Source organism: Barbus barbus (assembly GCF_936440315.1).
Source record: "Barbus barbus genome assembly, chromosome: 28".
Taxonomy (NCBI): Eukaryota; Metazoa; Chordata; class Actinopteri; order Cypriniformes; family Cyprinidae; genus Barbus; species Barbus barbus.
The window spans coordinates 8714602-8786690 of NC_136756.1; the positions used below are offsets into that span (position 1 = coordinate 8714602).

General features: G+C 36.1%; 1 protein-coding gene across 1 annotated transcript; it reads right to left on the reverse strand.

The window, feature by feature from the left end:
- Positions 1 to 3438: 3438 nt before the first annotated feature.
- Positions 3439 to 28679, reverse strand: LOC306848017 (nuclear receptor subfamily 6 group A member 1-A). The gene is made up of 9 exons (XM_079382327.1): positions 28529 to 28679; positions 15091 to 15321; positions 13017 to 13072; positions 10394 to 10560; positions 9924 to 10133; positions 9567 to 9821; positions 7080 to 7201; positions 6690 to 6842; positions 3439 to 6607 (listed from the first exon to the last, which is right to left on the reverse strand). The coding sequence occupies exons 1-9, from the start codon at positions 28542 to 28544 to the stop codon at positions 6471 to 6473; spliced, it is 1347 nt and encodes a 448-aa protein (XP_079238453.1). The 5' UTR covers positions 28545 to 28679; the 3' UTR covers positions 3439 to 6470.
- Positions 28680 to 72089: the final 43410 nt, after the last annotated feature.

Below are 72089 nucleotides of genomic sequence, written 5' to 3' on the forward strand. Positions count from 1 at the left end.
CATTTACTGGATATTATTAAAAAATTTTTTTTTCAAATAATAATTATTTCTAAAGGTTAAAAGTAAAAGGTTATACTGTAACACTTCAGACCTGACAAGAAACTAAAGTATAAAATGGCAAATTATTAAATAATCTAATACTTAAAGGTGCCATAGAATGCATTGATACAATATTTTAAATTGTTCTCTAATATCTTCATATAATAGCTTAGGTAAGGGCAAAAAAATTGTACATGTCCATTTAAAACTGTCCCTAGAATGAAATGGTCTGTTATTACCTTATTTGGAAGGGTCATGAATAATAATGTTGAGCTCTGCTCTGATTGGCTGTTTCACAGTGCAACTCATTTCAGTAGCTCACAGGAAGGAAACGCAGGGAAAATATATATTTCAATACTTTCTTGCCCAGTTATATCGTTGGGTAATTATACTGTAAATAAAATGCGGGCATCAGGGAGCCACTGTTAATATGCGGGGCACTGAAACTGCTTTCGAATGCATGATCGTTTTTTACTTTCACTTTCCAGATTCCCGATAGCACGTATTCTGTTTATACTATGGAGCGGCAGTACTTACCACATATTTTACAAGATCAGATGCTTGTCAGTGGTGCTCAGGATCTGTAAATAATTCGCCATTATCCTCAGTCTTCTCTCCTTATCACTCTGTTTATGTGGTAAGTGAAATCTTATGTACTGTAATGTAACAGGCTACTGCTAGCAAGAAGTTAACCATGTCCCTTTAGTGGCTCGTGCTATTTTATTACATGTTATTTGCCTTTCTGAATACAGACACCAACCCATCCCTGCACTTCACATCCCCTGCACATCCTGGAACATAACATTTATTTCCACGATCTGCCATTTACGCTGTTGTCCTCGCTTGCTTCTTCACAATACCAGGCTTCTGATGGTTCGGTTGGCCTAGAACATGGTCGGGTATATGCAAATGTTGGGGGCGTAACTATTAGTGATCCTGACTGTAACGCCACAATCGGTGTTATGTTCTGATTCACCTATTTTTCAGTGGGCTTTTGCATTCACAAGATTTACACGGTATGTAATTTCCATGTACAGAACTCTTACAGTTTACAGCCATTCTATGGCATCTTTAATTATGACGGTTTTCTTTCTCTGCTATGTTGTGAAAAGATGCCTGGAGTAACATTACGGGAAATCAAACACCTGCTCTCTGCGTATTAGACCCGGCAGACAGTTATTTTCATGCCATATGTCTTCTGTTCAGCTTCTCTAAAATCTTCTGCTTTGTTGGAGAAATCTCAGAAATCAAATAAATCTCTACTAATTGCCCTCTACTTTTGCAACAAAAACTGTCCTTCAGAGCTGAAAACCATTATGCAATGGATGAACTTCTCACACAATATTCAGCACCTTATGCACCTTCACTTCGGGCAGAAATTAACGAGGGTTTGGGGCAAAAATGCCACCAAACTGAACCAAAACGCCCCCTAATTCAAGACAAGAGGGCAAAAAAGGCACAGTTATCTATTAAAATCTATTATACATCTGCCTCACACCCGAAGATTCTAATGCATAAAAAGCAATAGACTAATTCATAAATTGTTCTTAGCTTGTTTTGTCTGTGTAGCCAGAATCTGACATGCCGTTTCCCCAAACATATCAATAATCATTAAAATACCAAGAGCAATAATCAACAGTAATGTTTCAGGATGTTTCTATTATGCAATATTTGTGTGAATACTTGCAACCTTTGAGCAATATTAAACATTTTGTCAGCCAAACCCATTTGACATTAATTATAGCTTGGAGTATTCCTGAAATTTCAAGTTGATTCAATAATTTAACAACATATTTTCACAGTTCCCTGATGTTGGTTAATGATCATCAACATGACATTCAGGTAAAAAAACAAAACAAAATATTCCATCTTTTTAGTAAATATTGTCTGTTGTATTTGTATTTATTTAATTTTTTTTTTTTTAATTATTACCTTCAAATCACACACTTCCTGCAGTTTCTGTGTGAACCCCAGTTTGGCAAACCCTGATCTAGAATATCAACTTAACCATAATCATTATATATCTGCGAAATAAATATTATTTGCAAACTTAAAAATCAGCTGAGTCAGTGGGGCAGTGAGGCCGGTTAGTCGTCTCTCTCTGTCAAATGTGTTTACACGACCTGGACAAGCTGAGCTCAGTGAGGCGGCACTATCAGTGCATAAATATTGTTCATTCTGCAATGATGGACTCTCTGTGCAACACATGCAGAGTTTAGTTTGGGCTGGATTGATGAGAACCCTTCGTGGAGGTGCCATTGGTCTGTTTGTGTTTAAATGATGAAACTCCAGTGTCTTTGGCACAAGCAAACTGGGGAAGCCGCTGACTGGATGGGGTCAAGCTCATCTCTATTAGTGAGGAACAGAATTTGCTGACTTGTAAGGACAGGTCAAAATGATATCAGTTTAACCTGAAGGGAGGAGATTAGAAAAATACAGAACAATCACATTATTGATGAAAAATTACGGATTGTTTTTATAGTGGGCACAGAACATGAATAGTGTCCAAAATAGGGCCTAAAATAAATAAATAAATAATAAAAAGCTCATGAAAGACCATCATCGTCCATCTAAATAAGATCAAACTACACTTTATATGAACCGACCGCTCTGTGCTTCTTATGTCATATAACGGAAATATAAACAGCATAACACCCTCATTTATATGATTTTATTTCCAGCAATCAATAAATATTTAAACATCCATTTATCATCTAAAATAGCAATTTGATCAAAATTGTATCAAAATGTAATGTATAAATTTAAAGAAATAAAATAACAAAACAAGGAGTTTTGAAAATCATGCATAAACTGTCATTCAATTCGTTTGAGTTTCACTTTATTTGAATGTTCCTTGTAATTTGAATTAACTACATGTACTTACTATATGGTTAGATTTAGGGTTTGGTTTAGAGTTACTTGCATGTAATTATGCATAAGGAGACCTTCAAATAAAAGTGTTGCCAAAATTAGTTATCTGTATACATTGTATAGTATTTAGTATATAAAAATATATGTTCTGTTTCCCCCTATACATCCTATATTCATTATTTATTTATTTACAAATTTCTTGATAGTTTATTTTATTACACTTATTATTGTGCATAATGATAATGTTATTGTATAAAGATAATGTTATTGTTGTAAAATTATTAGAAAATAAATTAAATATTTCAATAAATCATATTAAATTGTCGGATTTATTACAAACAGTTAATATCAAGACCTGTGAGATGGGACAGGCCAAAGTCACCGCCAATTTGATAAGCTGTTTTTCATACTCGAAGTAATTTTATGTTAGTTACAAGTGGATCAAACATCAATTAATACTTGAAATATTTTATAGTTCATACAGGAAAGCTCAACATTAAAACGTGAAGAGATGACAAGACACCGTTTCACAGTTGCATAAGATTCACATTTATTTGGTTTCAAGTCCTAAAACATTCTAAACATGCTTTATAACACATATGGGTCACATTCTTCACAGGTAGTAAAAGTCAGAGGAGAAGAAGAAGAGGTTTGTGACACAGGTTAGGAAAAGCACTTCAGACAACACTCCCAAAAACAACACTGTCCTGATGCCAATACAAAGACAAATACATACAGACAGAAGTTAATTTAGCATGTACTAGAGTTGTTCAGGAGCGTGTCTATTCCCTGAGATATCACCCATGTTTCAAAACCTCTCATCTGGCTCTGTATGGTTTGCTCAAGCCCCAACATTCACCAATGTTTCTTCTAATAAGATTCCCACCGGATCAAGAAGAGAACTGGTACAAGACTGAAATAAGTTCCCTGGCTTTGTAAAACTGACAGCACTATGATAGTCTTTCAATAGCCAATCAGCATACCCGTAACAATCAAGAAAAAAATCTGATTGGCTGAAAAGTGTCAAAGCATTAACATGATTACAATGGACTGACAAAAAAGCTTGTAAACAGTTGAGAAATAATAATAAAAGTCATAGACAAAAAATACATTCTTCATGAAAACAATTCACAAACAGTGTTTACAACTAGGAATATAATACTGTTCATTTCACACGTTATAATTGCACTGAGAAATGGTCTTCATTGAAGAGTGAGGTAAATATGCAGCATCTGATGTCTATCAGGTATTATTTTAGGAATTATTTTAAGAATATGAATGATGAAAACTATTAACTCTGAAGTTTCCAGAATGCCATATGAAATGGACAAAGAAACATGGTCACTGGTGCTTTGAAACCAATAAATAATGATTAATACTTTCTTAATGAAAGCACGCTACATGATGACACACAAAAGAGGTAGTTTCAATGAAAAATGCATAAAAAGAAACAAACGAGGACACATAGTAAAATATGAAGGAACAACCGAAAGCAAAAAAGACCTAGATGGGGAGTGTGGGGCTCTTTTAAAGCCAGATTAACAAAACTGTTAAAATAGATGGATATTCCTGAGTTTCTTCCAGAGATGCTGGTCTGAGAAATTCAATTCAGGAGGGCTGGTGTTTATAGCAGCTTGGTTTGCGATAAATCTCCACCTTCGACTTTATTCTGATGTGGGAGATGGCTTACAAATGTGTAGTATCGCAGACTAAGTCGGTGAGTTTGGAGCTTTTAAACACTTCCACCATATCAAGAGTTTAGTCTGATATTTAGCTAGCTCACACTCCAAAACAAGCCCTCGCGAGAAAAGAAACACCACGATATCTACCACAGTAAATGACGTACAAAATGAAACGACGACGAATGAAGGGTCACAAACGACCGCAGTGTGGGATGGATGAAACGTTTAAGATTAAAAGACACGCAGAGCGGCATACAGACAGATGTGAAGCGTCCACCAATGTTGCCACCGAGGTTTAGCTGCACTTGAGATGGGCCGTTACCAGGCTGAACATGCGTCTTTGGTACGGGCCTCTTTGTCATTGTCTGGTGCAAATATGTAAACATTACGACACATATCGAACATGTTTGGAATGTCTGAAATGATGAGAGTTACAGTGAGCACAATCCACTGAAGCCTGGGTAAAAACCAACCAAGGAAACGAATCGTAACCAAAACCTCCGAGGCGTCGGATGGCTCGTTTTAACTGGACTAGCTAGCATCGCAGTCATGTTTTTTTTCTCTAATCGGGATTACAGTAATACTCAAAACCAAAACAAAAGTCTTCAAAACAACACTCCCCCCTCCCCAGACTCATAAAAACAAAACATAAAAAAAACGTCTAAAAGGACCTACAATGTCCAGAATACTACAAACTACTAAACCTACAAGTACATCAGCACTGTGATATCAGAGAGAGATACGAGGGAATTATAAAAACAGTAACTTTACCCTGTTTACAACGTGAGGGAAGGAACCAGCAGCAGACCAGTGCAAACTAGACTGTGAGGAAATCCACTTCTCTCCATCTGAACTCAAATAAATGCCCTTTATTTTAGTTTGAGAGCATTTGGCGAGATCAATTTTAGAACTTTGCTACCAAATCTGATGCTAATGCTGCTAATCATTCATGGTGGAAAACGCTGATTGAATGCTGATAAATACTTCATGGTCAAACTCTACATCCTTCAATGAGCGCTCCAAATTAAGGAACCGATTGTTTTTCCGAAATAAGAAAGCCGATACATCACATTTCACTGCCGGACTGAGTGCAAACCATGTGGAGTGTGCAGTTTGATGATGGAAACCGCTGTTCTCCCCAGAAGTCTCTTGTATTTTCAACAAGGGCTTACTTCCCTCCAAATTTGCATAACACTTTTGTCAAAAAAAGAAAAAAATAAAGAAATCAACACACATATTCTGTTGTCGTTTCGTCCCCAGCCTATGATTGTGAAACATTCCCGTACACCTCTCTTTTGTGTAAACAATCACGCTCTCCATCGCAGCCTTGTGTGGAAAGATAAAGTTACGTGACTACCGAGCGTGTGTTTGAGAACTGCTGCGCGCCGCAAATGCGTAAGAAATGATAAGACGTTCTCAAACACGAGGCACAGTGTCGACGTTAACGGCCCGGAGCATCGCAAAACAGAGAGGGAGCACGTGAAACGTTTTCTTCCTGAGGTAGTCTTTCAATAAAGCAATTCCTCTATCTGTCCCTATCGGCAGAACGTGAACAGAGGAATAAAATAAAACCAAGTAGACGATCTATCAGTGGTTACACGTCACATATCGCAGTTGGACTGAAGCGTGTGAAATCCACTGCGCTTTTTGTGCATTTTCATTTGAAAAGGAGCATGTGCACAGTGTGGATCAACATACATTCAGCTCTGTCTGGTAATAAATAGAGAGAAAAAACAACACTAATCTAAACAAAACGCATTAAAATAGTTTCTTGTCACATTCATGAGAGGCGGAGGAGGAGGATACCGGGAGCCCCACCCCTAGAGAACACCCCGCCCCCGTGCAATAGATGGGGAGGGTGTTTTCAAGAGGGTGGGGCTAGTTGGCAGGGGCGGTACCCTTTGTCACACAGGGGGAGGAGCTTGTCCTGTAGTTGCTCAGACTTGACTTACAGGAGTGCAATACTGCCTTAAACAGCAAGGGGAGCTGCTCCAAAGGGATGTTGACCAACTTCCCTGAAAACGAGGGAGAACAGTGAAATCTGACCGCTAAATGGATGCAGATTTGTTGAATTAAATGTGTTGTTTTTGGACTTACCTGCAATACAGCGGATTTCTGGCAGACACATCATGATCTCGGGAAAGCGTTTGGGCTGGTGAGGGTACTTGTACTCAGTGTAATCCTGACAAACATACCAATAACGTTTGTTCAACTGCTCCAGCTGGGTCACATTGGTCAGACCGCGGATATCTAGACGCATACAAAGAAACATTACGATGCTGAAAAATATATGTAAAGGAAACATTTGCTTTTCATGTCGTTATAATATTATGACTCTATTATTGTTGATTCTGAATATCTGTTTATGTGCTTATGAAGTGAGCTGTGATTATCATAAGATGATCAATAATCAGCCCAGTCAGAACAGCATCAGCACACAGTATATAAAGTAATCTTGTATTATAATGGAAATACCTGCTGTTTTACCTTGATTAAGGAAGTTGATGGCCTTCATGCACGCATGTTCCTCATTGCTGACCTTCAGCTGATGGAACTTACGGAACAGATAGATCAGCTTCTCCATCACCTCCATCCCATCCTCACTGAAACTACACACACACAGAACACACACACACACACACACACACACAATTCATCAATCAACTATAGATCTAACACCTGACCTCACACTTACGTCAACAAGATCCAATTTGTATTGACAGCATTGATGTGATCAGAACAATATGTGGATCCGATTTGAACCAACATGACAGCTCAATCACTTCAAAAAATGTAACTAAAATCATCAATAACCCCCCCCCCCCCCCCCCCCCCCCATTACAAGTGACGTAGATCTGTATTTATGACTGAATGAACAGAATAAACCCAGACTGAAACGGAAATGTTCAATTCTAATCAGACACCTAGCTTACATTTTAGCAATGTGATGTCTAGGAGTTTAATTGATTTTTATGGTAACATAACTCAACATTTATCATAACTATGTGTTTGCATTATCCCGTTTTTGAAAATTATTATAATTTTATTATATAAATTACATTTTATATGATGAAAAAATATGAATGTAATTGTAATATTTTAATTTAATGAAATATGAAACCATATGAGTCTAATAAACCTGTGACAAACACTGGTCTATCATCTGATTCCATTTCCTTTGCGGTTATATTTGTGTACATCCTCTTAGCCATTAAACCAGAGTTTATGAGATTAATTTATGTTACTAATCAGATAATAAGAATATGTTTGAGTGGGAGACCACATGAATGGTGTATAACAGAAATACAATAATAAAGCACAGCATGAGGCGTATCTCGGTGCTAAATTTCTCCATAAAACCATCACTAAAGAGTGAACTCATGCCACGACATACCAGTACCATTCAGTCTAAGTGCTTTTCTCTGCCTTCGTGACTCAATTCTACTTTTCTGTGCGTGATCGGTCTCTACATTTATCTGCTGCTCTCCTTTAATTACTCCAGACTCTTTGAATTCTCTCCCTAAAGGTGGGTCATGATCTTCAGTGTGAACCTGCACAGTAAATGGGAATGTTTCACTACCTCAGACCTGCATTTCCGTCCAGCATGCAACAGTAAATCTACCCAGGAGATCAAGAAGAGATGGTTCAGAGGTCAGGTGATTGCGGACTAATTTACACACACCACAAACACTCCCCTCCTCCATGTCAACACTAGTATTTCACTCATCAGGCTACAGGTATATTAATCATAGCTCTGGAAACGTGCACAAGGGCCTGGAATTATACTGAAATGCACATCTAAACATCTATAATGCTACAAAAGATTTCTATGTTAAAAAAAAAAAAAAGGATATCAGTTTCCACTAAAATTAAGCTGCACAACTGTTTTCAACATTGATAATGATAACAAATGTTTCTTGAGCAGCAAATCAGTATATTAGAATGATTTCTGAAGGGTCATGTGACACTGAAGACTGGAGCAATGATGCTGAAAATTCAGCTTTGACCACAGGAATAAATTACATTTTGAAATATATTCAAATAGAAAAAAGATATTTAAATTTATAATATTATTATTTCATAATAATACTATTTTACTGTTTTTTGATCAAATAAATGCAGCCTTAGTGAGCATTAGAGACTTGTTTCATAAACACAAAAAACAAAAACTAAATAAAAAAAATATATATAAATCAAACACTCATTTTACACAATATTTGCAAATATACATTATATAAAATTTAATTCATTCTTTCACTCAGATTATTATACCGATAACGCTAATCTGTTAAAAAAAAAAAAAAAAAAAAAAAATTCACAATAATACTATTTTACTGTTTTTCTGATCAAATAAATGCAGCCTTGGTTAGCATTAGAGACTTCTTTCAAAAACACAAAAAACTAAAAAATATATATTAATACAACAATTAAATTAAAAAATATATAATGAAACTTATTTTACACAACATTTGCAAATATAAATTATATAAAATTTTATTCATCCTTTCACTCAGATTGTTGTATTGATAAAAAAAAAAAAAAAAAAAAAAAAAACTTAAAATCTGAAAAATGCAACAGTGCATCTCAAAAGGTTTATTACAAACAAAAGCCACATTTTTTTGAGGAGATAGAGAGAATGCAGGGAGAGACAGACAGACATAACACGCCTGCTTTACTCTGCCTTTCTCCCACATGCACACACATTGGTCTCCACCTCTGTACAGAGATGCCTGAGAGTACCTGAAGCATGGAGAACAGTCTAACTACCGTGATTTAGCACTATTAGGGATCACAACAAGCCCTGCATGCACAGAAGAGCAGGAAGGAGATATTTCTCAGGCCCAGATTCTTATTAGCGATTTCCGATGAATCACTGTATTGGTTCTTATTAATGATCCAAACTGATCAGCTACATGTTTGAAAATCATAGATGAGCGAATAAAAGGTGTGTGACATAAGCTGTACATTCCTCACCTCTGCAGCTCATCGTCTGACGGGGTGTATTTGTCGGTGACGTTGGTAAGGTCGCCCAGCACCTGGGCGCTGTAGACCGTCAGGCAGGCCAGCAGGATGAGCTCCTGCCAGGTGGCGCTCAGGAGCCGTGTGTAGTCCTCGATGGACAGCTCGCAGAAGAAAGGAAGCTTTTTAATCCAGGAGATCTGTCTGAAGAGAAGTTCATCCGCCAGCCGACACAATAGTGCGAACAGCTCCACCTGAGTGACCCGATACCTGCGCAAGAAAAAGGATCATTACGTGAGGATTTGTACATTTTATGAATGTAAAAATTATAAAATGATTGCCAACCCGCATGGCTTTTGAATGAATGTTTACCCGTCCTCAATGAGCATGGGTGTGCCCAGTGGGGCCAGTTCCTCTGCTGCCACCAGCTGGCTGATGAGGGTATGACTCTGGGGGTACAGACTCCGGGGCTGGGCACTGTATCCAAACAAGTGAGGCAGGAGCTGGTAGTGCTGGGCCATTGCATTGCCAATGTACTGTTCCCTCAAAGCAGCGGTGTAGCCATTCAGCTCCACAGAGCGACTGTGTGGGAAAAAAATGGAAAGGAAGAGGAAAAAGAAAAGAAAAATAGGTTACAATACATTGTACTTTTGTGCAGAACACTTTATTTAATGCATTTGAGGCAAATACAAAAAGGAATCCTGTTTTTCGATTCATATTCATTGCAGCTAAAGCCTGTAATCAAAATTTGCAATCCAACATGTAATCTAATCTGTAAATTTGTCCTTTTGCCCTTAATTCCCTCAAACTGCTGCTTTTGCAGCGGAGAAGGGAATACTCACTTGGATGAAAGTGTGGATACAGGCGATGGCTGATTCCCATCAGAGACACCATTGCCAGGGGAACTGTGGTCACTGTCGCCGTTGTTTCCCCAAGTGTGTTCCGGTATGTTGGCATCATCCTTAAACTCCTGTCCAGACATAATCCGCTCGATCTCCTCATCGGAAATCTGCACAGAGAGATTTTTGAATGCATTTACATGTATATATATTTTTTTTGGTCACAAGGATTTGCAAATTTTTCATCAAAATTCTGAAACTGTGCAAAATATTTAGTAAGATGTGAGCACATTTACTGGAATACTGCGTAAAAAGCTTCTTGGTATGTAAGTGTCTTCTGTGTGCGCTGTGCTTCATAAATCACTACACTAAAATAGACAATGGACCTTTTTGCCTGCAAACTTTTAAGTAATCGCACCTTAAAGGAATAGTTCTCCTGTCATCATTTACTCAGCCTCAAGTTTTTCCAAACCTGTATAAGTTTCTTTCCTCTGCTGAACACAAAAGAACACTTTAAAATCGCGATATGGACTAGTATCTGCAAATATTTAGCCGCAAAAGTCAATTTAAATATGAATCCTGCATGTATGATGCTCGCGGTGATTTCGGCATCTGCCGTCTCAATGAGGACATAAATACATGAACAATATCTCCAAAACTGCACTTCACGAGCATTTTACCATTTCATTTGAGTAAAACTAGCGTCGTATCATATAGGCTATATTACTATTATTTAGTAGAATGTACTTAATACTACTACTGTTAAAAATATTATAAAACTATTTTTTTTTAAAAGAAATATTCACAAAATACTTAAATTTTAATAGTAAATCCCCTTTATTTGCCAAAAATGTATGCGTTTAATTTTCATTAAAATATAAATAAAATAAATTTTTTATGCCTTCATCTGATAACCAGTCAAATTTAAATACACAACACGGAATTTCTGAGGGGGGCAAAAACATTTCATAAGGCTACTGTAAGAATAAATAAAAATAGGTTGTATGCATTCAAATAATAGACATGCTAAAACACAGAATTTGGTAACAATAAAACATAAGGTGAGAAAAAACATAAAACATTTCATACGGCCCTAAACATGTCATTTTTGTTACACTTTTAATAAATTAATGTTAATTGTATAAGATTAATGATTAATTAATTAGACATGTTTTTTGATTAATAACATTTCATTTGACCATAAAAAAAAAAAAAAAAAAAAAAAAAAGTCCAGAAAAATTAAAACGGAAAAAAAACTGAATTTAGAAAAAAATAAAACTGATTTCATAGGGCCCTACTTACTATGGACCAAAATACTATGGAAGTCAATGGCTACCGTCGACTTCAAAATATAAAAAAAATCAGCTTCAAAATATCTTTTGTGCTCAAGAGAAGAAAGAAACTCACACAGGTTTGAAACAAGCGGAAAGAGAGTAAATTATGACAGAATTCACATTTTTGGGGTGAACTATCTCTTTAAGAATGTGAAAGAGTTTGTCAATTCCATCCTGTAGTCAATATAGACCATAGGACAGGTGCAGCCGGAGAAAGACATTTTGTATGAACTGAGTACAAAGAGCGATGAGCCTTATTTTCACTCTTCATACAAATATGACAGAAAGAGACAAACCAGCATTTAAGTCAAGGCCGTGCACTAAAAAGTCCTTTTTGAATACAGTTGATGGGCTCAAGCCATCTTTAACAGTGCTTTATTCTGTATAAGGTGAAGCAACCAGCTATTGTGTGTTCCAGAAGCAATTAGGCAGAGTCAATAAGATGGTTTCTAGTGCTGCGGGGATCAGGTGCAAACAAGAGCACTATATGGACCAACAAAGCTAAACATTTATACCCGCTTTGTCCTGTCAAATACAAGACAATAAATACGGCTCATCAGGGTAAACACTTCAATATCGCTCACCGAATGTACTTAAAGGGATCTGAAGTCTAATAGTCTCAGCACGATGTCAGAGAAACATGAGGCAAAGTTACTTTTAACATCTATAAAAACACAAACTTTCATATCAAAGGCCATGTTTTGGATTATTAGACATGTCGAGGGTCACAAAACAACGTATTTCCTCATTTGAGAATTAAATACATTCGCCTAACGCTGCTATTCACGCAAATGCAAAAAAGCAGCTAAACAATGATTTTATGAGGTCAACTGACAATGAATGCGAAGAATGACAAGGCAATCTATTCAACGGTGCTCTGGCCTTGAGAACAGCAACTCCTCTAATGAAAATAACATCTTTAAATTAGACTGCGGTCACAAGGCCATTATTTGGGCTATTTATCCCAACACTGTATTCCGCTCGTCTTCATTTGCGCCAAAACTAATCAGCTCTATTTCCTCTATTCACACCTGGAGAGGGCATGAATGCAAACAGCATGGCTGCGTTAATATGCAGTGGACACGAGAGACAAAAGACCGATGAGAAGCTCGAGATGAATTGCGGAGCAGGGTCGGAGTAATTCATTTGTGACTTTTAAAAAGTCCTAATGAAGAGAAATACAAGTATAGATCAGCGGTAAAGAACAGAGATCAGGGCACGGCAGGAGAAGTCTATTTTGCTTTGTAAGAAAAGTATTGGTGTGATGAATGCTAATGAGGGGTTATGGGTACCTGTACAGGACCGATGCTTTTATTCCTGCCTCCCGGCATGCCATCTTCTCTGATTGCTGAAAAACACAAAACCAAATGATGAGCTGAATGTCCATTCAAAAAGAATTTTACCTTTGAGATGAGACATTCTGGAATGCTTCACCTCTTTTCAGAATTCAGATGGAAATGACAGATAAATTACTTTGTATATGTAATATGCAAATATGTAAGCGAATTAGATGTTAACCGCTGAAGAAGAAAAAAAGCAATTATAGCATGTTTTCAATGACATAAAAACTTTGGGGAAGAAATGCAGACGTTAAAAAACAAGTACAGCTGAAGGTGGATTGGAAATATTGTTCGATAATTCATACTTTGACAATGTTCTTTGGCCAGACGGTTAATTCTTTGCTATGTATTTATAAGTAACCTATTATGTGAGTTTTCTAGCATCAATGTTTTGAGTCTAAAAAGCTTTAGATAATGCAGTAAATGCAATAAGCCACTGAAGGATTTGTCCACAAATAAGGCTTGTTGCTGAGTGCATAAACCCCCTTAACATTTAACATTTATCTGACGCTTTTATCCAAAGCGACTTACAATTGCTATATATGTCAGAGGTCGCACGCCTCTGGAGCAACTAGGGGTTAAGTGTCTTGCTCAGGGACACATTGGTGTCTCACAGTGGATTCGAACCCGGGTCTCTCACACCAAAGGCATGTGTCTTATCCACTGCACCATCACCACCCACCCTTAACTGTAGTAAAATTAACTGTAAAGTGCCATTTCAGATTGGCTTTTGCTTTTATAAACTGGCAACGACAGATTTAAAAGATGTAATATTTAAATAGCTTATTAAGTATAATTTAGTTAATGTTCAATTTTTAAATGTGGCTCATCTAATGAGATTAAACCTCTTAAATGTGTTTAAAACAAACCAAAAGTGTGCTTAATTGTATTGAATGTGTACTTGTAGTGTGCTTCAAATCAAAAACTGTATTTGTGGATAATATAATATTAATTACACAAAAGGCCACTTAAAGAGAGACACTTTCACGACTATACTTCTTAACACACTTTAACACAAGTGCACTTCATAATAATGCTAAATTAAACATTTTACCTAAAGTACATTTTAAATGATTTAGCTGCAATCATGTGTCATGCTACTAATATAGTAAAGCACATGTAAATACTTTTACATTTAAAATGAATATATCTTAAATGTACTAAAATGCAACATCATTACAAATATGTATTTACAAATAAAATACATGACATACCAGTTTAAATAGAAATGGCAGTTAAGTATATTTTAGTTTACCATAAATGAAGTATCCGGCAGTACTTAAACCATATTTCAAAGACATTTATTATAACTGAGTTGATATGAAATTACAGATAAAGATATACTTAAGTCCTACTTAAGTATGTCAAAAAATGGTTTTGCTAGATGCATTTAATATAGATTTAAAACAGTACATTTTATTTTAAATTGCAATTAACAGGCACTTGTCCAAAAACACTACATTCGGTTCACATATTATATAGTATACTATTTCTGTTAAAAATCCAAAACAGTACAAAATTAAATGATCTGTGACTGTTGTTATCTATAGTGAGTGCTTTTTTTTTTCTTCAGAGATGTACTGCATCTAAATTACAAGCACCTTGTTAGCTCAGCCCTTGTGTTTTATTGGTATGGTCACTAGAGGGCAGTGGTGATTGTTTTAATGTATTTTCCACCAATTGTAGTTGTTTCCAAACTACCTGTACTACCAATAAGCAATGCAATGACTAATTAATGTCCCTGTTGAAAAGACCAAATTAGACAAGCTCGAATTTCCATGCAGGTTCAGACCGGTCAGAGCTGGTTTGGCTAGTAAATGCTGATCAGCAAGTCATGCTGATCTCTATTGTGGAAGAAAAAAAGACAGGTCATACTAGTTTAAGCTGTGTTTTGCTTAACCAGCTCAAGCCGACCAGGTCAACTTTGTTTCCCACCATCTGGTAGTCCAGCTTGAATCAGCTTGCAAAACCACTTCAAGCTGGAATTAGTTTAAGCAAGGCAACAGATATGACTGTATTGGCTCACCTTTGCGGTTCATTCCCATCTGCAGGCACTTGAGCAGCCTGCAGTACTGGCAGCGGTTGCGCTGTTTGCGTGACATCTCGCAGTTCTTGTCACGGCTGCAGCGGTAGACACGCTTGTTGCAGATGCTGCGCTTGAAGAAGCCCTTGCAGCCCTCGCAGGAAATAATGCCATAGTGCAGCCCTGTAGCACGGTCTCCGCAAATAAGACAAGAGCGCTGCTCAGCCTGGTCATCTGAGAGAAACACACAAAACAGACAGAGATTAAGATCATATGTAGACATTCACATGTGCATACGAATGCATTCTGTATATTTTAGATCAATTATTTGGCCACCATTTACATCTATTGTACATTAATTCATACACAAAGTCTTACAGACCGTAAAAGTCTCTTATATGCGCACCAAGGCTGCATTTATTTGATTACAAAAAATTAAATATAAATAATTAATAAAAAATAAAATATTACTACAATTTAAAATAACTATTTTAACTCTGAATATATATTTCAAAACGTAATTTATTCCTGTGAATTTTCAGCATCATTACTCCAGTCTTTAGTCACATGACCCTTCAGAAATCATTCCAATATGCTGATTTGCTCTCAAGAAACATTTATTATTATTATTACTATCAATGTTGAAAACAGTTGTGCGTCGTAATTTTAATCCTGAAAACAATGTTTCACTGTTTTCAGTAAAATTAGTAAAGTTCAAAAGAACAATTTCTTTAAACTATAATATTTTTAACATTATAAATGTCTGTCATATTTAAAACTAGTCATATTTGTACAATTTAATCTGTAATTTCTGAATAAAACTAGTATCCATCACAGAAAAGAGAAATCAAATTACTTTTGTACATAAAAGCATCATAAAACATAATAAAGTGAAAAAAAATTAAATAAAAAGTGAAAGTCTTTAAATAAATATATTTTTATTTATCTACACCTTTTTTTCTGACATTACAAAGGCTGTGTGGGTTAACCTATAATTTCTTCACCTATTTTTGTCTATCATTCAAAATCTGATGCATTATTTCACACTGAATATACAAAAATGTGTCAGAAAATTAAAGTTAAATGCATTTCAAAAGCCACATTACTTTCAAGAAACTCCCAACAAAATCATCAGGATTCATTTGTAGAAAGAAAAAAGTAGGCAATTTAGAAATAATTGAGATTGAAGGACCCTGTTCCCACAACACCAAGACAAACACTGTATACACACACACACACACACACACACACACACACACACCCTCCCCCGGCCAAAACAGGATCCTTTACCAGATGGGTGGGTGCCATAGTAACGGTGAATGGCATGGCCCTGAGAGGAATGTGCTTGCTCACCGCGGCTGTGGCGTCACGGCTGACTTAGCGAAGAACGGGTTCAAACCAAGAACAGTGGAAACACTAACCCTCCCTTCCTCCTCCCATACTTCCCTCTGTCCCGCTCACTCACTGTCAGAACTATGAGATCAGCTAACACTGAAAACAGGCCCCCGTGTGCCGCCTAATGAAGCTGTACAATCAACACCGCTGCACCTTCACAAGACCAAATAAACCCCACCGAGGAGAGACAGAGGCTGGGAATGAATCATTCTATTGAACTGATTCTTAAAGATTCAATCAAACCAATTCTTTGGGAGTCAAACTGAGAGGCAGAAAATAAAATCACTCAAATCAAATAAAAAAAAAAATGACTCACAAAATGAATCAGATGCCATCAAGAATGCTTTAGTTTGTAAAAAGTTGAGGAATCAAAAGTGTATCAAGTCAAAGGCCTTTTAGTATAATTGTCGTGGTTCATGGGTCTTTTTGCTGTTAAGTCTTTACTGATTTTTCGAAAGTAAAGTTAAGAATAACTATATTATTGGTAATTTTTCAAGATTAAAATTACTGGACTGAACCAATTTGTGTTTACTAGATTATTAAAACATCAGTTTTAGAAAAATCATGTTAAAATGTGACAAGCTATCAGAATTTTAGCTTATTTTTGGTCATACATATGTGACTCGGGACCACAAAACCATAAGGGTCAATTTTTCGAAATTGAGATTTATACATCATCTCTAAAATAAGCTTTCCATTGATGTATGGTTTGTTAGGATTGTACAATATTTGGCCGAGATACAACTATTTGAAAATCTGGAATCTGAGGGTGTAAAAAAAAAAAAAAAAAAAAAATCTAAATATTGAGAAAATCACCTTTAAAGTTGTCCAAATGAAGTTCTTAGCAATGCATATTACTAATCAAAAATTAAATTGATATATTTATGGTAGGAAATTTACAAAATATCTTCATGGAGCATGATCTTTACTTAATATCCTAATGATTTTTGGCATAAAAGAAAAATCTATAATTTTGACCCATACAATGTATTGTTGGCTATTGCTACAAATATACCCCAGCGACTTAAGACTGGTTTTGTGGTCCAGGGTCACATATTTTAGTCATACATATTTTTGATGCATATTTGTTCAGATTGGGACTCTGAATAAAACGGAGGTCTTTTTTTCCTCCATATTCTTCACTAAACTACACTATATGAGTCATAAAAGCCTCATATATAAAATATACTTTTTCAAAAATATATGTATTTTTTAATTTTGTATCAGGTTTAATAAATTGTTCCTTTTTCAGAGTATTCATATGTCAAACTTTACAGGCCTAATACAGCAGCATGTGATAAACATCAGCATTTAAGTGATCACTTGAGGAAATAAATTCATTGAAACAAACTTTAAAACGATTCAGGTTTCTCAGCATCTTTAAATTTGTGTAAAGGTGACCGTATAAAGTGGTGAAAGATCCACAGCTTATTGAAGTGGAAATGTCAGGATAAAGTGCCGCAGAAAGTCAAACGGATAAACACAAACAAGGATTGTTTCTGCGTGAAAGAGCGAAGGGAAAAAAGGAAAAACACTGCTGCTGACAGAGAATGTGGCGGGGCCGGGGCTGTGGACCATTAACAGAGAGTTCAAGTCATAAAAACAGGGTCATGGCCCAGCGCCTTTTCTTTCTCAATATGAGAGGGAGTTCCACAGGCCCGTCATTACAGCAGAGTCAAGAACAGGCCATTCATACCATCTGACATGCCTTTTACTCCTCTATAGGACAGTATGATTACAGTGCAAATGCCAAATGCTGCCTTTTCTTTCGGCTTTCAAAGAGGCGACGCTTCAGTGTTTTCTGAGGGTCAACAGTGCAGGGATACAGTCGAGGGTTATACGAATGTTAAGTGTGGGGCTTTCAGTCTTACTTTACAGACAATGTTTAGTCTCTCAGAGGGTTTAAAGGTTAGTATTTTGACTTGATCAGTCTGATATTAAACGTTTAAAATACAGACTACCGTTCAAAAGTGGTCAGTAAGATATTTTTTAAAGAAATTCATAATTTTATTCAGCATGGATGCAATCAGATGACCAATAGTGACAGTATTTTCTATTTCAAATAAACATTTTTCTTTTGAACTTTATCAAAGAATCTGAAAAAAATGTTTTCCACAAAATATTAAAGGGTTACTCCTTTAAAGGGTTACTCATTAATCACTTACCCCCATGTCGTTCCAAACCCGTAAAAGCTTTGAGTCAGCGTAGCGTAAACTGTGTACGCTGTTCTGTGTCAGCTGCGCCACACGGATACCCTGTTTTCATTCAAATGAAAGCGTGAAAACATATCCGTGAGGCGCAGCTGATACAGAACAGCGTACGCAGTTTGCATCCAGTGGATATTCTCCAAAATGGTGCTACGGTGACTCGAGACAAATTGTTGAATAAAGTCATAATTTTTATTTTCTATGCGTACAGAAAATATTCTCGTCGCTTCAGAACATTCAGATTGAACCACTGATGTCAGATGGACTATTCTGACGATGTCTTTCACACTTTTCTGGGTCTTGACCGTGTTAATTACTTGGAAGTCAATGGGACAGTCACAAGCCTCCCGGTTTTCATCCAAAATATCTTAAAATTGTGTTCCGAAGACGAATGAAGCTTTTATGGTTTGGAACGACATGGGGGTAAGTGATTAATGACAAAATTTTCATTTTGGGGTGGAGTAACTCCCTTTAAGCTATTTTTATCATTGATAATGGTAAGAAATGTTTCTTGAGCAGCAAATCAGCACATTACAGTGATTTCTGAATGATCGTGACACTGAAAACTGGAGGAATGATGCTAAAAATTTTACTTTTCGTCAAAGGAATAAATGACATTTTATAATATATTACAATAGAAAACAGTCATTGTACATTGTAATAATATTTTACAATATAACTGCTTTTAAACAAATAAATGCAGCCTTGGGGAACATAAGAGACTTTCAAAAACATACATCTTACCAAACCACAAACAATTAAATGTGTATTTGTGATATAAAATGAAGCAACATTGTGATGTTTTATTAGTGTAAAATAGTGCAATTCATTTCTGTGAATCAGTTGAACTTTAAACTGTCAATTTCAATTAACTGATTTAACGAATGCATGCAATTTTCATTCATTATGTTTTAGGAAAAAATTTTCATATACATGCAAAAATTAAATCTAAATGCTTCAAAATTATGGTTCCTCTGTCTGTCAAACTTGCATAAATTGCAAGACACATGCCAAATATCACCAACAGGCTGAATAATATTGAACCACTATATTTTTAGCTCTACTTGGTGGGACACTGGGTGAGAATATGCGAACAGACTCTCACCGATCTGTTAAATCTGGAGAAAAGGAGACTTCTAAAAGCTTGCGCTATTACCATCTGAATGACATTGAGATACCTGTGGTGATCTTTAACATACTGAGAGCTTTACTATACTAGACCACAGGAGCCACAAATACAAGAGCTTACTGTCAGATAAAGCTTATACAGGCCTTTCAAAGAATCAGAATGAGCTTTATTGGCCAAGTACGTTTACACATACAAGGAATTTGTTATAGTGACAGAAGCTATAACATTGTCACTCTTTTACTGTTTATCAGCACTAAAACTGATGCATGTCCTACCAAATCATAAACTGCATGTCTTTAACACACAAAAGTCAACCTTATTATTTTAATAAATGTGACAAAACATTTATTGGGTGAGTAAATGAATCCAGATTGAGCACAAAAGTCAAATACTCTTTGGTTGTGACTTCATACCTTGGTGACATTTGTCAAATGGAGAGGACGCCCATATGCGGTACTGTAACACTGACCCTTCCTTGTTACCCTAACCATTTGCCTGGAATTCCTGGCAGATGTTACGTTATGCAGGAGGCATTTGAAACCATAAATTATTGACCAGTGTATGTGAAATGACTGACTTCCTTTAATGAGAAAGCACCGCTTCCAACATTGGCTTCCTTTATTCACACCCTGGCCTTCTTTGATTGGTTAAATTTGTCGCCCTCTCTTTCAAGTGCATGGCCACCCTATAAACCTGGAGTTCTCTCACACCTTCACACACTTGATCCCACAGCGTCACTTCACACCCCTCCGCCCCGTCTCATTCTGCCCTGTCACTCACATGCACGCTCCAGAAAAGCTGCTACGACCAACTGCCACACTTATTTCGGGAAAATGACTCCCAGCTTCTGGAATTCTTTTACAATCTTTTTGAATTTGTTAGTTAAAAAAAAAAAATCCATTTAGCTTTTTCTGCCTCTCCTCGTGGAAATCTCATGAAAATATGCCCAGGTCACAAAAAAAAACAAAAAAACAACAATAACAACAGCAACATTTGATCTAGGGCTGTCGCGATTCGTCGCGACTAGTCGATTATTAAAAATCGTCGACTTCATTTCGACTGACCGGCAAAATACCGGAAGTGGCGCATTTCATGGACGAGAATCCATAAAACACATTATTAGACTATTTTCCAAGGCTGCATGATATCTTAAACCCATTTAAAAATCATAATTAAGCATAATTGTGAATTCACAAACGCTATGATAATTAAATAATTATATGCGATGCAGTTCTAACACAGTATATGCGCTATAATTATTTACATGCGTGTAGGTTAAGCACGTGCGTCTCACAGCGTCTCCGTTCACAGTAGGGGTGTAAGAAAATATCGATACACGTGAGTATCGCGATATTTTGTTTGGCGATACTGTATCGATTCTCCAAAACGGAATATCGATATTTAAAAAAATAAAAAGTAAAAAAATAAATCATACAAGATTCATGGCAGTTGTTTCGTTTTGAGTTCATATTCTGAACTTAAACGGTGACAGGAAATACTAGCATCAGGGCACTCCACTAATGTTAGCGTTAATATAGTTCGCTGCCAGTAATGTAGGATGAAAGAATTGTTCCAGTTCTCGTTTCGGTGTACAAAGCTGAAGTGTGGCACCATTTGGGCTTTTGTGGTACCTAATGTCCGCCCCGGGACCGCGGTGCGAGTGCAACCTCGGTTCTGCCGCTTGCCGCGTCCCGTGTTGAAGAGCCTTTGTGCGGGGCGCGGTAGAGTCGCCGTGCAGCTGCAGCTTTTTCTCGTAATTCGGGGGAGTTTTGTGCAGTCGGGGCGGTGCTCGCATCACGGTCTCGGCGATTCCACGCGGAAAATAAATACAAAATGAAAAACCTGTGAAATCCAAGTTAAGAAGTTCTGAGAATGTTTAACATCTGTATTTATTTGATTGTTTTACAATTGTTTTGTTTTCTTTAGGAATCCTGCAAGCACTTTATTTTTCATTGATATTAGGCAGATGTCATTTTTTGTTCAGATCAAATGTTCCAAAGCATCTCCAATTAATTGATATGTTTTCAGAAATACAGCACATTTACATTTTTCACCTAAATAAATTCTGGTAAATAATATTTCTGGTAAACACTTCTTTAAAAAGTGTTTTTTGATGATAATGTTATTATTATTAGACTAGAACACGTGGGTATGTTGTCATTCTCACACTATAATACTGAACTTTGATTTCAGTGATTTGGACTATGAGATGGACACTTGCTTCTTGCACTCCATGTTGCACTTCACAGAAATTTAGATTTCATTTGGTTTAATAAAATATTTTTAAGTAAAATTGTTTATTTGTTGGCGGGAAATTAGTCGTTTAGATTAATCGAAATAAAAATAGTTGTTAGTGGTAGCCCTAATTTGATCAAAATATTTTTCTTATTTATTGCTTTTGATTTGGGGCGAAATGTGATATGATGTTCTTGACTAGCTAGTGAGATTCATTCCCTTATGCAATGGTTTACCTCATTCATCCCAAGTGACAGAGGCGCATTGAATGTGTGGGAGAATAAAATCAGGTTTAACCATTGATTTGAATCTTTCCTGTTGCTTTGGGCTGTGTGTCCCCACCCTCCACACACACAGAGCTCAGACCCCCCACTGCAATGATTAAAACCTGCATTGTTACCCTGAGGTCAGGCCGGGTTTCATTCCAAACTTTACCACAAGCAGGAAATGCAGTTTAAACAGTGACACTGTTATCAGTATCCTGACTGAAAGCACCGATAAACAAAAGTACAGTATTTCTAAAAAAAAAAGGATCTCACAATGAATGCTCATTATGTCTAGACTTTAGATCACACATAAATCCATATGTATAGACAAGTTGTTTTTGTCTACAAAATTAAGCATTTAGTGAAAACGTATAGATCAAAATATTTTTAACATCATGAGAAACATTTCTAGTCAAGTGTGAGCAAACTTTTGACTGATATATCATTATTGTGAAAATATGACAGTGGACACTGAATACTGCAGAAGTTTTTTTTTTTAATAAATATTTGTATTCATCAAGAATGCATTAAATTGATCAAAAGTGACAGTAAAGACATTTATAACGTTACAAAAGATTTTCATTTCAAATTAGTGATTTAGTACTTTCTATTTATTGTAATTGATCAACATTGGTAATAATAAATGTTTCTTGAGCAGCAAATCAGCATATTGCAATGATTTAAGGATCATGTGACTGAAGATTGGAGTAATGTTGAAAATTCACCATTTCATCAGAGGAATAAAGTACTCATTTATTCACATAGAAGACACTCATTTTAAACTGTAATATTATTTCACAATATTAACGTTTTTACTGTGAATTTGATCAAATAAATGCAGCCTAATTTAAAATTTAGCATGAAATTATCAAAATATCATACAAACTCTACTACAGTTACTGTAACAACATGTAAACTTGATATCTGCCACCAAAATTCTGAAAGCTTTTTACACTAGACACTGTCTACACTATTAATGTATTTTTATGTACACTAATAAAAATGACAGAAAATCTGATTAAAGTAGTAAATGTTTCTAAGGGTGTGTATGTTTTCTGTAAAGCATCTCTGGCAGGCCAGTGGCCATGTGTCCGGGCAGGTGTAGCGTCCCAGCAGCGGAGGATGGGAGGACAGAACAGATGAAGGCGAGCAGAGAGCGGAGGATGGGGAGAGAGAGAGAAAGACAGAGGTCTAACTCTCTACGAGGGCTTTGTCTTTCGCTTCCATTACAAATCAATCCTAGCTGAGCGGGCTGAGGTGGGGGGACTGTCCTGTACTTTTCCGCTCTTAGCACTCAACTCTTCCCTTCTACTTATCTATATGCACACCTTTCACTTTTTGCAAATGCTTAACCCTGTCAAATCTGTCTATACATAAATCTAATTATTTCAAAAATCAATCTAATTTTTATTGACAAATGACAAGCCAAACTGTGATCTGGGGCAAATCACAGACATGCTGGTTAAACTGATTTCAAGTACCCACAGATCCCGTTCGGATCTCCTCACTACCTCCACAGCCCGGACAGTGTTATGTTAATCGTCTGAGCTCCACACTTCCACAGTCATGACTCAAACCCAAAGCATGAAAGAAAGAATGAGAAGACTCTGCTCCCTTCCCCCTTTGACCTGCACACTGTAGTAATCTCATAACCATCACAAGAGGCCTGGAATTAGCATGTGGTAATTACACTGAGGCTTGATCTTAATGTAAAGCAAACCATTCTGTTTACATAGACTTAATTAATCCTGGAGCTCTAAGAAAAGCTTTGTGCTTCATGTAAATGTGTTTCTGACAACAGTCCATTCTGTCAGTTGGATTTAAACCAGATTTTTTTCCCCCATATGGAACCATTGCAGATTTTAAGATGTTAAAGATGCATTCATTATACAGTTAAAAAGTTTGGGGGTAATGAGATTTTTTTAAATAAATGATTAATCTTGAAAGAAATAAGAAAAAATAAATACTTATATTAAGAAAGGATGTATTCATAAAAATAATAAGATGAAATGTTTTTTGAGCAGCAAATCAGCATATTAGAATGATTCTGAGGGATCATGTGACAAATTCAGCTTTGATCACAGGAATAAATTACATTTCACAATATATTCAAACAGAAAATGGTTATTTTAAATTGAAATAATATTTCACAATATTACCGTTTTTACTCTATTTTTGAGCAAAAGAGACTTCTTTCAAAAACATAAAAAATTGTACTGATTCCAAGCTATTTAATAATCACGTATATATTATATCACCAGCTAATTAAACCATCCGAAGTCAAGTTATCTGAAACCCTGACGACACAAAAGTGAAAATTTGAACCTCACAGCCAAACGGCATTAAGGAGTGAAGTTACATCAGAGTATTGACACGTTCATCCAAATCGCTGCGTTTCAACATCTTGGCCATTGTTTGGCCTCTCAGTAGCATCTATAGTTAGCTTAACAAAATCAATAAAAGCCATCGGCAGATAAAGCACATCAAAACCTGAAATATTTGCAAAGATTACACAAGACACCGAACCCTATTGATCCCTCATCACAAGGGCAGATGTTTTTCTTAGCTCACCATTTCTGAGATCTGCTATCTGGGTTTATGGGTTACCAAATTAATACAGTCGAGGGCTCGGAAAATTTGAATGATTTCATCTAAAGTGATTGACGTAAAAACCATTTAGATGAACAATAAGTCTAATTTGTGTGCGGCTCATTACATATGAGTCTGGTCTATAATGGGGAAAAAGTTGTGTCTTTTTGTGAAGTAAAGATCTCATACCAGAAGGTTTTCAGCTACAGTACGACCCTCATTTGAGAATCCAAAAAGACGCAGCGATAAATCAATGAAAAGCAATGAACACAGACATCAATGATGGAAAAATAACACCTTTGTTTATCAGGCTTTCTGTGTGAAACAGCTTCACGGTTCCTAATGATCTCAGCACAGGATGAGCAGGACGGTGGGTTTAGTGATGTACACTGCAAAAATAATTTGTTGTAAATAAAGATTATAGGAGATTGTTTTACAAGAAAATACTGTTCGATCCTTCAACTTATTGAATTCAATGGGTTTTTCATACACTCATTGATGGTTCCATGAAGAACATCCATGGAATCTTTCCATTGCACAAAAGGTTCTTAGAGTAAAAGAATCTTTAGATTTTTAAAATGTTCTTCAAACATGGTTATTTTAATAACTGTTCCATGAAAGGTTCTTTGAGGAACCAAAATGGTGGTTCTATGGCTTTGCAGCAGAAAGCCTTTATCTTTGAACGTGTAGTTGTTAATAAGGGCTCATTTGTTGGAGAGCAGAAAGGTTGCTTCCTGAACAGGTTTTAGTTACTAAATTTAGCCCAGAATGGCTGAACCTGTACTCCCTGATGTCCTCTGCCACTATTGATCTTCACATCGCCTGAATCCCCCTCCCCCGTGTGTATGAGCGCACACAAACACCCCTCCACCACAGAGGTGACTTCCTGCATGGAAGAGTGACGAATGGAGCCGAGGCAGAAATGCATGAAAAATGGAGCAGCAGAGACGAGAGAAAGGAAAGAGGAAGAGGAGACAGAGGGATGAGTGAAGACCCTGAGAGATCACCCCCTTCTGTTGGAAACAATAACAGGGGAGATGGGCGGCGGGAGAGTAGGATTAAAGGGAGGAGGAGTCATGTACAGTGTCCTTTCAGCTCCCCCCCCACCCACACACACACAAACACAATAGTGTTTTCACATACCACCCTTGAACATATTCACCCTCCAATACAATACTGTGGCATTTTCCAATCGAGTTTCCAATCCATTCAAATTCAACCACAAAGCCACAGTGCTCTCAAAGTGCTGCCCAGGTTCCTCTGTGAACCGCTTACAACAGGCCAATATGGGTTTCACATGGCCGACCATTAAAAGCAGTGGCTAATGTTATCATAATCGCAGAGGGATGAGAATTCAATGGGTTTAATGGGTATAATGGCACATAACAACATAACATTAAAGTATTTTTTAATTTATATTTAACATGTTTAATTTAAAACTAATAGCTTTATCAATATGGAACTTTTAATTTATTTTAGTATTTTTATTAATATTTATGAACTGTTTGCAAGGCTGCTGTTAGAACAAACACATTAACTGTAACAGAGTGATTATTGGCTGACGCATTTGCTCATACTGGCCTAAACTGGCTCGGCTGATATAATGGTGAATCTATCACTAATCACCTCTACACATAAAAGTGTGTGGATATTCAGATTATATATTTCAATTCTTATCTAAGCTGTTCAGATCAATGTTATACAAAAGCAACAACATGAAAAGCATCAGAAGTATTCAATTAATTCTGAAACATGCCACTGAATCTTATTTGAAATATTTGCCATATATTAATCTACTTCGTAATCACTTTTTGAATGAATCTCTTGTTTTTGTTTTTTAGATGCTTATGTAAATCTGTGCATTTAGTCTGTGAAAATCTGTGATTTTCTTTAAGCTGTTTCAATTAGCCTTAAAGCAAACTATATAAAACATGCAAGGGGTCGCAACTGATTAATTCCTAAACAAGCCTCCGGGTACTTTAACGGTTCGAAATAGTCACCGAATTTGAACGCAAGATCACACCTTTTCTGAATGGCATTCACTCTTCAAAAGGTGTTTTTTTTATCAAAGCACCTGAAGTAAGAGCCGTTTGCACCTTCTGTCATTATGTGAATGCATTTTCACACCAGCCTTAATAAAATTTGACTTAAAACTAACACAGTGCAGACAGAAAGCTAAAATCACATTTATTCAGTAGCCAGCACGTCTGCGTTTAACATGCGCTTCACTGTGTTTTTGTTTACGAAACGAGCAGGAGGAACAATGGATGAAACAAAAAATTCTTGCATGCTGCCATTTTGGGAGGACTAACGGTTGGAGATATTGATTTTATAATAGTAGTTTTGTTAAGGAGTTGCAAAAGGGTGTCAAGGTCCAAGGCCACCCAGTGACCACTTTAAGATGCTGTACTTTTTAACCTTTAATGTAGTGTGTGACACATATTGCTCCAGAAACGTCTATCGTCATTACAGAGCAAACTGAGATACAGTTATGTGGCCAAACTGATAAAATCTCAAGCACTGAGGGGTGAAGTTTGGGCTACAGTGATAAACCCAAGCGGGGGGCGTGCTTGGGGGTTGTGTGAATGTATCGGGGGTTTAACCAGATGAGCACGGAGCTTCGCTGACCCCCGCTCGCGTCGCATGAAGACAGCTGCCTGCTCAGCACAGAAAACCTTTTCCAGATGGGCCACAGCCCGCATACCACAGAGCACACACACTATCGCCATAAACCCACTAAATACACAACCAAACTCCTGAGCGAGACGGAAAAAATGAGCTGAACGGCACAACACGGGTGGACGACGCTCTACAGAAAATAAAACACATCGTGCACACTAAACAACTCATTGTATAATATGAATAAACTACACATTTGTGTTCAGATCAATTAACACGATCTGAACACTCACACAGACTCTGATTGCCAAATACAGTGTTTTCCAAAAACCAAACCTGATTTACTCCGGTCAATTGAATAAGCACACCTGGAAATTGGCTACTAAGCTTCAATGATCATAACATTTGCATCCTACAGTAAATATGTTTTCTCTCTGTGGATATGAATTAAAATACGGTTCAAGAATGACAAAGAATTATTGCACTTTGTTGTGAATATGCAAGACAAATCACTATAAGCAGAATAATAAAAGTGCTGTAAACGATGAAAATTTGCACTACAGACCAGTTTGTTTATGATTAAGATAATAAATTTAAATTACCAGAGCAAATACCAGTTTGGAATATTAAGCAGCAAAACAGACTAAAATAACTGGAAATGAGTGACATTCAAGTTAAAAATGGGCTTATATGCACTTATCTTGAAAATACAGCGGATAATTGAATGAAATAGTCATAATATTAGCATTACTAACATTTAATAAACAAGATTGAGGTTAAGAGGAAATATCCTAAAAAAAAGAAAATGCACAGTCCAGTTCTCTCTACAGCTGTTAGCTTTAGCAGGTTTATCTTTCAGTAACATTAATAGTACTAGAATGGGACTTATTTGCTTGTGCATTAGACACACGATTAATCGTATATCAGCACGCACTGCCTTGCTAACAAACCCCCATCTCTATGAAATCTGCTCTCTGCTCCGTTCTTTGTGTTTTCCTTACCTTCCCACGAATCCATCTCATGTCTCTCCAGGTCTCCCTGTCATCCATTCATACATGTATCCACCTCAGGAACAGCATAGGCCTCATGACTCTCTTTCCTTGTCCTCTTCTTTCTCTTCGCTCCCTCCTTTCCTCTGCTCTGACTCTCACTGATCCGCCTCTCAGCCTCAGCCCTGCTGGTCAGTTTCAGCCTGGTCACATGACCACTGAGTTCAGGCCCCAGGGGTCACGGTGTGGCCGGAGGGCCAATGGCAATGCGGGGGTTATCTGAGTGGAACTGATAGCCCTATTTTACCCTCCTGCTGAACAATGCAATCCCCCTCCCTCCTTCTTTGACTCGCTCTACATTTCTCTCGTTGGCTTCTTTCAAAGTCAGCAGAAGTGCACTGATGGTCAAAGGCTGCAAATCTGAATGCACGGACAGATTAAATTGAGCTGTTTTGTTGTCAAAGCGTGCTAAGCTTGAAGCACAACAGCTAACTGGAAACCATGTTTTCCCATGTTGCCATTCTTTATATTTAGTACTAATATACAGCCACATATCCAAGTGAGATTCAGCTATAGGCCTACACAAGCTCCATATTTGTACATTTAAATCACTAAAAACAAAAAAAGGCTGTTTAAAAAAAAAAAAACATGCATTTAACAATAACCTACTATAGAATTTATGGTCTCCTTTGTTTAATTTTATTATTTGTAAGCAAGCAAGTAAATAAAATAAAATATGGTCATACCACATTTTTGGACACTATCATGATAGTAATACCATGATTTTCCATGGATTTTTACCATGGCATTATTGTATAGATCAAAATACAATATATAAAAATATTTTTCTTCTTTTAAATTATTTTTTAATTTGTTAATTTTTATTTTTGCACATACACAATTTTAAGGCTCATAATTATTATAATAGTTTATTCTATATACATTTTTATTTGTTACTTTATATATATTCTTTGTTTTTACATATGTTCTTAATATTTGTTCGGTTTTTCTTCTTTAATTAAAATACCTGAATATTATAGAACAACCAGTGGAAGACAAAATAATTGTTATACTTGCACAATGACAATAAGCTCGATTTCATAAAAAAAATTCACAGTATTACTATACCATAGTGCTGACACAATATGTTTTAAAAGGGTCTGTACTTTGTGATATATGGTGCAATATAAAACAAAATCTAAAATTAAAACAAATGACAGAAAATGGGTTATTTTTAGATATTTTTGGTCAAAAAGTTTCTTAAAACTCCCATAGTTATAACCTGTAGAATTAAATTGGGCTGAGGCATGTTTTTCTTTAACAATCTAAATCAATATTAAACTAAAACATGCTAAATTAATATTAAAGCAGACATTATGGGTGCTTCTAGGACCCCAAGTCAAGAGAAAATCACCCCAAACCAGTTCAAGCCCGTATGATAGCATTAGCCTCTGCTAACGCTAATGACGCCCCCTCCCCGAGCCACACATAAGAGGCTTTTCACATTCAAATGCAACAGGAGAGTCAGGAAGGGGGTGAGGGAGGAGGAGAGGGGCTGTGCTGGACTTTGTCATGTAGAGGTGAGGAGGGGCGGGTGTAGTCGAGTATGAAGTCGGAGGAGGTTCAAGTTTCTACTGCAGCTGTTGCGACACGGCTGGGTTTGACCCTAAGGCTACTGCTGACACATAAGCTAAATGCATTTAATTATCTTCATGCGCGCTGGAGAGCTGGGGACATTCAGCAATCAAAATGACACAATCATGCTTTTTGTTTACAAATGCCTTCTCATCTCCAAACATGTCTCAATAATATTAGATACACCCAAACATTAAATATTGACTTGGGGTCAGACCTCAAACAAGCAAACGCCTGATTTAGAAACCGTGACTGTTGCACATGCTCTGCATGGGAGGACAACAGTGAAGGTATTTGATCTGGACAGATATTCTTACTGTTTATACACCTTTCAAGTGTTAGAGACTCCCACTACAAGAAAAAAAAGAAAGAAATTACTATGAAAAACAGTTTTCACATGCAAAAGACAGTTACGGTATTAATCAGTACCCAAACATCAATGAAACAAAACAAGAAAACACACACACACACACACACACAAAACAAAATTCAACGAAATTAAAGCACAAAAAAAAAAAAAAAAAAAAAAAAAAACGATAAAACTTAACAAAACAAAAATAAACCATTAACAATCAGCACACAAACTAAATTTAATAAAAAAAATTAAAAAACAAAAAAAATTAACAATAACAAAATTCAGCAAAACAAAAACTAAAATATTAACAAATCAGCACACACACACACACACCTATAAAACAAAAAGTAAAATACAACAAAATTCAACAAAAAACCCCCAGCAAAACAAAAAACACAAAACAATTAAACCTAAAACACAAAAATAAACTTAATTTGCACACATTAAAAAAAAAAAAAAAAAAAAAAAAAAAAAACACAAACAAAAAAATTTACTAAACCAAAAAACACAAAAACAGGAAACTAAACAAAACAAACATAAAAACACAAAACTCAAAAATAATAAAAAGATTCTGACATGGTTCAGAAGATCCCAATAATGATTTATTATGATTTTATTGTAGCAATAATTGTAACTACGGCATTTTTTGTGAAAACTGTGATTTCCATTGTAAATTAGTGTAAAGGAAGGAACAGTTTGGCAAAGAGAAGCATTCTGTTGTTGGCCTTGATAACATAAACATGTTCCGTGTGAAGAAAAGAATAAAGGAAGTGATATTACAGCACAACAAATGTTCCCAGCACACAGCGCTGCAATTCACAGACAGTGTCATTTCCCAGATTACCTCACAGTAATGCCTCTCTAAGAGGGTCTTCGCCATATGCTCCCAGTCACAAACTGACCTAAAAAAGCCCCGTCAAGGAATTTCTCAGAAACCTCAACAGGCTTTTCTCCTTGGCTTTGACCGGACCGATTTCATCATCTAAAGCAGATAAATCTGCTACAACAGTTTCAACAGGCCTACATTACGTTCAAACCGTGATTGATTGCTAGAGTTTTGGCGACGTAACTACAAATAATTCCCACTAAAGCATATAAAAGCAACAGAACTGGTACATTCAGCCAGACCAAACATTAAAGAACATAACAGCATTAGGGAAACCACACTGAGTTTTGCCCAGCATGAGGCCAGATTGAATTAATACCAACCACACTTGAGACAAACTTAACCTCCAGATATTTTAACCATTAATGAGATTATATACAAGATTCCTTATATTTATGTATCAGATTTTTCTAACACTTCCCACACATGGCACACAAGTGCTGTTATAAAGTACAAGGCATTTGTGAGATTTAAAAACCTGAGTGAATCGATGTGGAATCATCCAATCAAAACTTTTATGGCTTTATGAAATTTGATGGCGTTTCTAATAGAAGCAATCAAAGCAAAGCATCATGTTTGAATATTATGACCTTGATGCATATACTCAAACTCCCTGGTGTATAAAGTGCAATTGAAACATTCATATTCCCCTTATGAACCGCATTACATCAAAAGCATTTTCCGCCTCAATCGGCAGCATAACTCAGTCATGTGTTTAAAGAGAGAAGGTTTACGCTACTCTCTTGAGTTTAAATCTAATTAGACTGGCTAGAGTAATTAATCTTATTAAAATATTAACCTTCTGAGACTGTGCACTGAGTTAACAAGGGAACGGGGGGGGTAGAAACCGCAGTTTTGTCTGCGTGCGTTGAGCCATCATTAAAAGAGATTAATATAACACACAAGCTTCAGTCCGAAAGGATCTGCTGTGTGGGTTTGACCTTGGCTTGTCATTTTTAATAGGTGATCAAACTTGATGAACAGGAGATTAGCCAATGGGAAGAGACCATGTGTCACCCTTGACCTTGCCGTATCCTTCCTGACCCTTCTACTTAGCACACGCAGGATGAATGGCATAATCAGCTGCTTTGACCCAGAGGTCAAAGTTGACTGAAGTATGTTGCATTATCTGCTAGCTTGTGCGCGGACGGAGGCACTAGCATGGGCTACGAGTGGGCCTAAGGGTAGGGTCACTGTTGGGTATGGGCATGGCCCAGTTCCTATTCACCAGCTAATAATCCTAACAGAACATGATTTTGATGAAGCACAAGCAACTGAAGACCGCAGCAGCATTGTGTTTACATCCAAACAATATGCACAGGATATGGGTGTTTTGATGATGGGTATGGGTATTTTTAACATCTGTCATATATATATTTTTTTTCAATTCGTCTGTTTTGAGGTTATTTGTAGGCTAGTGGTTGTCCAATACTGGCCTGTTCGGGCCAATAGTTCAGATTTATACTTGCCATGCCCCGTGTAAATCACCAAGACTGCATTTATTTGATTTTTAAAAACAATACAAAAATTACTACAATATAAAAACACTGTCTTCTATTTGAATACATTTTCAAATTTAATTTATTTCTGTGATGCAAAGCTGAATTTTCAGCATCATTACTCCAGTCTTCAGTGTCACATGATGCAGAAATGGCCCATCATTTTTCTTAACAGTTTTTCCAAAATATTTTTAAAACATTTTCATCCGATGCTAGCATCTAGTGCTAGAGGTCATGCAGTATGGCTTTTCAAACAGCCGATGCCAATATTCACAGAGCAGGGATGCAGGTGCTAAATGAGATGCACTCAAAATTGCTTAAACCCTACTTAGTAAATATAAAAACTATACAAATATTTTATTATCCCTTGACAAGGCTGTTGTTAAAGGGAGAATGACCACTGATGCTATTTAAGTCAAGTGTGATATTGGCCAACAATCTCAAAATTACCAAATGTTGACATATTAATTGATTAATAGCTGATATATTAATCTTTCTCTAGATAGAATTCGCCAACACGTTGAGTCACTGTGCTCACATGCGAGACAGATTTATCATTTCCTGATCCGGTTTCTACCCCTTGCCCTTATTTTCTGACCCCTCTCGAATATTGCTGTCAAGTGGTCAAAAAATAAATAAATATAATTAAATATAGACAACGAGGCACACACCACCAGTCAAACTATCCACATCGACACACATTCAACAAAACCAAAAGAACAAATGCATCAACCCAGGATAGAAGAGAGGAAATTGATCTTTAAGACCCTGCTAATTATTCCATAAGCTGTGATGTGAATGATGAATGAGTGACTTGAGTTATGTGGGGTCACGGCCACTCCAGACAAGATTGGATTTAAGACGCAGTAGATTACATTACGAGCGAGCCTGCCTCGTCTCTTCTCAAGGCTTTGGTTACTGATCGATCTCTGAAGCTCATCACATTGTAACGGTCACTCCTGACACTACATGTTCACAGTAAAGGAGAGATACGAGATGCTAAAGCACAAATACAGCAGAGACATGAATAGCTTTGGATAGAATCTGTATATAGTACTGTATGACTGGATTGGTTTATAGGAACGTAACATGTCCACACTGAAAAAAACAAGTAAGATTTACTTAATTTATGTGTGCTAAAACTTGCAAGTAAAATGCAAGTATTTAATTAAGTCAAATCTACTAAATTAGCAAATTGGGAACAACGGGATCATGACTTTGATATTTACTTAAAGAATCCTTGTAAACATAAACAATTCTAAGTAATACTTATAAGTTCAAACTTTAATTTCTACAAGCTTAAATTGAGTACTAATATAGAATTCACTTTAATTTTTTTTTTATTCTTGCCTGAACTAAATGTAGAAATTACATTTGTTTTATGTAGCATTTACTTCACCAAAAAAATTATTTTTAATTGGTTATCATTTTAATTGGCAATCATGTACTGTAGGTCATATATCTTTCTAGACTCATTATGCTTCTTTGTGCTCAGAGAACAAGGTCAAAGAAATAAAAAAAAAAAAGTCAGTGATTTTTTTTTTCTCTGCAGTATATTCAGCATGAACTGTCATGTCCATGGGCATTTCGTATCAACAGGAAATATGACCACAAATACATTAAAAAAATTAAAAAAAATCTATCGGTTATTAATTTGTTGCATTTCGAATAGAATGTATCACTATTCATTTTTAGAAACATAAAATAAAGCAAAAGGTCCACATTCCAAGTATCAAAGAAATAGGAAATGCTTTGGTATTGCAGTGTCTTCAAACACTGTGAAGCTTAGTCATTTAGCAGACACTTTTATCCAAAGCGACTTACAAATGATGACAACAGAAGCAATCAAACCAACAAAAGAGCAACTTTAAGTGCTGTGACAAGACCCGGTTAGATTAACACCTGTAGCAAGGTTGTTGTTTTATATAATAAATAAAAATAATAAGTAGATCGAATAGAAATAGAATATGGAGAGAGTGTAAGAGGGTCAAGGTATTACCTTTTTATAATAAAGAGAAAAGTAGATAGAATAGAAAAAGTATAGAGAATGCTAGTGCTCATGTTTTTTTAATAAATAAAAAGAAAACAAGTAGATAGAATAGAATAGAGAGTGCAAAGTGTAAAGGATTGTTTTTTGTTGTTGTTGTTTGTTTTAAATCATATTCTTTAAAAGGTGGGACTCACTTTTCCAGCTCCTCATTTTCTTGAAGAGACCAATGTACTTGTTTTCCCTGAATTTGAAGGCAAAGTTCATCATCACAATTAACTGAGCCACTGGCAAAAGTATCCGACAGTATTCCACAATCATTAAAACAACAACAAAATCAATATGCATGATCTATTGATCTATATTTGCTTTACACAAAAGTTCTTTTACCTGCCGAGTAAAATTTCTAAATAATTTTTAGCAAAAAATTGCTTATTACTTTTTTTCATGTGCATCTCATAACTCACAGGCAGCTGTATTATATATAATGGGTTTATATATATAGTGAAATTACAAACCCACTCTCCCCTAGTTGTCTACAAATATCTGATAAATTGGGGCAATTTTGACTGGGAAACTTCTTCAATATTGTTTTTTTATGCAACAAGAATTATTTATATGTCCTAAAATAAAGATCTGATCACAATTGTAAAGTGGAATTTGATATGAAGTTACATGTGTAGAATATTCTGTGTGATGACTTATTTTTTCTAAATGGTTTTGAAATACCCTTTTCTAACTTAGCATCATATTATAGTAGCATATTAACAATTCTAACATTTTTCTACTCAAATTAGAACACTCAAAATAGCTAAATCTGGACAAAGAGACATCATTTTATATATTAATCGTTTTACATTTTAGATATTAAATATTATAAAGCTATTATAATCCATCTTTCAAAATTGTATTTTTTACATACTTTTAAAGTCTTTTAACTTGTGTCAAAACATCTGTTATTCTGTTGTCAACGTTAGAAAAGAAAAGTCAGCACTTGTTCAGTTGAGCCAGCAGAGGGAAGCGGTGAACTGCAGAGAGGTGAGTGACACTCCCAGGTCTGCAGAGTTCCACCCAGAACGACATTAATGCACTGATTGCAGCAGAGACATGAATAGAGATACATTCAATACAGAGAACAATACGGTTTAATTCTAGCTATGGGTTAGGCTTGTGACTTGGAAGGAAGTGTTACCATTAAATCGGTTGATCTGCCTCAGGGAACTTTCAAAAAGAAACCTAAATGTATTCACCAAAGACTCACCCATGACTCACCATAAGCATGATACATCAGAACAAAACTCAACTTAATGACCGAAACCAGCACGTGAGCAACTCATTGTAGTGTTCTAAAGAACTGCGGTTTGTATCAGTTCTTTGATTTGTGTGTCTTCCCTCATTGGTGGCTTCTATCTCTATAGAGGTTGTTAGAGTAGTTTTGGGAATTTTGTGACAATGGTTTAAATTAGAGAAAATGCAGGTATGCAGATGACTGAGGCGGTGCATGGTTAACCTCTCCACCCCAAGCACAGGAACAGCCCTGGGTCGCATTCCAATAAATCACCTCAGTCAGGTGAGTCCTAAAAGTCCTAAAGCAAAGGTCCATTCAGAAACAAACTTCAGGAGTCAGACAAACACCTGCGCTGCGCTGCACTGAGTGTGCGGAGACTGAATACTTTCAGGACGTTGACATGTACGGCAGTGTGACATGCTATAATGCATTAAACCATATTTAAACTCTTTTTTTTTTTTTTAACTATACATTTTGCTCTTTCTTTTATAATGATTATGCATACTGCTTCATGAGCTCATATTGATTGAGAGACTATTTGGAATATTTATTCAAACATGCACTGTTGGATTTGTATTTATGAAATGATTATGAGTGAAAATATCATGTGGTGTAACCAAGTAATTTTACTTTATTTCTAAAAATGTTTTTAAATATAATTTTACAGTAAAAAAATATATATTTTTTACAAGTATAATTATGAATGAATGAATGAATGAATGAATGAATGAATTAATTAATGAATTACGGTTTTAGGGAGTTGAACCACATGACATTTTGCTGTTTATGCTATTTTTTCTTTGTCATAAAAACGTCAAATTATTTGATATTTTTAGAGACTTTTTTACACTGACATACCAGCATGAGGATCCTTTCTAAAATTTATAAATTTATTTCCTGCATGTTGGTTGCACCACTTGACATTGTTGGTTGTACCATATGACATTTGGTGGATGAACAAAAAGTTCTCAAATATAAATTAGTAGTAAAGCAGTTGTGTTATAATATTCTTTTCTTTTTTTTTAATTTTGGAGAATGCCGAACTACCTAAAATTTTATTTCCAAGAATTTTATGACTTTTTTTCTCTTTAATATGAAATCGGGTCAAATGACCTGTCATTTTTCCCATAAAAATATGAAAATTAATTAAATTATATTAAAATATATATATATATATATATATATATTTTTTTTTTTTTACTGTAGATTGTGGAATGCTCTTCCCCAAAACATACGTCAAGCATTCTCTCCTCTCTCCTTTAAAAACCTCTTAAAAACACATTTTTTCTCTGAGTATTTCTCTTCAGTTCATAGTCATATGCCAATTGTACCCTGTTATGGACGATTATCTACACTCTCTATGTATCTCTAATCTAACCTTGTCAGTGGTCTCTGTACATTACTCTTAGCTCTTGTATGTTCTGTCTTCTGGTATTGATGTTTATTTGTTTCTGTTCCTTAAGCATGACTTGTAAAGTGACCTTGGGTGTTGGAAAGGCGCTATATAAATAAAAATAATAATTATTATTATTATTAAATAAATAATTAGATTAAATAATTGATTTTAATACAGAAATGAAAACCATGATCGTAGAAGACGTGCATTCAAGACATATGTACTAATTGCATTATTTTTAATAAATGAATAAATGCCAAAATAATAAGCATAGTTTTTTTTCCTCAGGCGTGCGTGCTCTAAATTCCCTAAAAGTTCATAAAATGTGTCTCATCTGGCTCCTTAAACATGCAAACTTTTCCCTGTTTGAGCGTGGCAGTTAACGCCATACTGTTTAATTATTCGAAACAATCTTTTTCATTACATAAATGCATAGTAATCGGAGTTTCAGTTCTGCAGGTGGTGCTTTTTCTTGGCACAGGGCAGCAGGAGTGTGGAGAAGCTGCCAAGACTGCAGGATTTTGGGATGCGTCTCAACTACTCAGATTCACACCAACAGCCAACATCTGACTCAGTGTAAAACACAACTTTAACGTAACATGATAAATGTGATTATGACAAATCTGATGAATAATTAAAACGGCGAATCAAATATTTAATAACCTCTTCTGTCACTAATAGTAGTTAGAGGAAGTGTCTTCACCCTATTAAGTGTTGAAAAATAGATATAGATTTACTGTGGTCTGGTATGCATGTATTATGCATATTCTGCAACATACAATTTAAGTTAATTTTTAAGGAAAAGCTCACCCATAAAAATTGTATTTACTATTTCATAACCCACTTTTTGTCTTTCGGGAAAAAAAAAAAAAAAGAAAAAAAAAAGAAATTAAGCAAAATATTCAAGCTGCTCTTTTCCATACAATAGAAGTGAATGGTGACCCGGGATGGTCAAATATCTTGTATCAAAAAGTGTGCTTAGAAAGTTTCAATTTTTTGACATGTTTTAAACTTAAACTGATGCGTCGACCAACATGCTAAAGTACATGTAATGTCTTGATTATCATTTTAACTGTAGTGTTCTTGAATATTACAGTAAAAATGAATGCATTTTATATTTACTAAATTGCAACTTCATTGCAAATTTGTAGTTAAACACTGACAAAGTTTTAATGGAAATGACATTAAGTATATTTTTGTTCAACATGAATGCTTATCAGTCCATTCTGTAGTAAACTTTAATATTTCAAAGACAATAAGTAATTATGAAATTACACAGATGTACTACAAGTTCTAAAAAGAAACGTTCAACTAAAAAAAAAAAAAATTTAATTGCAATTAACATGCGTCAGAGTGTCTAAAAACACTACATTCAGTTCGCACTTGTCGCACTTTAGTTCTGTAACTTCAGTACTTTTTAAAAAAAATAAGATTTTCAGAGTATTACTTGCATAAATACTGTATGACTTCAGAACACTTAAATATAAAAAGACGTGTGGACTACATTTATGATTTGACCTATTTTTGGTCTTTTTGGAGCTTGTCAGCCCCTGGTCCTCATCTACTTTCATTGTAAGGAAAAGAGCAGCATGATCGTTCTTCTATATTTATCATTTAGTGGTCAACAGAAGAAAGTCAGTCGTACGGGATTGGAAATGACACGAGGATGAAAACACGACATTTAATTAAACTCTTTAAATATTTCACCGCAGAGATGTACAGTGCAGAAATGTGAATGATGTGCAATATTTATTGAAGGAATCTGACATTTTTTGATTTGTTGTACAAATTCATAAACTAAGGAGACAACGAGGGTTTCTTCTGTCAGATAAGCGTTTCCATCACTATGTCAAATTAAGTTAAAAATTTCAGATGATGTTGAACCTTTCACGGTTCGATGCCGCGATTGACATTTCAACAAAGAACAAAGAGCCCTTAACGAATGAGCGAATATACAGCAAATACATAGGGCATATCGCACTACGCCGATGTTTGCACACACTCGCTTTCACCGCGAGACCTCGTCACTCCGTGAACAAAGGGTTAATCACTTAAAGAAAGGGACTCCAGAGGTCACAAAAGATCAAGCCTTCTGCATTCATGACCTCAATACATAACACTCATCCACATCATCCCCCATCTCTCCTGGACGCTCGCTGTCTTCCCTCCCCCTCTCTTTTCTCCTCATTGCCCCTCTTTTTCTCCTCCTTTTTCTGTCCAGCCCTCCTCTACTTGCTCCAGAACTGTCAGATCACATTAGTGCGTTTCACGCTCCACGCCTGCGGAAAAAACAGCCGTGAACCTCACCGCAATTCTCTTGCTCCAGTTCCCTCCCTGCACTCAACGCAGCTAAAATACCAACATTATTTTATTCATGACGAGGCCCACACGAAGCTCACATCACCCCACTAAAGGCCAAAGCGTCACACACAAAGTAATGCAGAGGAGGAGATGCTGATGATGCAGGCGTGTAATTATATCTCTCCGAACCCTCTGTTCATCCCTAAGCCATGATCTTGAACTCCCAAACACGGCATCAGCGACTCCAAGTGAACTCGATCTGCAATTTTCCCTGCGTCTGTGTATTCACTCGTGGAATTACACTCAGAAAATAGATTTTTGCTGCTCGATCAGTTTAACTATTGTAATGATCTAGCGCAACGCAATTGTTGAACATTGTTATGAATTGATTTTTCTGTCTATTTCAATTTGTTAACTGGACTTTCTTTGCTCAATTTCTTTGTTTTATTTGCTCTGAACGTGAAACATGAGTTGTTTCGTGGTGGTGCATGAGCGGCGACCTGAATCCAGCTCGGTTCTTTTTACTTTCCTTGAATTTAGTAGATGTAAATATTAAAAGGACTATAATAGATCCACTCAAACCAATTATTTCTGCTGAAAGGCTCAATTTAATTGCATCAGAAAGTTTCTCAGTTTAATTATACTCACTGAACACTTTTATGATTTAAAAACCAAATGTCAAGTTTATATTCACATACTGTTCAAAAGAAATTAAAAGTTTTACTCCGCAAGGACACATTAAATTGTTAAAAAACAATTAGAAGGTTCAAAAATCATAATAATGTTACAAAAGATTGCCATTTCAAATATCTTTTGAAATTTATAATTTTTAAATAATCCTGAAAAAAGGTTTCACATTTACACTAAAATATGAAGCAGCACAACTGTTTTCAACAATGATAATACTTTTTTTTTTTTTTTTTTCACCGTATCAGTGATTTCTGAAGGATCATGTGACACTGAAGACTGGATTAATGATGCTGAAAATTCAGCTTTGCATCACAGAAATAAATTACATTTTAAAATGTGTTACAATATAAGACAGCGATTTTAAATTGTAATAATATTTCATGATTTGTTTTTACTGTTTTTAATCAATTAAAAAGTAGTCTTAGTGATACATGAGACTTTTAAATAGTGGCAGGGCGAGTATAAATCTGAGGGAATCACAGGAATAAATGACATTTTAAAAATATTTTGCAATAGGAATTAGAGGTTTAAAATGATAATTTCACTGCATTTTACTGTATAATAAATGCAGTAATAAGATAGACCTACTTTTAAAAAAGCTAAATCTTATAAACGGTGGTGTATTTACTCATTCACTCAAGCATATGGAAAAAAAATAAGTTTAATATAATAAAAAGTTTAAAAATAGTGTTATTGTGTCAGGTCAGAATGTGACTATTGTTCATCTGTGTTAAATTTGACGCATAGAAAAGTGCAGACTAGATTTTTACATTCATGAAGAAAATAAAAGTGTTGTTTGCCAGTGCAAAAATTGCTTCATAATAGTGGATGCTTGTGATGTGGCTGCAGTGGGCTTCAGAGTGTTTTTATAGTGTTGCTATGCAGTCGTTAGGGTGGTTGTTAACTAACCCCATGAAATTATAATCAATGGACACTGTATGACACTGGTCCCTCCTTGAGTGCAAACCAATGGGACTCTTTATCATCTGCCAGACAAAAACCATAAATCACAACAAAATCCCACCTCTCCTCAACAAGCCACAGGAATGAGGTATCATTCTTCATGAGTCATCTTTAGCCACATTAGTTTCTAATAAATCATGAAACATTTGCCATGTTGGTTTTCTATTTTTTCTCATCTTGGGTCGCCATAGTTTCTTGACACCAGCCGATCGCTTTCTCTTCAGCTGTCCTCCTACTCTAAGCTTTCATTTATTTGAGTGGTACGGGCCGTGGTGTAAGACCCCCGCTCCCCTGCCTGTGATCTGCCTTGCGAAATAACAGGCTGGGCGCCTCTGTAGGCTCGGGTGGAGCATAATGACACTGTGTGTGTGTCTAACGTTAACATTACAGCTCCTTGGCTACAGGAACTGAGGGGAGGCCAAGCCTGTTATTAGCTCTGGGACGTCCTGTAATCATAACTGGGCTGGACACAGAGCTGTCTGTAAGGAGTGTTTCTTTACAGCAGATCCCAGATCAGATGCTGTCACTATAAACAACACTGAATAAAGGAGGTCACGCTACAGGGAAAATTCAACCCCCCAAAAAAGTTTACATCACTTACACTCACGTCACTCCAAATCCACATGACTTTCTTTTCTGTATAGAACAAAAAAGGAGATGTTTCGCAGGATGTTCATGCTGCTCGTAGCTCCAAAAAATGTGTTTTCATTTTTATATTATATATTTTGTTAATTTTTTGATAAATTTAATTTTTATATTTTGTTAATTATTCATGTTCATTTTAAAAGTTTTAGCAATTTTGTTGTCTGTTTGTGACATTTTTATTAGTTTGTTTCTAAATGTCTACTTAGTTTTTATGCATTATATTTCAGTTTAACAACTTTTTTGAATAATTTAATTTTAGTTTAATAAGAATATTTTAGTTTGTTTCAAGTAACAATTTTTTTGTTTGTTTGTTTGTAGTTTTAGTTTGAGGGGGCATTTACATGACACTGTTTTCGACTAAATATAACACTTTTTATGCAACAACCAAAAAAACGTTTTGGGGGCCTGAAAATGCAAACATTAAAAGTGCAAGTTTTTGAAAACTCCGAAAACTTTTGAAATGCCATTTTGTGGAAACGGTAACATACTTAAGGTGCTGTATTGTAGGATTTTGACTCTACTAAAGCATACAAATACCATAATATGTTTGCAGATATTTAAGAAACATGCTAAGTTAACATACTTGTTTATCTGAAAAACAATGCTACAGTCAGTTATTCTCCTTTGAAAATGTGCATTCCGGCCCAGAAGTATATTAAATTTCATTCATCGCCATGTGCGCTCGTTTCTGTTGGTGTCGTTAATCTGGCAACCTACGCGTGCGTCAAATCTGAGGAGGAGGGGCCGGGTGAAAAAAACAGTCTCCAATATGTTGAATTTGGACTGTAATACCTAGTTCAACAGCTGGGTGTCAATCCTACATACAGCACCTTTAAAGCATGCACAGGCGTTTCTTTACAAAGTGACATCGCCATCTACTGGCCTGGCACACATAATACAGCATTTTTAGATGTTTTTGTGGATCCGCGTGAGCAAGGATCATCAATGATTGACAATGTTGTCGTCTTTATGCGAAACCTTTCAAAAACGCAAGGGAAAAACTTCTCAATTTTTAGTACATTGTTGTATAAACCTACCATTATAATAATCCTAGATCGCAATTGATCACAAAGGGATTTAACGGAATAAACAAATATTGAAAGAACTAGAATTTATTGTAATGCATTAACTATTTGCAAATAATATTTTAATTTTAAAACACATTCAGTGTATACAGTACCAAAAACATTTATCTTGTCTTTTTATACTCAATTAAGAATTACATGAATTACCCATTTTATTTTATTCAAAATAGCATCTGACAAAAGGGAAAAAAAATAGTTGAGTCGTTTTTAATCACTGCTGGTCATTTAACATTCATAAAAACATTTTATATATGACAACTGTTTGCTATAGCATATGATATCTTAAATTCTCTCACTATAATTTTTCATTCTTTTCACCTTTTCCTTACTATGTTTTTCATTTTAGGGCACCTGACAAGTGTGTCCCTCCATCCATGTTCTTTACTTTGTTACTGCACGCTGTATTTTGAAGCAATGGGAGATTGAGTTCACTATCACTTATCAGTTTGTATAATTCACAATGTGATTATGTGTGATTTCTTCATTCACTTTCACTGTACGGAAAGGAGCTGCGTGAATATTCTAATCCGAAAATCTGACAGGCTTGGAATGATATGGGGGGTGAGTATCTGATGACAGATTTTTACATTTTGGGTAAATGATCCTTTTAACTAAAAGAAAAACATTGGTTTCATGTGTCTACAAGCTTCCAACACTTAGTTAAGAAAATAAACTTAAGCTCACTGTGCAGTCTTGCCTCTAGAGGTGAAAAATGAGGCAGATCAGGATTTGTATTTGAGGGATTGTAAAGAGTTTGGTGGTGAGTGATAGTCACTGGGGCGTTGAATGGCAGTCGTGCTGACGCACTCGCTGTAAATCTGGCATGCTTAAATCTCTTATTCCAACTCCGTAACACGTAGACTGTGAGGAATGCAGGCCAACCTTCATTCTCGACGACTAGAACATGAAACTATAGCTGATAATGAAGCTTGAATGGATCTTTTCCAGGTACACATCCTGTTGGTCTGGACCGAGGAGTGTGTGTCACCGTAAATCGAGAGGCACACCTGCTGTGGTGTAACATCCTGAATTTATAGCTGCTCTTCAGCACGTGCCCTTTTTAATCCATTACAGACAACACAAGCCAATCTGAGTTTCTTCATGTGACATAAGACCTGCTGGGCATTGTTACTCGTTTTGAGTGGTTTTAATACATTGCTAAATGGTTGCTAGGTGGATTCTAGGGTGTTCGTTGAAGGAGGGACCTGAATATCTCCGTCTATGGCAGTGGTTCTCAACCAGGGGCCCAAAGAAGTTTTCAAATGATTCAAAATAATATAAAATAAGCTACCAACAACAAAAAATTAAGATTTGATTCTTATTTAAATGAATCTCTTAACAACAGTTTGTTTCATCTGAAGAACCTCTGAAGGGTCCTGAATATATGAAGCAATATTAATAATTAATAATATTGCTTCATATATTCAGGACCCTTCAGAGGTATAAAAACACACACACAATATATATATCTCAAGTATGTGTATATATGCGCACGCACACACACCGGCTTGGACAAGTCTAATAAATTACAAATAAAAACAATAACAGTAATAATGCGAAAAAAAAATAATAGAAGCTTAAAACAGACAATTTCATAAAGAATAGGATTTTATTCAACAAGTTATGGAAAATGCTAAAATATTTTATTAGAAATTGTGATATAAATTTTTAAAAATGTTTATATAATTAAAATCACAAACAACTGGAAGAGTTCTAAATTCATTTGTTAGAAAGAAGGAACCCTGAAAATCAGTAAACTCCTAAAACTTGAATCTCAATTGAATTATTCGTTTTTTTGTTTGTATATTTTTATTTAGAAAAAAAATTGAATTTATCATAATGCATTTGAACAACTTGCAAATATATATTGTAAGTAATATGTAATTTATAATATAATTTTTTTCTAAGAAAATATATATGCCAAAAAATGCTTGTTTGTGTCTTGTTGCATTCAATTACAAATGACATGAGTTACATAAATTCCATACTTTTATTCTCATTTGAATAAAATGGCTAATTTACACAACAATTGGAGTGCCCTAAGATAAAGGAAGAAACAAGGACAATATTTTTGTGGAGCCAAAAATGTTAGATAAGACATTTTCTCCTTGTTTCATCATACAACAGATGACAATCATAAGTTAGATCGCTTAGAAAAGTAATAGTACACCTCTCCTCAACAAGCTGCACGATTTAAGATATAATTTATGCGTGTAGTTGTATAACATTGACCAAAAATAGTGATGCTTGTGACACAAGCATTATGACACATCATTCTTTATATATACCTATAGCACATGCGACTATTTTACGCTCTATTTGTTTTTTCATTACATTTGTGACATGTGCAACAAAGTTACACATGAGAAATGTACCATGAACGCAAGTGAAACACAGCCCTATAAATAAAGGATCCATTTTCACGCTAGTTTAGCATTTTCATTTTGTTGTGCATGAGGGTATCATCACACGTATCTTTCAGGCGGCTCTACACAGCGTCTGCTCGATCTGTATGCTGATGACGAGCTGTCCTCGGCACGCTTCACTAGACGTGCCGTAGCCTGTCGGATGTGATAGCACTGGTATGCACACTTCCACACAGGTATTTGTTCTGAACAGGTATGTTTGATCCTCCGAGACAAGAGAAGAGGACATCTGAATAAGATGGCTAAATGTTAAGCGCATCAATTAGTGAGTATCAACAGAGTCACTCTATGAAACTACAGGATAAAGAGTCAATTTTAGGGATTAAAAGTACATTTGTGTAGGATTTTAAACATTCTATGAGAAAGATATGATCTTTAAATGAAAAAAAACTTCAATGTATCTAAAGTTAAATTTACATTACCTTAATGAAAATTTAATTTTTATAAAACTGAATATTAAAAAAAAAAAAAAGGAAGCAGGTTGATGCACAACCTGAGAAAATAACTATCTTTTTGACCTTATGTAAACAAAAAAATCTAATCAAATATAGACTATCATTTGTTTTAGTTTTTTTAAGATGTTAACACATTCAGTAAGTATTTTAAGTTGATTAAAAGTTTTGGATTATTTGATTTACATTTCTATTCATCAAACAATCCTGGGAAAATGTATCATGGTTTCCACAAAAATATTAAGAAGCACAACTGTTTTCAACATTGATAATAATAATAAATATTTCTTAAGCATCAAATCAGTATATTAGAGTGATTTCTGAAGGATCACGTGACACTGAAGCCTGGAGTAATGATGCTGAAAATTCAGCTTTGCATCACAGGAATAAATTACATGTGAAAATATATTCACATAGAAAACAGTTATTTTAAATAACATTTCACAATATTTACTGTAATTTTCATCTAATAAAAGCTGCCTTATTGAACATAAGAGACTTCTTTGACTCAAAACCTTTGAATTGTGTATACAGAAAGAAAGACAAAATAGTAGCTTTCATTTCTACATGTTTATGAAAATTACTATATTTGTTAATACAGCAAGGAGAACTTAAAACAGGGATGAGGAAGATAACAAAATAAAAGAAAAAACACTTAAAAATAAAACATGGTTACTGAATGAATTTAGAAAAACTATATTATATTACCAAATAGTAAAAAAATTCATAATGTATTCATTACAAAAGTAAAATGATTTCATACATGCATGAGGGACACAAATTGCACTTTTTTTGTTGTCGAATGACCGAAAAGAAACCAAAGAGCAATGCCATCAAACATAACCAAACACTTGACATCTTTGTATTAAAACAGAGCTGATGAACATGAAACATTGTGTCAAGATGTAAACTAGCATAGACAGTAAAATCACACAATAATACTTGATTGTTTTGGTATTCAGGCCTACAGAAATAGTATTATGCTGGTTGTGAGTAAAGTCTTTAACATGTCAAATAGTGATACGCACTACCATAGACATCTGTTTATTTAGCATTTTATTGCGTGCGCTCTGTGGAAATGAAAAGACAAACGTATAACGGGTGCTTAAATCTGAAGACAAACGTCAACAACTATAAACATGACTCACAAAACTGCTACAACAGTCATAAGCTGCGCATAACATGTTTGCAATTTGACCCTGGCACTGACCCCATTATTTGTTCCCCAGAGAAATATGAATATACACAGATTTCATGAGAGAATGCTCATTTAACTTGGCAGGGTGATTAGCACGACGGGCGGCACGGGAGAAAGGGGATATGTAAACAGTTGGATCACCACACCCCCCTTCTTTCCTCTTCCCTTCACAGTCATCAGGGCCCAGCCTGTGGGCCCGGCCTGACCCCCTTCCATATATTAATCCCAAGGCTACTGTCCTGGCCACTGGGTGGTCATAGCATATGACAACGCAGCGCACTGTCGAACCTCATATGCCAGGAATAACTCAGCCTTACAAGGCAAAATGTGGAGTGGGAGGTGGAGGGGATACAACAGAATTAGGCCACAGCTGTTTAGGTCTGTAGGCAAAAAATTAGTCTCAATATGTCAAAGAATATTACATCAAATAAAGGGCTGGCCGCGTGCTGCCCCGCTTTGTTGCTGTATATATGCAGGACACAGCAGTGCTGTTCTCACACCGCTTTGTGTGTTTGTTTGTGCAGCAATGTTCTTTTCTAAGCGGTGAGCCTCTGTTTTTATGCTCATTGGAGAAAAGGATATGTTGGGAGTGGGAATTACGGGTAGATGAGAAAAGGAGGAGTTAAATTCTACGCTAAAGTATTGTGCTACATTACCTTGGTTCAGTTAGGTTGTGATTTATTATATTAAGCATACTTCGCAATGTTTGCTAAGGCACAGATATTGGAATAACTCCTAAGACTATTTGTGCTACAGACATGAATTGTGTCAAATCATGTGGCTTGTTGAGAAAAGATAAATCATACTATGATTATGGTGAAATTTTCGCATACCTTAGCATACTAAAAAAGAAAAAAAAAAAAAAAAAAAAAAAAAAAAAACTTTAGACGTAAGGTTGTGAAATAGAGCAAATTGTGAAACAGAGCTAGCTTTAAAATTAGCATCAACTGGAAAACTATATATTTTGACCAAAAAAAACACAACAACAACAAGTTAGCTTCGAATACAATCGGAGTTATATTAAAAAATGTCCTGGCTCTTCCATCTCTTCGAGATTTTGAAGCACAAAAAAGTGCATCCATTATAAAAAGTGCTCTACACGGCTCTGGGGGTTAATAAGCAAATCAATGCATTTTTGTAAGAAAAATATTCATATTTAAAACTTTATAAACTATCATCTTTATCTTCATCGTAGGTGCATTCACAAGAGAGTGGCATTCCAGACGTAGGATGTCTAGCTATGAATTCTATGCGCATACTACGCCGATAATAAAATTCACCATACCGTAGCGTACTTAAAAAGTATATACTTTCGGCTTTAGCAAACACACAGCAATGCACTTGCATGTCAGCAAGTTTACTGCAGGCACACACTATTTGCATTAAAAACGTAAGGTTTAAAGATAAAGAAAAAGTTAGCATGCATACACGCCAATGAACTGCGCTACTCACAAAAACTCCTTTAAACTTAAAAGCACAATATGTACGTTTTCGCTGCTTGGTCACATTTTCAAACTGAGAATAGCGCAGCAGCTATCATGTCATTGATAGGTGACAATGACCAGGGACGAGTTTATTTAAAACTGGAATTTCTCTGGACTTACAAATCCTTGGGAACTTTTGGGATAACGCAAGTAGTACGTACACAACTGTATAACAACATATCACATTGTATAAGTAGTTTTTCGATATATTATTATGAAAATCTTACATATTGTGCCTGTAAGAGTAAAGTACATATTGTGACACAGAGCTAGTGGTAGCACTACACTGTAGCAGTAACTGGAAAACTAAAAATTGAGCAAAAACAAGTCTGCTTGTTTTTTGTAAGCCAATGTACACTTATTCTTTTCACTCTTTAGTGGTAAAAAGTTACAGCCATTACAACAGCTACTCACTTTCTGTTCTACAATGTTTTCTTAAGTCAGACAGTGCTCGAGCATAACGTCAGCATCAGTTAGAATGACTAAGAGGAACCATCATGATATATAACCTTAGCAGCTTATCACACAAACTGACATGACCGCGGCAAAACAAGTTTTTGTTGTCTTAACAAGAATTTCTGTAGGCTGCAGGCCTTATGGGGCCTTTCAGAAGGAATAGGTCACCTAAAAAAACACATCTGTCGCTATTTACTCCCCCTCATGTTGTTCCGAACCCCTTTTTTTGTGGAATGTTTTTAAGAATGTAAACACTTAATTAAATTCATTCACTGATCATTTTCCCATTACACCAACACTAACAAATGACAATCATGCTCATGTTCAATTCAATATTGCACGGAAGAAAAAAAATGTTTTTCTTTCTTCACTCAAATACAGTATGGCTTCAGAGGACACTTTCCAGGAATGAACACTAAAAGCAGTAAAACACCAACGACTTTTGTTCCGTGTCACACAAATTATAAATACGGGGCAGATTATCAATTATTAAAAAGTATTGATTCCTTGCACAATACTATGCTATGCAAAACACTTGCAAACTAATACATTTTGACGTTTGCATCACATAACTAGCTCAGTTGTGAGTCACTCACCAAACTCATACTCGATCCAGAAAAGAGCTCAAAGCCTCTCAGAAAGAAGGTAGAACAATGTGGTTGCTTCAGCGAATGTTTTTATCTCACCTTTGTTAAAGGGTTAGTTCACCCAAAAATGAAAATTAGCCAATGTTTTACTCACCCTCAAGGCATCCTAGGTGTATATGACTTTCTTCTTTCAGACAAATCCTATCGGAATCATAAAAAAAAACTGTCCTGGTGCTTCCTAGCTTTCCAAGCCTAAACATTGTTGGTAAGGTTTAGGAGGTGGTACATTATTTCAAATGAACACAAAAGGACATTTAATTTTCAGACTGTCGTAAAAGATGTATTAACCAACATAATAAAACGTTGCCAGGGTCAGGTTTGGAGAAAACTGAACATTTTTCTTTATGGAGCACCAGTCACTGGATATTAAGTTTGAACGTTTTGTGAGACATGCTGCGAGTAACGCAAAATATTTTAGCAAAAATGTGTCACTGGGGAAAAATGATAATCACTCTTAGCACTTTGTCAACATGTCACCTGAAACGTGCAGCAAAATGTACCTTAAATGTCTTTGCACACCGAGTACGCAATTTTCGCACATTAAAAATAAATACGACCTCACATTGTGTCAATCATGTTTACACACTGCCTCCGAAAGTTTCGTCCGTCACTACAAAAAAAAAAATCGTATTGGGTTTGATTTTCTGTGTTTTCGCATCCATAGAAAGCATTTGGATAGGAAAGGATGACAAATACCAAAAAAAAAAAGAAAAAAAAAAAAAGTTTGGTTACCAACATTCTTCAAAATATCTTATTTTGTGAAAGAACCTCATGCAGGTTTGGAACAAGTGAAGGTAAGTAAATACCACAATTCTTTTTTTCTCCATTGGATGCAATATTCACTTTTACATGGTGTTTGCGTATAAATATGTCTTAGCAGTGTGTGGACACAACCACCCTACAATGATAAAAATCCATTCACTCCATTTTTTAATTACAAAAACCTAAACAGTCTCAATTATCAAGCTATTTTGATTTTCTCCACCCACGACTGCTGACGGACTATCCTGTATTAGCATATTTCCACCCTTAAACAATTGTACTTTGTCCGCCAGCTGCACTCAAGCAGCTGTAGCGACAGCAATGTCTCCTAAGCAATGCAGGTGTTTTGTAGTTCGATCTAAAAGTGAACATAAGAGTCTTTATTATTTCCTAAAATCAAAGCCACTGAGGACACAGTGGATTAGTTTTTATTTTGATGGTAATGCATCACCAAATACACAAAAACAGGAGTGGGGTGAGCAGTATCTCATTATCATTTAAAGAGACATGCACTGAAACAGCTCACGGTGAACAGAGCTGTTTTTGACAAGGTAAAAAGGGTGCTGTTTTACACAAGCTTTGGGGGATTTTAACCAAAGTACGCTGCAGACATTTCAGGAAGACCAGAGAATCATAATAACTTGTGGAAAATGGGCATCCTATGTCCCATTTTATAGGAAAAAAATAGGAGGTCATGAAAAGCCTGTCAGTGTGATGTTTTATGCACAGGCCTCATGCCTTTGTGTTAAAATGTGAGCATGAGACGAGGGCATGTTAGCAGTGAGAGAACGATAGTCCAATGGTAAACAAAATCTCCTTCATGACACACCATTTTAGAAGTTCTCAAGGCAGGAGCATCCCGGCGCTCACTGACAGAACTGGGTAACCCAGTAACACAGTCTCTCATCCTTACTCAGATCTTTCTCACGCAAGAAAGCGAGAGAGGAAAGGACACGAGAGAGAAGAATGAAGAGAGAAGAAGGGCGCGAGAGCGTCCCGGGAGGAAGACTTGCTTTCTCAGACCTCCACACCACCGAATTCAGGCTAAAAATACTCTTCCTGTTCAGTGAGTTGGGCTTCCCCAAAACAGATAAATAATTTAGGCAATGCAAGTAGCCGGAGAGAAAGAGCTAGTGTCTCTCGTCTAACATTGGGCCGTGCTATCGTGCTTTGGTGCATAAGACGAGGCGATATACGCCGGTTCAGATAGCAATCTCGACTTAATCACGCAGCCGCTGTTTCATTAACACTTCAAAGAGATGCAGAAAAAAGGAAACGGAGGCCATTTTATTCATTGGCCTCCTTTTCTGGAGTCAGTAATGAATCACTAAGGAATTGGATTGAAGGAGAAAGCAGTGAAAATGCATCAATAAGGGAATGTGTGTGCTAAATCCATGTTTACAGGATCACCAGCACACCACTGCAATGTAAATATACTCCCTTGTTCAGACTCTCAATGACTGACTATATAAAAAGTTACTATACACAACACACTTCAAAGTACTGCACTGACATTATGGTTAAACAATTCTCCAGAAGCTCATATGTAAGGTTGGATCAGATGAAACTGACCCAAAAGTGTATAATCAGTGACAGTATAGACATTACCAGTAAAGCTGGTTTTTCAGCATCATTACTCCCTTCTTCAATGTCACATGGTCCTTCAAAAATCATTGTAATATGATGATTTGCAGATTTCTATCAAAAGCAGAAAAACATTTCAAGATGAATTCAATGCCAACGATTACATACATTTATTAAAATATTCATGTATTTTAAAATATTAGTTGCACATGTTAACATGCATATCGTTCACATATTGTACTATAGAGCACATCAGTTGGGTTCCAGAAGTAAAACATTTTATAACAATAACTGATTAACCTCAAAAGACAGACCTATTGTGAGCTCTGATTGTACATTCTTTGGTCGAACCCATCTGTTTGCATTAATTTATTAAAAAAATAATCATTTACTAGCGGAATTTGTGGTGAAAACTACATTACCCATGATTCTCTGCCCAAAATTCCACCAATCAAAGAGTCGCAGCATGCAAAACGCTCCAAAAGAGACTTCTAGCTCAGCCCATTCCAATGAAGCACCGCAAATGACCTAATCGAGAGGTCTCCCTACACTCCAAAAATACTTAAATATAATACTATAAATATATGCATATTTTCAGTGCTGGGTAGTAATTTATTAAATGTAATCTGGATTACGTGCTCAAAAATTAAGTACTCATAATTAGAGAATATTACATTTTAAAATGCTCAAAATATTTCAGACTTGGAAGACTGCGGGCGTGTAATGTCATTACTGTTTTCAATGTTTATTAATGCGTGTTCATGTAACGCAGGGATTCCCAAACATTTTTGTCAGCCAAACCCCTTAAAAGTTAATATTCCAATAATTTAACAATTTGCATGGATACAGTTTTCTCATGTTGGTTAATGGTCTCTGAAATGCAGGTGAAATAAATAAAATATTAATATTTTTAGTGTTCAAGTGTTGAAATTATTAATTTTAACGTTTGGTTCATGACTTTTTTTTTAAGGTCCCTATGTGAAAAATTTATGAAAAAATTCTGGAATCAGCACCCCTGGAAAAGAGGGCAGACACTGTTACACTCTATTGAAACAGTGAGCATTTTAACATTTACAGATTGGCCCCAATCACTTCTATAGTAAGTAAGTAATTTAAAAAAAATAATAATAATAATAAAAAGGGTGGAAATACATTTTTTTGGTAATCTTCATTATGTCACAAATGCTGTACTCGTACTAAACCCGGAATATTTCAACGTAAGATCAAGCATCTTTTCTGAATGATCAGAATAAAGGATTTCGGGACAGAGATGAACACAAATACATGAAAATAAGGCAGGACAGTCAGCCAAACTTAGAAAAGGAAAGAGAATGCGTGTTTCAAAGGTGGACAAGCCCAGACAGACACCTGTCAACTATCTGTGTTTTTGTTTTGTCTAACGCTCACCCTCATACATACACACACACACACACACGCACACACACACACACACACAAAGGCACTGAAGATCATGTCTGTGTTGTCACTCTACGACCCGACCCAATGGAGGGGCGTCTGGGGTTTCCTTGCCCTCGTTCACCTCTCATGAGGGTCCATTTCACAGGAAACCCTATTAAGACGCCCAACACCCACATGTTTGACCCCAAGCACTCCGTTCAAAGACCTCCGACACGAGACGACAGGGTGGAAGATCAAAGCTCTGCATTACGATGGGCGGCTCTGCAATCTGTTCCTCTCAGCTCCTCTTTTCAACACTCCAGAGTTTGTTTGTAAGTTTGAAAATGTCAAAACATTCATTAACTCCATTACTCTATATATCCATTCTCCCAGGTTTAGGACTTGCCCTGTAGCGAAATGCAGCAGCAGATAATGATGTCGCAAGAAAAGGATGCAGATGTGCACATGCTTTCCTGCGCAGGAAACAAGGGGGTCAAACATCTGGATGGTATGGAATGCCTTGAGACTGCGTTTGTTCCACAACCATGATTGTAAATGCAACTTCAGGACATTATAAAGCAGTCGCTTTGCTAAGTTATACTAAAACACGTTAAAAATAAATACCCCTCTTCTATGACGAATATCTTAAATTTCTGGGGGAAAAAAAGGATCTTGACAATTCTTAAAAAAAAAAAAAAAAAAGTGCCCCATATGCGATAGATCTCTATCTATCTATCTATATATCTCATACTAGTGCGGTCAAACGATTAATCACATCCAAAATAAAAGTTTGTTTACATAATAAATATACACAGAATACACAAATATATTATGTATATATAAATACACACACACACACACACACACACACACACACATATATATTTCAGAAAAATAGGTTGTTTATATATTTATGTAAATATTTTCTAAATATATACTGTATGTGTGTGTGTGTATTTATATATACACATAATAAATATACACAGAACACACATATATTCTGTAAACAAAAACTTCTATTTTGGATGCGATTAATCGCGATTAATTGTTTGACAGCACTAATACACACACACACACTCACGATAATCCAGTGCCAATTAAACTAAAAATATTCAAATCATTTGGTGAACTGAAATATAAAATAGAAATATTAGATGACAAATGATAAACTAAAAACTTAAAGGAAAATGAGAAATGTTGCCTTTGCAACTTTTGTAACTTAGCAAATTTTAAGTTAATGTTCTAAAATAACAAAACAATAACTAACAAAAATGACTCATTAAATAAATTTTAAATGAAAACTGAAAGAAATGCGTTTTATTTTTTATAACAATGTTACCCGTTTAGAAATATTTGTTAAATAAGTAATATGTACACTAATGTGGATACAAAGTATAAAAAGGAAATATTTATTTTACTGTTTATTTGACAGTCTTGCCTCTTGATATTTTTGAGTTACTAAAGCAAAACATTTACTGAAAACAAACGTTTATTAAAGTCAACATGGAATCAACATGAACACAGAAATTACATTTTTCAGAACACAGTATATGCGTTACAAGCTAGATTTAAAAAATGTTCTGGGGATCAAAATATGGGTAAAAAAAGAAAAAAGAAATCACTTGCATACACAGTAGTTTTTTTTTATGTTTAGCATTAAAAACATTCTTAATCCTAGCAATCTATTTCACACATGCGCACCTATGGTTGCTGAGTGTACAAAGCATGGAAAATCTACTTCAAAGGATATGCTACAGACTCGTTTAATAAAAGAAGCCTATTTTTTCCAGGAACTAAAAAAAAAAAAAAAAATGCAAAAGGGAAGAGAAGTTTATAGTAATTCCTCAGACTATTTCCCTTCCAGAGCTGCTGGGAGATTCACATCAATATACCGTCTACACGCATATGTATCCCCCACCCCCCATGTTACATAAAAGGCCTATTTAAGCTTCAAAAAAAGAGAGAGACACAGAACACTGCCACTACTGGCAGCCTGGCTCCATGACCTAGTTTCCCACTTATTCACACAGACAGACAGAGACAGAGAGACAGAGAGAGAGAGAGAGAGAGAGAGAGAGAGAGACACCGAGAGAGCGCGCTCTGGATAAGTAGGAGGGGGTCATGGTTCATTGCGGGCTGGCAGCGAAACGACAGACAATAAGCACTGACGAGTCATTTGACTGGGACAGGTGATGAGCTCAAGTGTAAATAATTACAGAAATCTGTAGGATAATGTCAACATTTCACTGATTTTTATTTAGATTTAAAAAATGAAGTCAACTAATACCAACATTTAAAATGTCAGAAAAATAGCAAAAGTTGAAAGCTGATGGGTCCTTAACTCAAACTGATGATATGCACAGCATTAAACTACTTGGCACAAGCTGACTTTTTCATGTTGCATAGACAGCCAATACACTTCTTTACATTTAAATGGTTGGTTAGTCACTAGAGAAGTACCTCTAAAACCCTCCACCTTCCCCAGCTCCACCCCCAGCGGATGGACGGACGGACATAGTACAGTACATGGCAAATTTTCTTAATGGAAAAAAACAATCTCAACTAATACTGTAAAATATACATGAGAATCAGTTGGTACTACATTACCAAAATACTGAAGGTTAAAATCAGCTGATTCATATACCAACACTTAATTACACAATGAAATAATAAAATTACATAATTGCATTTCTACTCCAATTTGTTTAAAGGGGTCATATGATGCAATTTCTTGTTTTCCTTTTCTTTAGAGTGTTATGTAGCGGTTTGTGCTTGTATACAATCTGCAGAGTTACAAAGCTCAAAGTCTCCCACAAAAGGATTTATTCTATCTAAAAGAGAAGGCTGATCCAGACCGGGCTAAAATGCCTCATTAAAACACGCCCCCACAAATCTACGTCACAATGTGGAAATATTTGCGTAATGCCGCCCAAATGTTCACGCAAAGAAAGAAGATGTGGTTCCAGTAACCGCAGGAGTGTTGATGCAGCCATGTCAGGGAGACGCTGTGTGTTTCTATGCGAAAGCACTTTATTTGGCCTTTCGAAAGTAGATGCAATTAGGAATCATTGTTAAGATGTGTTTACAACAGAACAGCACAACCCAAATGTTCGAATTTGTGCAACGCATTTTATGGACGACAGTTTTGTGAACCTAGTAGAGTACAAGGCTGGCTGTGCACAAAGGCTATTTCTAAAAACAAAACAAAAACTATAAAGTATGTTTTGTTATTACTTTAAATATTTGCTATTGACAGTTCAAATGCGGAGTTTTGCACAGTGTAGTGTAACGTGTGAGTGAGTGAGTGAGCGAGTGAGCGAGTGAGAGAGACACAGGGTCACATCACAGTAGTGGCTGGTGTACTGCAAATACATACGAGCATCATCGCTGTGTCCGTCACATCACTCTTTTCCCCTCTCGAGCTTGAACTGATGGTAAAACTAAGGACATTATTATATTTACTTTGAAAGCTGAAGCTCGCGATTATGGTAAGGGGCGTTACATTTCCGACGTGCACTTGTGGTGTTCGGCCAATCACAATGCTGTGTCAGCTGGCCAATCAGAGCAGACTGCACTTGTCGGAAGGAGGGGCTTTGTAGAAAACGACTTGTTTGAGAGAGGCAGGGCATAGAGGAACTACAATAAATGTACAGTATTTGAAAAATAATGTGTTTTTTGAACATTAAAACATGTCAACATATTCTGTTTCACCAAATGCACAAAATAATGATCTTTAAAATAGCATCATATGACCTCTTTAAACATTTAAATGGTGGCTGTCATAAAAACATGACGGATATTCAAAAATAAATTAAACATTGAAGAACAGTAAAAATAATATACTATATAGTGCATATATTTAGCAAAATGCTCCTTGCTAGAGTTCATATCTCTAGCTAACCAATGAGTTTATGGTCACCAAATATGTTTTTTTCTGAGGTAAATGTGATGTTATGTGACATTCTTTACAAGTTGTTACAGTATATTGACATCTTTCAGTGGTTGAAATGCTGATTGAGCTATTACATGAGACAGGATACAGATTTCAAGTTATACTCTTTTGACATACTTTTGGATGTTTATTTATGTTTATTTCGCGCTGTAACTGCATTAAAGCAGAGGAGATGATTATTTCATGTATGCTTCGTGCTGCCGGTTCTTGAACTGAGGCACTAGTGATCTGTCACTCCACATTAATTAGTGCTAAAACGCCATTCCTTGTTTGAATACTGTAATAAAAACGGTAAGAATTTGAAATCGGAGACTTCGATTCATATCACAAGTAATAAATCATAAAGCTTATTGTGAATTATTGAATGGTAGGTGTTCCGGTCATTAACTGAAAACAGGCTCTAATCGATTATTGGGATTCAAGAATCGATTTAGTTTCGTAAAAATGAGAATCGATTAAAATCGAGAAATCTATATTTTTTACCTAGCCTTAGTAAATATCTTTATGCCAAAAGTTATGAGAAGTAATGAGGTTACAGTGATCATCACTGTGTAATGGGTAATTGACATTTCAGCACATACTTAGGTTTTCGTGTTACGTGCATTTTTAAGAAACGCACATAAAAAGGTAGAAGCGTTTGTAACCTCACACACAGAAATCAGATATGAGATCCATCAGGAAAAAACACTCGCTTCATTACACTGCGTGTTCATGCAGGGCTTTTTGTGTGTGTGTGTGTGTGTGGGTGTGTGTGTGTGTGTGCAGAAACCCTTCACCGGACATGAGGTAAATGGCGTTGCAGACAACACTAGCGAATCTATGATTTATTAAGCTATCGATTTAATTTTCATTGAGCTATCATGTTTATTTCTCCAATCCACTGGTCACAACTGTAAGCCGAACTCAGAAATAACTTGTATCCGTTACACAGACAATAATATAAAGTAATAATAAATATGTAAATAAATAAATGAAAGTAATGGAGCAGCGACCAAATAAGTGTAGCAGGACACCGGGATTTTTCATTACTGACTGCAGGGCTGCAGGTTGTGCACAAGTCAATGCCATTTATGTTCAGGTTCAGTCGGGTTCAAAATCTAAAAAAAAATCATTTATACACATTGGGTTTGGGCAAGAAGTTATTCATGTCGAGTACAGATTTTAATACCTGAGAAGATCTCTAGCAGGACAATAGTGATAGGGAGCCCAAAAATACACTACACACACACACACACACACACACACACACACACACACACACATTTCCACAGCGCTCAACATGAAAAACAATGGCTTGAGAAGAATGCTCAAGAAGCTGAATGCTCTAAACATTTAGAAAATGTATAATTCTGAACAAGGCAAGTCTGCAATTTAAGGTGTTGATTCAGATGGGCTTGAGATCTCTGTAGTTTATTATTATGTGGGAGTGTCTATTGTCTGGATATGGGCACTTCAGAAGATCGTGCAGCATGAAAAGTGTGGAAACAGACATCACTTGTGATTAATTACCTAATTAAAATAATTATATACATTTAAAAAGGGTATTTAATTAAAGGAAGGAATTAATGGAAGGAAAGAAAATCTATCATTTCTGAGGATCACATCTGAGCAGCCTGTGATCTGCTTCTGGTTATTATTGATTGAAATGTACTTTTATATCAGATAGGATGCCATTATGCTGTACTGGTACCATCAACTGATATATCACCTAGAAAGTAGGCAAACAGATGTAAATCCATAATGAATGTGTGCTAAGGAGCACTGACATTCCTGTCTGGATTAGATTAAAGTCTGCATGAAATTAAATATTCACCTTTTTATTAATCGGATTTATGCATTTATATTTTTCTTTTTTTGAGTTGCCAAACTTCTGTAATCATTTTGTATGCATAATGACTGGAAGCTCACATTCATTTTTGAGTATAACGCTTGCGTCTCAATTTAATCAACAAAACTGAGTCCCATCTTTCTTTTCGATAATCGGTTACACCTGGATGTACGTCATAATACAGAAGAAAAACTGTTGCTATTTCAGTTTCATCACGCCTTGTTTCCACCTGGTATTAAGATGCATTTTCAGTGATCCAGTGACAAGTGGTCAGCTGAGACACATTACCGTTTACACCTGGTCTTAACATTTTAAATGCGTCTCCGGTGATGAATGTAATGCATGAATATGATAAAACAAAGCCATTACACTGCACTCAAGCAAGCAGGAAAGGAAGGGAATGGAAATTATACTAATGGTGAAAGTGATCCTGATTGTAATCCATGTGTTTTGGCACACCATAAAGTCTGATATTTTTGGTGCACTTATTCAAAACACGGCCCATAACGCTCACATTTTAGGTCAGTTTTTTAGACCCCGTTTGAACTTGTTTTTAGACAGCCATCGGAACAGATCTCCAGCAAAGACCACGAGAACCAGACAAGCCTTCTGCACAGACCCTATGCCCAGCTTCAACTCCACCACCAAATGCTGGCGTGATGTATCCTGATCTTCAAGCAGAAGGAACTAGAAGAAATATACTGAAAGGTCTGCTTCGTGATGAATCCTGGAATTAAACCACACTATAAGGAGAACTGGTCCTCAACCGAGTCTGGTTTCTCACAAGATTTTTTCTTCATTTTTGTCACCGATAGAGTTTGGGTTCCTTGCTCCTGTATATTTGGCTTGCGTATTAACTCTAATTGATGAAAGACAGACTGATGAAAATGCATTTTAATAAGTGTAAAAGGTGTGAAAAGAGCCTCAGAAGACACCCTAAATTCATAAAACAATTAGCTAGAAACATTGTAAAAATAAATGCTACAATTAGTTATCACTAGGGGTGTGACGGTACAGGTATTTTAGAAAATCTTCGGTATGGGACTTTCTGTTCGGTTCGGTACGCACGTGTACAGAACAAATCATTCCATTTTTTCAGGAAATTCAGACAATACATGCTGTTTTGGCGCTCTTTGATATGGCGTGACAGATCGCTGTATGAACACCTAAGTTCACGAGTAACCACGATCATCCCTTCCTCTTTATTACTAATTTCAACGCAAAAATAAACATGAATGAACATCTCACGTAATCGCTCAGTGTTTCAACCACGGAAAGACATCATTAAAACTTGTAAACAAAATTTCACGTAGCATTTCATTTACCTCAGGCAAGTCATCAGTGTCTACAGCTCGCATTTTGAGAAATATTAGACTACATACTTCATTATATTTTACTTTACCTGATAGTGAGGTCTTAATTATTTAATGTTTAAATAAATCTTTTATGAAAAGTTATTACAGCCACTGTGTAAGTCATTATATTTCAACAAAAAATAGAAACTGTAGTATTTAGAAGTTAATTTAAAAACTGCATTATGTGCAATTTACATGTTTGCATACAAATTTTTAATTTGAGTATTGATTTTTATAGTTAAAATGTTCAGTTCATTGACCGCTAGAGCGCCAAAAGTTATGGATTGCAGCTTTAAAGAAAAAGCTATTTGTTCAGTAAACCATTGTTTAATTAAAATAACAACACACACACGTTGGTTTTTGTGGTTTATGGGGACTCTCCATAGGCGTAATGGTTTTTATACTGAACAAACTGTGTGTGCTATTGCCCTACACCAACCCTACACCTAAACTTAGCCCTCACAGGAGACTTTGTGCCTTTTTAGATTTACACACACACACACACACACGTTGGTTTATGTGGTTTATGGGGACTCTCCATAGGCGTAATGGTTTTTATACTGAACAAACTGTGTGTGCTATTGCCCTACACCAACCCTACACCTAAACTTAGCCCTCACAGGAAACTTTGTGCATTTTTAGATTTTCAAAAAAAACACCATTTAGTATGTTTTTTAAGCCTTTTGAATTACGGGGACATAGGCAGTGTCCTCATAAACCACATAAACATGCACACACACACCACGTACAGTGTATGTGTTTAGTTTTTTTTCCTCCTCCTGTACCGAAACCATACCGAACTGTGACACCCCTAGTTATCACAACTTAAAATTCAAACTAGAAAAAGTAATAATGTGTTGTTTCAACTTAAAAAAAAAAAAAAAAAAAAAAAAAAAGTGTTTGTGCTTGACTTAAAATTGTAAGATCACTTTCAAGTTCAGTTTACTTTAGGAAAACTAGAGGAGCACAAGAACAGAATAATCGCTCAATGTCCACTAGAGCCGCAGCAAATGTTATATTTAGTTTCGAGATACTTCCCCAAAAAATGTGATTGATTCCCATTTTAGCACACACTTTTTTGTGTGTTCGTTTATAAACTTGCACAAATCAGACCTTATTACAGCATGTGCCTGTTTGGGCTGGCCTCATTGAGCTAAAGGTAATAGCTTAGTTTAAAACCGTTTGAAACGAGTCTGTCACTCGGGAGACAGCTGCAGGATGCGGTTAGGGGGCCCCAAGTTCCTTGGGTGTGTGTGTGTTGGGGGTGGGGAACATGTCAGGATCATGAAGTTTCTGTGCAGAACACACAAGCACTGAAGGATCTTAGTAGACATAGTGATGACAAATGTGTGTTTACAAGAGCAAAGACTTGACCAACAAGTCTTTCGATCAATTGGTTGGAATCACAGAAAGTTAGGCATACAAATGATTTGTTAGTTACACCGATTACAGGCTATGAGTATGCGTATGGAATGTGGAGTGATTTTCCATCAAAAAAAAAAAACAATCCCCAGTCTTTTGAAACTTTATATTGCCGCAGTATCGTAAGTGGCAGTTTACATACCGGAGGCGATCTTCAAATCCACTCAATCAACACCCAAAGATCTTTCAGAGTGACTGAAGAGGGCTGCAAACTAATACAACTTTAATGTCATTAAAAATGCTGTTAAAAACTAAGCAGACATTAATTCTGCAAATGCATAGTGTGTGAAATTTGAAGAGCTGTAGTTAAGCCACAAAAAACTGGTGAAAATAGACATGCATTTCCTTGCTCAAGATTCAGATGTGTGATTTTGTTAAGAATTTCATGCTTTGTAAATAACTACAAGGTGGGCAAATGATTAATGCTCTCACAAAATCTGAGCCTGCTGGATTTCTGCAGATCACCAATGCGACTCTGTGCTTTACTGATCATTATTGCATAGAATAAATCTCTTTCAGCTACTGATAAAAATGTACTACTCTCTCTGCTCCCTTAACAGAATTTCTCAGACTTTCCACAGCCACTGAATGCATAACAAATTAAATATTAAATGTATACTTCTCAGCAGGTATGAAATTGATCAAAAGTGACAGTAAAAACATCTACATTAGATTTTTATTTTCTGTTCTAAAAAAAAAAAAAAAAAAAGTATGTACACAAATAAAACTAAACGTAATAAAAATATCAATGTTTCAACTTTGATGATAATGAGAAATGTTTCTTGAGCAGAAAATCAGCATATTAAGAGTGATTTCTGAAGCATTACATGAAACTGAAGACTGGAGTAAGGATGCTGAAAACTCAGCTTTGCATCACAGAAATATTTTTTTTTTAAATATATATATTTAAATAGAAATCTGTCATTTTAAATTGCAATAATAATTCACAATTTTACAGTTTATAATGTATTTAATTAAATTAACCCAACCTTGGTGAGCATTTAAGACTTTTTTTAATGTTAAAACAGTCTGACACACATTCCTTTGACTTCTCTTAACGTTTGTACCTTATCCAGTCCATTGCCAGGACCTGGAAACATTCCTGGAGCAATCATCTTCACAAAGTGGAGTTTAGCTGCCAGTAATAATGGAAGATGGGAATTTTGACAGTCTGATTTATGACACTTAACTACGGCAATAGAAAGACTTTCCTTGAGTCCCAAAATCAATATTTAGACAAGATTTATGTGATCTCGTCAGGTTTCCAACTACAACCACAAGATCAAATGTGTCTAACATTACAAGATCTAAATGATCAATGAATTAAATCACTAGTGCTAATTACAGCCATAAAGTCATTTTGACAGATGCCTCAAAACATAAAATTATAAAACATAAAAAAAAATTTGGGTGGAGATCTAAGAATATTTGCCTAACAGTTAGCTGCAATGACTATAGTTACCACTATATTGTTAAATCAATATATCGGTACATCACATTCATGAGCGTGCCTTACTTTTGACTGAAGTTTAGATAAGCAGAATAAGTTTGACATAGCGGAGATAATTTAAGCTCAGATAACAAAATTGTCATCTCAAATCCTAATTAAGATGGTTTCCTTCAAAAATAGCCTTAGTTTAGTTTGACTTTTTTTTTTTTTTAATCCACTGATTAAATGTCGTTTTTGATTTACCAGAGCATCAAGAAAATGTGATTTTTAGCACATTTTGCGATCCCTTTAAATGTAGATCATTCTTAAGAGAGACAAGCATGCTCTGTGTTAAATGTGGAATTATTGTTAGGATACGTTTCTTTGTGTTGATGGGATAATAGTGAACAGATCTGATAGAGAACAATCTGTGTTTGCTTTACGTGCCTCTCTGCTCACATCACATTCCACCGAAATCGTCCCATTGTCTATCCATAATAACAAACAAAACTTCCACAATTCACAGATGTGTATGACTCTATAACACTATAAACTACTCAAGATCATAACATTTCAAAGTGTTTAATTATTTCCCTGAAATCACTCAATTGTGTCCGTTATATGTCTACATTCAGCATTCCAACAAATCACAGTTGTTGCTTTTGTTATTTTTTTCCTTCCTCGAACTTTAATAGAAACCGTGCTTGGTCAAACAGTTCAAGAATCTCATTTAAAAAGCTTTATCTTGTCTGAATTTTTTGCACATTTGTTTTGTGAATCAGTATTTCAAATATTGCAGCTCAATTTAACTTTAATATCCGATAAATAAACAAGAAAAGTATGAATTTGGAGCAATTTAATCTACTGTAGATAAACTCTATACTGCTTGAACTGCTCTGTTTGGTTTCATAATCAATATGATAGTCAAAACTATGCTGAATGCAGTGTTTAGAAATCAAAAACAAACTTTTTAAAATGCAGGAAATTAAGCTCATAGACGCTAACAGAATACGCTGTAAAAAAAGTTGTTTCAACTTAAAATTATTTGTTACCCACTGACTTAATTTTTAGTTTATTCAACTAAAATATTCCAGTTGTCCCTTAAATTAACATTGAGTAACTTAAATTTTAAAGTTGACTAAACTAAAAAATTCAGCGGGGTAACAAATTATTTGTTTAAAGTTAAAACAACTTTTTGGAACTTTTTTTTAGTGTACCTCACTCTTTTGTAGATCACCTTAGTATTAACTATTTTATTTTAATTTTCACGGGAATTTGTGGTGGTGCTTCTCTTGCCACAGTCGTAATTTTATTTTTTTATATATTTAAATTAACACTTTATTATTAATTAATACTTTATTTCATTCAGTAAGCAATAACTTGCTCAAAAGTAACAGTAAAATCTTTTTAGAATGTTACTAAAGATTTCTATTTCAAAATAAACATTTGAATAAAATAACGTTTCAAATAAATGTATATCTTTGATTTTTTTAATTCTGTACATTTCCAGAGTTGCGAACACTACTGATAAATCATTGCATATACTCCTAAACAATGCAGCCAGCGCAGCTGATCTGACTCCATGACTCTCGTCCAATAATGGCGTAATAAAATTTCAATCGTACACCAATTTAGTTATGACATCACACGTGGCTTGCAGTCGAGTGTGCTGACACCTTAATGAGCAGCAGGGCCCGTGAATCTCTGCAGGACTCTGCTTGGTGACAGAGTCGAGTAAAAATGCGCTCTAAGCAGAGGGTTTTCCCTGAAATAATCCAGCTCACTGCAGGCAGGGTTCAGCACTCGACATGTGGCTATCATTCCCACCCAAGCCGCCACCACCGCTACTGCCAAAATCTAAAACCCAAGCCATAAGTGAGCAGAAAGAACCGGCTAAAGCACATCTAGCCCGGCTGGGGGAGACAAGTTCTGTAGCATGACTTTCACAGATGAAAGTGAGAGAGCACACGGCAAAACTACAACCACAAGAGTCCAAACACTCCAGATATGATTACCTTTCAAAGCTTCAAAGGCCGCAGAGCCACAAAAACAAACTCGTCCCCATCCAAATATGAAAGCTTGGAATGACTTTGTGTTTTGCACAGAGCCTCTTAAACATTAGCCCTCATTGAGTTGGGGCGGCACAGGAAGAGGCCAATCACTTTTAGAGCGTGTTTTCGGTTCAATGGGTTCATTTGGGGGGAATTCAAGTCCTGACCCCCACCTCCAATCTTTACTCTTATGTTAAGTAAAAAATAAACGAACTCATCTTTATCCCCACTTCTAATGGGTGTGTTAGTATGTATAGGTAGCAGACTTGGGTGTAGATTGGTTTGATTGGTTGAGCGATGCTCTAATTGAAGGGGAATTTGACTGATGTGGAAACCTGCAAAGGTTGAACCGGGAAAGTGCTTCCCTGGTATTGGTTGTCCACCTTGGGTTTCAGATGGAGAGATGTTAACCAACCCACTTTCGTTCCAACCAGAAACAAACCACAGCCTGAACACTGGATAAGGCGAGGTTCTAAATGCTTGTGTGATTGTGTTTTCAGGGGATTTTGGATCTCTTTTTAACACTCAATTAATCCGAAAATACTTACAACTGTAAGTATTCGGTTTCCATCCAAAGTTGCCAATTTAACTTCTGTGCAAAACTAGAATATCAAATAAAGCATCATTTCCATCCAGTGAGTTGGAAAGAATAAAATCGTAACTTCCTAATAAACTGGCAACAAATATCAGTAAGAAAAATGGAAGCTGCTGCAACAGTGGGTGTTTTTCTGTAATGAAATTACAAATTTCTTGTCCAGTTATCCAGTCACATCTGTTCAACAAAGTGACAATTTCTGTTAGTTTTATTTTTTGTACAATCAAGGAATTTATTTGGTAAATGGGTTTCCACTGTATTTTATGCATTTCCATTATTTTTTATTGCACATTTTTAGAATTGATGCACATCTTGGCATTTCCTTTCAGTTCCTTTTAATGCGATATACACACATCATCATCATATATATATGTTATAAAAATTTCTTATATAAAGCAGGCAAATTATCTTTACTGTAAAATGTTTTTTGAAGTTGTATAATGTATAATGAGTATGTTTTATAAGAAAATACTTTTTCAGTTTTTCTGCTTTCAAATTTCATGTTTAATTTGTTGTGTTACTTGCCATTTCTTTGTAATTGTGAAAATTATTCTACTAGCAATTTCTGAGTGAAATTATTTTTTCACATATTTTTGGTGTATGAACAAACTCCTCTGTAAAAACTATAGATAGGAAAACAACTGAAGCCCTATATATGTTTGAATCTGTAGATTGTATTTACAGTACATATCTTTAAAGTTGAAATAAACATTTCATTTCACAGTGTATAAAATACAATTTCACAAATGTTTTTGTCATAAAAAGCAAGCAACCCTTCAGCCTGTGGATATTTCTGATCCGAGACAAAGGCCGAGCAGAGATTACATACTTTATTGCCAGGCTTAGTTCACTCAGGCTGCACATGTGGCCAGCACTGCCCCAGACGGCCCAGATGTTGTTTTTAATGTGTTCGTGGAGAGAGAGAGTGCTAAGCCTAGCATGGCAGCTCCAAACGCCTTTGTTCCCACCAAAGCTGAATTACATTTCTGAACTACAGTACCCCTAATGCAGTGCAGAGCTGGCGGCCTTAGGGCTGGGCAGTTTCCCAATTTTATCAATAAATTATAATGTAATGTTCTGCCATGGTTTTATTTATTCATCACTGCAAAAGTCATGGAATGCGAGCGCTACGGTCAAACGTGTCCGTCAAATGCAAATTTTCTTATTTTCTATCATTTCTGAACATATAGGATATGTTTAAGACAAGATTGTACACTATTTGCCTTCATATTTCATCTTTTCTACAAAGATGTTTAGTCATTTACACCATGTACTTTCTTTAACCAGATGGTTAATAAAGAGAATGTTACTTGAATCATGATGCGGTTACATTTTTTAGTTGACAAGTTAAATGTTTAATAAAACAACTGCAAGTTTATTTCTCAGAATTCTGAGATAAAAAGTCAGAATTGCGAGATAAAAAGTTGCAATAACCTTTTTTAATTATTCAGTAGCTATTTTTTATTCAGTAGTTTATTTAGAAATGGGCTTCCATAGATATGAGCTTTACAGGACATATTGTGGCGTTGCACTGCGGGCATCTTGAGTTTGTTTCCCGGCTCGAGGACCTCTCCCAATCCCGCTCCCCGCTCTCTCCTATTTTCGCTTCCTGTATCCTCTATACAGATATCTATTCATACAATATGCGTCACATGACTAAACATGCATCATTTTCAAATACCTCCATTTTCACAGTCCACAATGCGAAAAAAGCATTATCAAATGTATCTTTGTATCTTCAAAAAGCTATTTTTTGAAGCTTGAAAACGCCAACCTCCATTTTTTCATAATTATACAAACAAAAAGAAAAAAAGCGACCAGCACTTCAACATTTATTTGATATTAGGGTTAAAATTTTTATTTTTGAGTGAACTGTTAATATCTGGACTTCAGTGCAAGATGTCTGTTCCTTACATGAACCTTGAACAAAGAACTTACAGGACAGGAGGTTCAAGACCAAGCTTTAAACCTTCTTCCAGCCAAGTCACATATCACACAGTGGTATAGAAGGGATTCAGTGTTTGGCCTTGAAGACCAGAAGAAATGGCTAAAATGCTTTGAAACCAATTATGCTTATTGTAGCTCTACTTCCATTATCATGGTGGCTTTCTCTGATCTAAATGTGGCAACTGCATGAAATGCACAAGTAAACAAATATGAGAATCAGAGAAACAGCAGCATAAAACAGTTTTGAATGTTTTGAACATTACATGTGATCTGTATTATCTTCAATTGCGTAACACTCATTATGGCATCTACTCCGACCAAAAGCCTGTTTACATCAAGATGAATGCTCTTGGTTGCATCTTGTGAATTTATACTTCCGATCATTTTTTGCACCTTTCTGGAGCTTGACAGCCACTGTTGCATCACAGAATGACAGAACTGTCATTTCAGGTGAACTATCCCTTTAAAGAAAAAATCATGCTAAGTAGCGTGACACTTCACAACTCTCACATCAATCCTCAGAATGGAAATTGGTCTTTTTAGAATGTTAGCAAATTCCACATTTCATCACCCACATCAGCAGCCGATTCCAGCCCTGCATTGCGTACACAACTACAGCTAGGTTTACATTCAATTAACATGTCTGCGTTGCAACTCCCTGTGCCAGGAAGCACGGAGGAAGAAGCATATCTGAGCGAAGATCTAATGCGCTGCTAAGTGAAGCTGAAGCAGGATAAGGCCAACGCTCAGAGCCGAGCAGCAGAAATGGGCCTAGCAATCTCCTCACATCAGCCTCAGTCGGATGTGACAACCAGAGGATACTAACGAGATGATTTTATGGTTCGGCTGCCCCCGCCCCTTGGCCCTGCTCATACACACTCATGCTCTGTTTACGCTGGGGGCATTGGGGTGCCATCTTGGGCACAACTCACATCTATTCCATCTGACTGCTCACTGTGCCACACAATCATGCATATGGACAAGCATTTGGATGCAAAGGCATGAAGAGAACATTCCCATCTCGACATAGGCCTGCTTTTCCGAGGAGTCCACACTAGGACCAGAAAGGAGAGAAGCTGCGAGAAGAGGAACAAGAGGAGGAAAAGGTGTTATATGGCTGTGGGCGAGACATTATCAGATAAGAATGAAAGCGTTTGGTTCTGGTCCCAGCTTGGCTTTGTCGTCATCGTCGAGCAGGATGGATGGAACAGAATAAAGCATGATGGCGCTTCCCATCACCTCGGAGATATGACTGCAGCCTTATCTGAAACATCTGAACAGCAACAGGAAACAATAGCAGACTATAAAACCAGGCTGAGGGAGAAAGACCAACTGAACATGTAGGGAGGGGGGCATTTCAAAGTCTTTGAGTAGCGAAGTACCCATTTATGGCTGATACGATAGCCGAAAATTATTTTTACCACAGTTGACATATGATGGACGACTTTCTAATTTGCAGTGTTAATATTGAGACAGCGCTTTACTGTTGCAAGTTGACAAAATTCAGTAAATTTTACTAAAATATCAACCATATTTTAGTGTCAAACTGTATTCAACCAACCAAATTTGAACATTTTTAATTGTAAACTTTATTCATTTAAAAGCATTACATTTATAAAACAAAACTATACATACATACATACATACATACATACATACATACATAAGAAAGTTATTACATAATGAAAAAAAAAAAATCTTTAAAATAGTGTGAAATTCCGTAGTTATAAATTGGTAATCTTCTCTTACGCAATCCCTTGAAAACCTTAGTAGCACATGGAAAGCTCAAACTCAAACCAGGTTACTATATATTCAACATCTCCGTAGCGTCATGATGCAAATAATCATCACATGCAAAATTTGAATATCTACAGTCACAAATAAGCTAACATTTAGATGTTACTGTTGTGAATTCTGCTTTGAAATTGTTATAATTTTCCATGTTTTAGAGACACTTCGATATGTAGATATACAAAAATACATGTAGTGCCGCTACATTAGTAGTCTCTCTTTCTCTCTCACAATGATTAGTGTTAGGACTGACAGAGTGCAGCAGTCCTGCCCTGCCCCGGCCAGAACAGTAGTCTGGAATACTGAGAGATTCTTCTTTCAGCAACCTCAAAAGCAGCCAATCGCAGCGCTCTAGCCCCGGGCTGGCCTCAGCCAGCCAATAGGAGGAGCTTCTTTCTGTCACCTGACAGAATGTGCCCCTGTCCATCATCCGAGTCATATATAGCCCGTTCCAGCAGCCTGAGACAAGGCTGTGAGTGTGTGTGGGACCGGCTGAGGACTCGGTGTACCTACAGTTTGCTTTGTAACCGATTGCGTGTGCTTGCGTGTGGGTTCGGGAGCAAATGCAGGGTGGGCGAACGAGTGTGAGAGAGGGAGAGAAAGATGTGAGAAGAAAAAAAACAAAAACAAAAAAAAAAAAATACGAAAGGAAAGACTGATTATTTTGGAAGTTAACTCATATTGCACTCAAGAAGGGACTCAAGATTTTGGAGGCTACTTTTTAATAGGAAAAAAACATTTTTGGTCATTAAAAATCACAATTCTCAAAACAGCAAGTTGGCTCAGGTGACCTTACAGTGAGGGGTAAGTACTTTAATCTCATTTTACTTCCTAACCTCTTCTTTTTTTCTCATTTCTATCCCTTTGTTGTGGCTCAAAAGTAGTTTCGAGTGACACGGCGGTGTGCCGTGCGCTATCACTCTGCCAGAGTTCATTCAGTGCATTCCGCTGTTATGTGCTTGTTTGCTTTTCTGTTATCTGAGTTTTGAATGAGGGCTTACACTTTTCACACGCAAAGCTCCCGGGCCAGACCGCATCCAGACGGCCGTCTGAGAGACAAACCGTGATGATCCCTATTAGTTCCACTATGTCCACCACTCATACCGCTGGGTCAGACACGAGAGAGGGTTGTGAATGAGCTGGGCGTCAGGTTTCGTGGCCTTGTCCTAGTTGGAGAGTTTCTCCGTCCGGTTCACTGCGGGACGGTGCGATGTGGCCGAGAGTGTTCAGAAGTGAGGAGGTGTGTGTGGTGGGGGGCTTAAAGGCAGACAGCGAGACAAAAGTGTCAGACCCCCTCCAGACAGACTAGGTCAAGCTTCATCCAGGCCCGGAGCTGTTCGGGGTCAGCCAGTTGCTGGGAGAGTGAGAAAGATGGGGCGAGCGATGGGGCCCCTAAGGGTTAGAGGTTGCCAGACTCTTGCTCTTGAAATACGAAAAGGAGCAAAGAGTTTGATGCTGCATGAAGCTGTATTCTCACTGTTTTGGTATGTGCTGGGGTGTAAGATTTGAACGAGGCAAAAAAAAAAAAAAAAAAAAAAAAAAAAAAAAGAAGTGCAGTGAGTTCAATTTAACTGCTAAAACAAGAGGTAGGGAAAACGCCTGTAATTATGACAAGGAGCCTGTGTTTTTTTTCTTTGTGCATGTGAGTGTGTGTGTGGGTGGGGGTCACAAGGGTAGGAATGTATTGAGTGACAGCAAACACTGTCTACCTATTTTTTCAATGCTTTTGTCCAAGGGTCTTAATGCACAGAGACAAGACGGCGCATTGAGTCCTCAAAGCATCACTAAATAGTTAAACGAGCCGATGGTTGAAAATATTTATTCCTGGATAATCAAACAAAACAGCAACACTGACGTGATTCTAATCTTCAGAGGAACCAGTCTGATACAATAAAACGTGTTTATATCCAAGAATGTCCTGCTCAGGATACAGACAGCGTTTATGGCAGACGCTTTGAATTACCCAACATGTAGAGTCTTGTTCAGTTGTACCAATACAGGCAGGAACACAAACACTCACACAACCTTTCCACCCACCTTCACTCACAGAGCATTTGACCGATCTG

What these genes read in the sequence shown, in the direction of transcription:
- LOC306848017 (XM_079382327.1), bottom strand. An exon ending in GTATCCACACTTTCATCCAA is followed by an intron (nt 10,134 to 10,393) that starts GTGAGTATTCCC and finishes TTTCCCACACAG; the next exon opens with TCGCTCTGTGGAGCTGAATG. An exon ending in TCAGACGATGAGCTGCAGAG is followed by an intron (nt 7,202 to 9,566) that starts GTGAGGAATGTA and finishes GTGTGTGTGTAG; the next exon opens with TTTCAGTGAGGATGGGATGG.